Source organism: Brachyhypopomus gauderio, unplaced genomic scaffold, assembly GCF_052324685.1.
Source record: "Brachyhypopomus gauderio isolate BG-103 unplaced genomic scaffold, BGAUD_0.2 sc68, whole genome shotgun sequence".
NCBI classification, from domain to species: domain Eukaryota; kingdom Metazoa; phylum Chordata; class Actinopteri; order Gymnotiformes; family Hypopomidae; genus Brachyhypopomus; species Brachyhypopomus gauderio.
In genome coordinates this window covers 733423-794370 of record NW_027506889.1, presented here as the reverse complement: position 1 = coordinate 794370, position 60948 = coordinate 733423, and the positions used below count along the sequence as shown (strand labels likewise).

The following is a 60948-nucleotide window of genomic DNA, read 5'->3' as shown; positions in this document are numbered from 1 at the left end:
TCCAGTACAGTATAGACGCTGGTGATACTCCACCAATGCTCCATCTAGGGAAGAGGCTGTGTGGAATTCCATCACACCAAGAATGAGATTACAGGGCTCTCCTTAGATCCAGGTCTGATAAAAGCCAGATGTGATGTTTCACAGACCCACCACTGTGGCACTTTGTGCTGGCTGGGTCACCCTCAGGATGAATAATGGACTGTGGTAACGTGTGGGTGCTTGGTGCCTGGGTAAGCTTGTATGGCATATCCTGGTGCCAGGATATGCTGGGTGTATTTCATGGGCTAGTAGGAGTGAAGCATTGAGGTTGCGGACAAGATACTGAAGCAACTACGCTAGCAGTTCTACTGGCCACGCTGTCGCACACATGTGTAATACCTGCTGTCACCACTATGTCCATGGATTACTTCTGCAAGCCTGAGGCAACAGAGGCCGTCTACCGCTGGTTTGGCATATGAGTTCCACAGCAACCAGGTATATAACTTTGCGTGGACGGTCTTGGCTGAGGACTGCAACCAGCTGGGCGTCCATAGCATTTATTGTTAACCTTGTAAATCCTGTAAAGCGCTTTGAGACACATGTGTTGTGAAAATCGCTATACAAATATATTTGATTTGATTTGATTTGATTTAGACTATGCCGCCCTGCAGCTCCTCCACGTAACACTAGTGTAGACGTTAGTTTAAAACGTAAGGTTTTAGTGCTGTTTGTTTAAATCCCTGCCGTGTTGGTGTGTATGTACTCTTGCGACTCTTTTTCTTGACTTGAAAATTTGATGCTTAATGGTTTGGGGAAGCATTAATGTGTTTCTAGGGAATATGGACACATGGTAGAGCAACATTAAATTCGGTGGGTTTGACATTCACGTGATATGCACATTCACGTTATATTGATATAGCCTACGTTTAAGCCCAGTTGTATAATCGCATCTGTGCAATCCATAAAACACAAGGCTGTAAATGTTGTACAACCAAATGTAGGAGACATTCTATGTATGCAGTCAAGTCTGGTGAATTATTATATAATAATTATAATGATTTTAACAAAATATCGATATGTGCTACACAAGGATGGATTAAGGATAGTCTGGGCCCCCGGGCAAAGAGTTGCACAGGACCCCCCCCAACCCCACCCCCATGCACCGCCCCTCCCCAAAAACATAAATAAATTAATACATTAAACAACCTGTCACGAACTAATCCTAACTCAAGAGTCTATTTTATATATGTTTCTTTCTACTCTGCTTTCTTGCAAAGTCATCCACTAATTCATCAAAATTAAGCTGTCTGACCAAATCTGATTCAATGGCCAGAAGTGACAGTGAGTTCAGGCGGTTTTGGCGCATCCTAATCCTGAGTTCATTCTTAATATGAGCCAGTTTGGAGAATGAACGCTCCCCTTCACAATTTGTGATAGGCACAGTCAAAAAAAGTCTAAGTGCTATGTAGACATTTGGAAAGGTTGACTGTAAATGGACTCCATTGTACTTTCCCGACATGTTACTTGCATTATCATATGACTGGCCCCTACAGTTGGATAAGTCTAGGCCCAGATTCTCCACCATAGCAACGACACACTCTGCCAAACTGTCCCTACTATGGTTTTCAATAGGCTCAAAAGCTAGAAAACGCTCAACTACATGTCCGTCATTATTAACAAACCTGAAAATAAAAGTAAGTTGGTCCACATGAGCAAGGTCTGGAGTGGAGTCAACTATAACAGAGAAGTATTTTGATTCTTTGATCTCATTAAAAATTGCCTGCTTTGTTCTCTGTCCCATCAAATGGATAAATTCTTCACACACTATTGATGATAAGTAGGACACAGAACCTTTTCCCTTACCTCCAAACCTTTGGAGGTGCTCAGCTAGGAATGGGTCAAATTTGGCTAAGAGTTCTATGATGCCCAAAAAATTACCATTGTGGGCTGATCCTAATAGCTCATCATCTCCCCTGAAAGCAAGTCCCCTCTCCCCCAAAAACTGGATGACTGCAACAACTCTTTTCAAAACTTCCCGCCAGTATTGTCTTTCTGTGTCAATTTGTTTGACAATATCAGAATCAATTGTTGCTGTGCCTCTGGAGGGATTACATAATGCTACAATCACAAAATTGTTGAACCAGATACAATATGTAATAAAAAAAAGGCTGACCTATAACTATTTAGCTATAAATTGTTTTTATTGTAAATGTATTGTATGTATGTACTATTATAAAGCTTACACTTCTACTATTATCAATACTGTAATATGCAAATAACAATAAGCTTTTAAAAAAGCTGTGAGTTGCTAGTTAGCAACGTTACACTAGCCTTGAAAAAGGCTGCGAACCTTTCAAAGTTTAATATAGTAAATATAGTAATGTAATATTATATCATGTAATATATTATAATATATAAGCCTTTTTGAAAAGACTATGAAAAGAATGTAACAGAATATATGCAATATAGTATAGTATAATATAATATAAAAATATTTATATATATTATAAAATAATATAAGGCAGTATAAAGGTCAATGAGCCTTTAAAAAGGCTGTTGGTTGCTGATGTGGTAATAGCAAGGTAAAAGTTGTAGTAAAAGCCCAGAGCAAGTTCACAAGCTTGAACTGTCTGAATGTGAGGAGTTTTGATACTGGCAGGGGGTTTTATATAGATCTTGCATATTCACTTGGAAGTTCTTGCAACACCTGATTGGCTCAGCCCCCGTGGGAATTTAGGGCAATGTAACAATTTTTCACCACTGAGTGAGAGGGTGGGGGAGGGGTAGCCACTATCTACTACAAAAATGCTGTTTTGTGTGTGTGTGAGAGAGAGAGAGAGAGAGAGAGAGAGAGTGAGAGAGAGAGAGAGAGAGAGAGAGAGAGAGAGAGAGAGAGAGAGAGAGAGAGAGAGAGAGAGAGAGAGAGAGAGAGAGAGAGAGAGAGAGAGAGAGAGAGAGAGAGAGAGAGAGAGAGAGGGCATGGAGAAGGAGACAGGGGAAAGGTTTTGAGGGGAAAGGTATATATATTTTGGCACAAACCAAAATTGTGCTACTCAGTAAAATTAGCTTGCAGTTCTGTTGAATGAAAAGGCACTTTTCCTTTCATGCATTCCTTCAGAACTAGAGTGACCACTGGTCTCTTTACTGTTGTTTATTAAAGGGGAAACATGAAACTAGTCAAATGGCTTGTTGTTTTCACATAAGTGAAATCACACCCTTGGCCAAATTCACTAAATTTAATCGGTGTCAAAGATAGCATTCATCAGACAAATTGCTTGTCTTAAATTTAAATAATTGCAAAATTGCTAAATTAATTTGTGTCTCTGTGCTTAAGAGAAATCGAACATAATAATTTTGAAACAATACAAATTCATAAACATTAAGTAAGGGCCTGAATTTGTAGGTCCCTAGAAAGTCAAGGAGCCATGGTAAACAACTTCTATGGAAGTCAAGGGCCCCATAGCAGGGGCCCTCATGATCAAGGGCCCTCTAATGGTATGCCCTGCTCTTTTCTAGGGCCTCCTGGTAGGGGCTCTCATAACCAGGGCCCTCTAAAAATATGCCTGCCTCTTTCCTAGGACCCCTAATAGCCAGAAGTCGAAGTCAGAGCAGTGCCACAACGCCTCATCCATTTTCCTAAGGGGCCCAAAAGCATGGCTAGGGCACCCAAAAGCATGGCTAGGGGCCCCAAAAGCATGGCCCTGGGGTCAAAGTCCCTAATAGTCAGAGGATCCTTAAAATGGACGGCCCTCGGAAATAAAAATATATTGTACCATAAATGTTGATAGGCATCGCAAAAAGTTTTTGACCAGGCCCCCCCCGGGGCCCCCTGACTTCAAGGGCCCCTGGGCGCTGGCCCCACTGGCCCGGTCATTAATCCAGCCATGGTGCTACAGTGTGTCCATTTATTTGTATGTGTAGGCCTACATTGTCCCCATAAGCCAAAAGCAGATACAAATTATTCAGGAAGATCTGCATAGATAAACTCCACTAACAGCTGTTGTCAGTCATGCCAAATAAGCATACAAATTATCCCACTACTTAAAACTATTCACGTTGATCCATAAAAATGGCCTGTTGCGTTGGTTGATTTTGCAACGGCGTACTATCCCCCCCCCCCCTTTATTCCACTTCCGCAGTTTACCATAAAACCCATTCATTAAATCTTAAAGCATTCATCAATAACACATACAATTCTTAACATACTCAATGTCCAGAATAAAAACACATATACATCATAATAACATTCTCATGCTAAGATCACATTTTATCACAGTCTTTTCGGTGGACACAACAAGGCCACTTGGCCAAAATCGGCGTAATAACAAATAATAGAAGTAGTCGCATGGCTGCGGTACCTGGGTTATATATAAATCGCTTGGCCATTACCCCCACGGACTCCAGATTCAGCGTACGTAAAAGCTTTAACTTACCGTACTTTATATGTGATTGGTTCATGCCTGCATTGTCCCGCCCCATCGCAAACCAATCCGCAACGTCGTTCAACCCACGTGACGTTTTGTGACGCGTTGGAAAGTTAAAAACAGTCTACATCGCGGCACACTCTTGCAGCGTGTATGTTGCATTGCAATAGTTTTGTGGGCTTTTTAAAAAAAGGCTACTTAATTGCAATCTAATTCACATAAATTTTTCCAAGAATTTGTTTCAATCTAATTCACATTAATCTTTCCAAGAACTAATTTCAATTCTGGCAAAAAAGAAGTTACAGCTAGCACGTTTCAAGGTTCTCAAGTGGTGAGCTAAGATAGCATACCTAGCTATCAGTTTAAGAGATGAATGCACGTTTGCGACTTATAGGAAAGATTTTTCTTATACGGATGAATAAATTATGCGTTAAGACAGCCAACAGCATTACCATTTGGCGATACCGCGTGTTTGACAGGTCGCTTGTGGTTTGTTTTCATGACAGACGTCGGTGTGGCAGTGTAAACAACGGGAAGACGACACAGCGAGTCCTGCTGAGTTCGCTGCCTCGCTGCTGCCTAACGAGAGCAATGGCGACTGAAGTTGAGTCGTGGACCTCCGCTCCTCAGACCGATGGTAAATTACATTTGCATTGAAAACAAAAACAAAACACGGGTGTAAAATAGACAAATTACATTCGAGTCCTGCAGAAACGGGTAGATTCGTCTATCCAGCTATTGTTTTTTTTATGGGGGGGAGTAAAGAGATGAATCGCTTGTAGTTGCAGCTTCACTCCACCATGTGCTCGCGCGCAGCCATGGAGACGAACACGGCGGCTAGCTAGCTTAGCCGACTAGCTGCTTCACCGCGGCGAGTGCGGACTTAATAATAATAATAATAAAATAATCACGTAACTTGACATAAATGTAATAACCGCCGTTCGCTAGATACATTTTCTGTCGGTTCCGTTTTGTGTTGTTGGCCGTGTCGCCCGTGTAAGGACGCGTTAGAGGCGTTAGCTGGCGACGCTAACCCAGCTAGTGCCCGTGGAGTCGCGCGGCTGCCCCGCTGCGCCCATTGTCCTCTGGCTGCGTGGACGGTGGGGACATGTGTTGACATTTTACATGGCGAGGTCGTGATGGACAGTAATACATTATAACGACATGGATATGCTAAAGATGGCGATAGGTAACTTAAATAGCCATCCGCCAACCTGGTACCTTTTGTTCGCGGTCGACACTTAATTACCCAGATAACAGTCCAGCGATCTAGTGGTGTGGGGTCGGTATGTTTTCATCTGAACAAGTAAATAAACTGTGTGTTAACAGCGCACTTATAAAAATATATCTAGTCCTATATGTCCGATATTGCCGTGGTGAAAACCTTTGTCTACATAGTAGTGTCAATAATGCAGATTTGTGTGTGCACCACGCCCCCTCCTGCAGATCCTGACATCTAGAAAGGACATGGCGCTGGATCATCACGGCCTTTGTCCAGTTTCTCCAGTTTGTTCTGTAACGACTGAAACACTAATAGATTGTTGGTTAGGTAGTTGCACAGACTAATTTGTCACATGCACGTTTGAAGGTCGAGGCTGTCATTTTTTAAAAACAAAAATACGCATCGGTTGTGGACATTGGATAAACTAGCTGAATCTCCGTCCTAAACTGAGTCATGGCGTTTGCACATATGCATCTCGCCCGACTGACCACTCGTCAGGCCTTACATAACATGTCCTGTTCTAGCTATGGAGTTACATAAAGGAAAAAATCGGTATATTCGCAGGTTTGTCTCTTTGTAGAGAGTTTCATTCAAGCCAGCTTCATGTTAGATACCTTCATAAATGCACGTCTTTAGTTAGTCATTGTAATCAGTGTGGTTTGTTTTTAGATTTCGCCGCAAACCAAAGGAGTGATATATTTAGTATTTTTTCATGGACCTGCAGAGCACAACGTCGTTCAGCTACTCTTTTCATTAAATCTCTTTAAAGCACTCCAGCGTGCAGAGGAATGGGCCTGGTGCCCTGCTGGTAAACAGTGCTGAGATGAGCGTCTGCTCTCCGGTTTCTGACAGTTGAGCCCATGGTGAGCCACACCCAAGCCTCATAACCTCACAGTCTCCTTGCCTTAGTACAGTAGTGTACTGTGTGTTTCATGAGGATTACCAAAGCACAAATGTTAGTTTTCTCATGTAGCCGGAGGAGGTCTGTTCCTAGGGTCTTGTCCTCTATAGACAATCAGTATGTGCACTCTTCTCACACATACACATTGTGATGCTGGGGTTCTCTGCAGCAATGCCAAATTAATTGTTTGAAACTTTTAATGTACTGTTTTTAAATCATGGTTAACTTTGTCTTTTATAGACCGTTTGAATAGAGTAATAAGATAGTAATGCAGCCCTTGGAAGAAGGATCAAAGGAAAAATGTTTCTATGAAAAAAAATGCTTCACCCAATATGTGCCATACACCTGCCACACTGAGGCTTTTTTGAGAATTGGATAATTACTGTTGAGTTGTTTGCTGTGGCTCCATGGGTCAAGGATCACTTCATTGGTTGCACTGGTGTTGCATAACCTAACCCTGACATTTGTAGTGTTACGTAACGAAACACGTGTGCTCGCTCCTTGACTAAGAATTGTAGGCAGACCTGTGTGCAGTGCTGTTTTTTTTAAGCAGCAGGATAAGACCTGTAGAGCTCCAAAATGTTGGGGGAATCCCATTCTTGGAGTTAATTTGGAGTTTGGTGCAGGGCAAGCAATGCTGGCATCATCGGGGTTGTTTGTGTGTTGGTGTGTAATCACGCACTGCAGAATGCAGATTGGAACCCTTGTGGGTGATGTCTAAAGTCTGACAGTAACCAGGAAAGGGTAGGGGGTGCTGTTTTCTTTGGCCACATTGTGATGACTTTTACAGGTTTACAGTGGTGGTAGTGTTTGTTTTACTGCTCTCATCAATAAACTGATGCTGTGTTTTTTTTTCTTCTATGGCTCCTTTCTTAGACCCAAGGCTGTTAGTCAGTTGGAGAGACCTAGTAAGGAGTACTTGGACCTGTAGGTTAAATAACTTCCTGGGTCACATGTGACCTGGAGTTGTTTTTACAGTTCCCTTTACGCGCATGTGTGCAAGAGTTTCCCTAAGCACATGCGTGGTTACACTCTGCCGCACGTTTAAATTATTTAGTAATGTTGAAGCTCTTGGGAGTTCTTTTACCAAGATTTTCATTTCCATATTACTAACTCACTGGAATGTCTTGCAGGTCCAAGTCCCATTTGAGTAAGGAATAATGGTACACTCGTTTTGCCATGTTGTATGGCCAGGGCTGTATTTTATGTTGCTACCGTAGTCATTAAATGGCCAAGCACTGCACTGGGCTGAGTCACACACTGCAGCACACCACGCGTCTTCCCCCATGTGATGCCCGCACTGTTTTGGAATGTTGGAAAGCAGGCAAACATGGAACATTCGGAATTTACACTTGGGGCATTTGGCAGGTCCTTTTATCCGGAGTGACTTACAGTTTTCAATCGTATTTGAGAGTGAGGAAAATTTAGTCTTATAAGTCTTGCCTAAGGGCTCTTATTGGTGTAACACAGAGCACATGCCTGGGGAGGGATCTTTTATAAAGCAGTTCTACACGTCTGAGTCCAACCTCTTAGATGTACACCTTTACCTATCAAAGGAAGGGTTTAATAAGGCTGAAAACCTATGTGTTTTTCTGGCATTTGTCTTAATTATTGAGACTATGTATGAATCTTGAACATTGATAGGGAGGTTATTGCATAGTGTGGGGTTTTGCGCAGGAATAGGCTCGATGCTATGTCTTATTTGAGGTACTAATTGAATTCTAATAGAATTCTAGTAAGAACTCTGGCCAACAGGATGTTTGAGTCTACTTAGTAAAATGTTGCGATCTGTGGTGTCTGCTTATATTGTTTGATCTTGGTGCAAAGAGACATAAGCCTGTTTGGAAGCCACCAACAGATGATTAACTACTATAATCAGCGCAGTCTGTACTGTGATGAGCCCTGACTAAAAGACTTCATGAATCTGATTCAGGTATGAGCTTAGCTACTGAGCAGCAGCTTTTTCAGATATCTTGGAAATAAAGGGAAGGTTTAAGATTGGCCTGAAAATATTCATTCATTAATAATTTTCTTTTATTGGAAATAAGTTTAAGATTGGCCTGGTGTAGTGTGATATGGTCTGCTGTAGTTTGACAGCTGTAAGATGGTTAAGGTTAGCTTTTTTTGATAAGTGGTCCGACTACTATTAATTTGAATAATTTAAGTACATAATGTGATCTGAGCTTTGCTGTCAGTTTTTCTTCATTCCTAGCTGTGCAATTATACTAAATGAAAAATTCTGAAATCTGCAAACTTGTTCATAAATTCTGAAGTCTTTAGGTTCCTGGTGCCTTCTAGGTGCCAACTAGTGAAAGAGGCAGAGTGGGCGTCTTTTTTGCCTGTTACATTGTTAATAAAAAAGGATTTGAAATCGTAACCTGCTTTCTGGTTTAGTCGAATGTGTCATAAGGCCACCTCCACAGCCGTTTAGATATCTGCTGTTTGCGTGCAGAGAGGCAGCAGCTCTTTTTGCTGTAGGTGTTTATGGCTCAGAGTGGCAGCTCTGGTCTGAGGGTGAGACCTGTGGGGCCGTTACTCTTCCGGTCACGTCAGGCCAGCATGACTATATGTAGACAGGCGAGGGGAGGAGCATCAGATGGACAGGGATCAAGTGGAGGAGCAGCTGGCCTGCTTGGTATGCCTTCCTTGTCTCCTGCCTGGGCAGCTGTCCAGACCTCCCCAGGCTCGTGGGTCAAAGGTTGTGGTGAAAGCTGATGAGAAGCACAGAACGGCAGATCTGAGCTGGGTGGCGTGATCGGCCCAGGCCCGTATCTCCAGAAGCAAGGTGACTGGCACAAAGAGCTCCTTATCACAGCTTATCAGGACGCGTGTGATCAGGACAGGTGTTCTGTGAAGGTGGAGAGGGTAGACTGAGCTCAAAGCCAGTTCAACATGATTGCACGAAAGCATCTAATCCTCACACCAGTGAAGAGTTGCATCACCATAAGCGTCAAATCTAAAAGTGCAGTGCTAAGCAACATCGTTCATTTTCAGTCTGATTGAGCCACCCTCTAGCACACAAGACCTCTGTCCAAAACACCCTGTTTCTCTGGAAACTTTGTGTACTCTACTACAATCTCTATATTTTGAGTATAGGGCTGCAACTATCGAATATTTTTTTAATCGAGTATTCTGTCGATTTTTTTCATCGATTAATCGAGTAATCGGATAAAATCACACTTTTGTGTTTTTAACACAATAATATTGATAGTGTGTAATGCAACATGAAAGTTCTCTTAAAATGAGCAAGCAATTGGCTGTTATTCCGCTTGGAGAAGCGCAGTTCACGTGCGGATGCTTTCAGTTTAGGTGCTGAAGCATTGAGGAAGTACTGTTATGGTAGGCCCAGTTCTTAATTTGTAAATCAAACGATGCCGGAACGCAAACAGCGGCATGAGACAAGGGGTCACTGAGGCCTACAATGTCACCGGATCGCACACAAAACGCAACGCTTAGGCGCACAAATGTCAAAATAACAAGCCAATCCGTTTATATAAATTACTTTTAAATGATTTACGTGTGTTTTATAAGTGTTTTAAGTGCAGAAGTGCATTTTAAGCCTAAATTCCACTTTTCAAACCTGAAACACAATGCAACATTAAAATTCATCAGGTAAATGTTCATTCCTTTTTTTGAGGGGTGTTTCTTTATACTACCACTTATCGTTACGGACAACACTGCACAGAATTGTGACACGTCAAGTATGAACGCTTCCGCCGTTCGCGGAGTTGCACGCTACGGTCACTCGCGAAAGTATAACTAGCTTTTAGCTTTATGGAGACGCAGAAAGGCATCGCTAAAAGGGAGAGCTCTTATGTGATTTAGGAAGCCTGAATGTGGATCTTGTGTTTAAAAAATGTCTTTTATAGAATTATTTGTTCAATAACTATTTGTTCCGCCAGGATCCGGCTCAAATTATGCCCTGGGTAGGCCAGATCCGTTTTACAGTAGCTAAATACACTGCACTACGTTGTCCACCTTGCGCAGCGAAAAATGGTCCCACACTTTTGACATTTTTGCCCTTTTACGGACACCGCTATCTTCGTTTTCCGCCATTTCCATCAAAACAAATCACGCTGCCTTAAACCTGTGCGTCAGTTATAACAGTCAGTGTAAAACAATGATACCGGAGCTGCGTAGTAGTACAAAGCGGGATTTTAAACATTTAAAATAGATGGTGACATAAATTAAACGAAGCCTCGAGGCAAATAATTTGCCTCGAGTATTTTTTGTAATCGAATTACTCGAGTTACTCGAAAAGTCGTTTCACCTCTATTTGAGTACAATGCAGTTTCTTACCTCAAATCTTCTTCAGATTTCTTATATGAAACATAAATACATACGTATGTGTGCGTGCATGTATACATGCATTACATACATGCCTCATTATATTGAGGTGTAGCTTATTTGGGTGCATTGCATGTGTGTATTCCCAAACGTTTATACAGTTATAAGCTCAAGGGGCTGTGTGTAAGATTAGTGGTATGTAGTAGTGAGGTTGCAGATTGGCACCAACTGAACAGCCCCTCCCTTTCCAAGCTTGCAGTAGAACATAAGGCGGCTGTAAGTTGTCAAGCTGAGTCAAAAATGATGTCTTGGTCTACCCTTATGTCAAGTGCTATTTTAAATGCATACTTGCAAACTGTGCTTGGTTGTTTAGCCTATAAACTATTGTTTATAGCTTCTGTGCAAGAGGCAGTATTGAACCTTCTTTTACTTTGGGACCTAGCCATTATTAGCAATAAAAGATAACACAAGAATTATTCTAGACGTTTAGTTTAATTGTGAAATAATGTTTGAGGGTTTTTTTCCTCCTCCATGTGCAGAGCAAAAAGCTTGGATAGACCCAGTAACATTTTGCAGGTTGGACACTTTTTTTTTCTTAGTGTTACATTTTTATTGGCAGTAAATGTCAGCTGTAGGCTGTGATTGTAGGCTTTGAACATAAATGTAAAAAATAAATAAAATGTTAAATACCAAGTGTGCATATGTCAGGTTGTGTCTTCAAACACAGCACAAAATGGTCACCCAGCAGCAGCGATTTTTCTTCTTTATACGTCTTGCAGCCAAATACAAATGGCTGCTTCAACGTGAGAATCCAAAAGGCTCCATAGAAGCCATGTTTGGTCAGTCTCTACCGGGCTGCTTTAGCAACACGGTAGCTCTACACGACTGTGACCCATGTTGGAATTGGTCTCACTCCCCATGTAGATGTGATGGGCTCTTTGTAAGCTAACACAAGCATATCAATATGCAGGTTATTATACATTAATGAAGTGATCCATTTAGTGATCCATTTCTGATTATGAATCCTCCAATATTTTAAACCCTTCTACTCAAAATGCATTGATTGGCTGGAAGTTTGTTCCCTTTGTGGGTGCACTGAGGGTGATTTGCCCATGATGCATAGGTTGGACATTACCAGTCTCTCATAAATGTACCCATAGCATAACCACATGCCTACTCTTTGTGGTAATTTTATTTGCATTTTATTAATTTTATTATTTAATTTTAACTGCAGCAATTGCAGTTAGCTTTAAAAATGCTTTACTTAAGCTGAAATATTTACACATAACCCGGTCTCTGTATGTATGTGATGGGTGTGGGTGCGTATATGTTTTGTGAAGCATTTTAATAGGGCCTTGAAGATCTTGTCATTCAGGTTCTTTGGGAATTAACAACACACCATACAGGCTGATCCTAGCTTCTTCTGTTTAACAGACCAGCTTTGACCTAACCAAGGACTTGCTGTCTTTTCTGCGTTTTTGTGTCCGCTCAAGAAAATGGTCCCCTATCTTTCCTAAACTGTCCTAACACAGCCCTGCTGATGGTTTTTTTTTTGTGGTTTTCCAAATTTTTATGTGGGATAAAATGGGATAAATATTGAGTTACAAATTACAAAAGATCCAACAGCCAAAATTAATCTTCTTTTGAAAAGCAGTAAAGTCTAGTCACATGTCCTCATGTATGTTTATTTGAATATATGAGTAACAGAAATACTGTGTGTCTGTTCATGTGTGTGACACCCTCCCTTCCCTCTTGGAGCAGGAGCAGTGTTCTCCTTGGAGCCGGAGAAGGGGGCAGAGACAGGCCTGTATGACGAGCTGAACGAGTCTGAGGTGAATGGGAACTGGACTCCACAGGAGAAGGCTCTCCATGAGGCCCGGCTAAAGGCCAAGGCTAAACGCCGTCTGCGGAAGTCTTCATCTCGCGACTCCACACGGGACTCCCTGTCTGAGTCGCTGACTGGGGAACCGGGTGCAGACCCCAACAGCCCCAAGGGCAAGACCCACAGCAATGACCGCAAATCCCGCACCGGCAAGGGCCGTGGCCTCCCAAAAAAGGGTGAGTGTAGGTGGGGGCCTGTGAGGCCAGGGAATGGGACTTTGAGAGGGGCTCCACATTTGCATGGCTGTACATCACCAGGGAACTGTGCACACTGCTGTTGTAGCAGGTCAGACTAATGTGGCATGGACCATTGTGATGTTTGCAGTAATGGATGTATTATGTGTTAGTGTGGCACAGATAGGTGCTTGGATATTTTTTGATGCTGGTGTTCTACAAACTTTTCAGTTCTGATAATTACCAAAGAAATATAGACTAGTTTGTGTGTGTGTGTAGGGAGGCCATGGTGTGTGTGTGTGTGTGTGTGTGGTCAGGCTGATGCGTTGTCTGTGCGCTGCTGTGTGCAGGTGGTGCTGGAGGTAAGGGTGTTTGGGGCGCTGCAGGGATGGTGTACGAGATGGAGGAGCCAGATGCCAAAGACCCAAACTACGATGAGTCTGCTCAGGTGAATGGCATGTGGTGCATGAGGGATCACCTGACACCTGCTGCTCATAACTCTGAATAAATAGCTCTTCTTTAAACAGTCTTCTCAGTCTCGTTTCATCAAACAAATGCAATTTGTCTTGTCACCACCTTTGAAAACACAGCATTGTGTATTTTATGACATGAGATGTGGCTCCAGGCTAAAGCCACACGCATTTGCTGACACGTGGCCAATACACAGAAAAGGAAGAAAAACAGGAAACTTAGTCATTGTGGACATTGTTGAAAGTGTAAAGTTCCAGCAACTTTTGTTCCATCTTCAGTTAGTTAGTTCTGAAACCATGCCCGATCCACTGGAGTTTTCCAGTCTCAGGCGTAATGCCTCCCCATCAAAATGCTAGATCTTTCCACTAATCCCTAGCACTGCCCTTTCCACCACTTTTACTCGTAATGGCTTAGCCAGGTGTAGACCAACAGTGAGGGCTGGGTGAACAGTTCTGGAAAACATTTAGTCACATTGTGCTCTGGTGAGTTTGTATGCTACACGTTCTTGTGTTTGTGCACAGAGACCTTGTTTGTTGACATTTGTGTCCGTGCATGCGTGCAGGGAGACACTATTTATGCCACGGTAGTCCCTGTGCTGGAGGAGGGGGAGTTTGAGAAGGCAGTGAACCCCATTGTGCAGGAGTATTTTGAACATGGCGACACCAGAGAGGTGGAGGTGAGCTTCAGTTCCCTCAGCAGGGACAGTGCGAGTTAGTGAAATGCTAGCTGAGAACCACTCCAGCTGTAAATGTGTTTGTGCATTGGTACATTGGAGTTGTAAACACTGGTTTCCTTCCCTGCGTTGGCCATCCGCAGATGCTGCTGAAGGAGCTCAACCTGGGCCCCCGTAAGTACGAGTTCTCATCCCTGGCGCTGTCCTTGTCCCTTGAGGGCAAAGCCAGTCACCGGGAGCTGACGTCCCGCCTGCTGTCGGACCTGGTGGGCAAGGTGATATCTGAGAGTGACATGGCCCGCGCATTCCACAAGACACTTCAGGAGCTGCCAGACCTCATCCTGGACACTCCTGAGGCTCCACAGGTGAGACAAGCATCCAAAACAAGCATATACAAAACACTGATGGAGGCAATGAAAAGGCATTAGGTTCAAACATTTACAGGGTGCAGTACGAACTTAATGGAATATGCTGTAAAGGCTGAAAAAATTCCAGAAAATGAATTGCTGATGCATGCACACATTTTTAGGATTTTTATTTACTGTATTTTATAATTATGCTTGTAGATCTCTCACACTGTCGTACAACCCTGATAAATGAATACAGTCAGCTAGGTTAATTAGCAGAAGTGGATCCATCACTGTACTGTGTGTGTAAACTGAGGCCTTGCCTCTCTAGCCCTGGTCTGCTCACTGCCCCTCTCTACTCTCCAGATGCTCGGTCAATTTATTGCACGAGCCATCGCAGACCACGCACTACCCATGAATTTCCTCAACCGCTACAAAGGCAAAGTGGACTGCGACCATGCCAGGTGCATTCTGGGTTTACTCACACTGTGCCCTAATGTATGGTAGTCAGATGCTGTGCTTCTGCGTTCAAATCGGGAGGCATTAACCAGGAGGCATTTAAAGTGCTCATCAACTATAGGGAAGTTGTTGCTGTCTTTGAAGGTAACATTGATTGCAGTAGTGGTCGTTTGGAAAGGTAGTTTCTAATTTTATTAGTTCAGATGTTCAAGCAACCAAATGATCGCACTTGAGACTTCAAGTGGCAGGTGCGGCTTTGTTTGACCTAGTTTCCTCATCTGCAAATCTATGGCTTCAACTTCATCTGAGATCTTGAATATATCACTCGCTCGCTCACTCACTCGCTCACTCACTCATTCACTCACTCACGGGTGTGTGTGTTTCCCTGTGACATCTGACACGTTTTTTCTCTTCTGTCTGTGTGCATGTACAGAGCTGCTTTAGATCGAGCATCTGTGCTGATGACTATGAAGAAAGAGATGGTGCGGCTAGATAATGTGTGGGGAGTGGGTGGCGGCCAGAGGCCTGTTAAGCACCTTATTAAAGAGGTATGGAAACATGTCTCATGTATCAGTACCAATATGTGACAGATCATTATATGGCTGGGTGCAGCTGATCAAACAATAATTTTGACTAATCATTGCTTATCTACATACATTCATCAGCCAGTTTAATAGAAACATATACACTATATTGCCAAAAGTATTCGCTCACCCATCCAAATGATCAGAATCAGTTGGACACAGGTGTATAAAATTAAGCACCTAGGCATGCAGACTGTTTTTACAAACATTTATGAAAGAATGGGTCTCTCTCAGGAGCTCAGTGAATTACAGTGTTTTCCTCGCTCCTAAATATTCCACAGTCAACTGTCGGCTGTATAAGAAAATGGTTGGGAAGTGTTTGGGAACAACAGCAACATGAAGTCATGAAGTGGTAAACCACATAAACTGATGGAGTGGGGTCAGTGGATGCTGAAGTGCATAGTGCGAAGAGGTTGCCAACTTTGTGCAGATTGAATCACTACAGACATCCAAACTTCATGTGGCCTTCAGATTAGCTCAAGAACAGTGCGCAGAGAGCTTCAGTGAATGGGCTTCCATGGTCGAACAGCTGCATCCAAGCCACACATCACCAAATGCAATGCAAAGCAAAGCACCATGCAGTGGTGTAAAGCATGCCACCACTGGACTCTAGAGCAGTGGAGGCACGTTCTCTGGAGTGACGAATCATGCTTCTCCATCTAGCAATCTGATGGAGTCTGGGTACTTGGAGAATGGTACTTGTCTGACTGCATTGTGCCAAGTCTAAAGTTTGTTGGAGGGGGGGATTACAGTGTGGGGTTGTTTTTCAGGAGCTGGGCTTGGCCCCTTAGTTCCAGTGAAAGGAACTCTGAATGCTTCAGCTTACCAAGACATTTTGGACAATTCCGTTCTCCCAACATTGCGGGAACAGTTTGGAGCTAGCCCCTTCCTCTTTGAACATGACTATGCACCAGTGCACAGAGCAAGGTCCATAAAGATATGGATGGCAGAGTTTGGTGTGGATGAACTTGACTGGCCTGCATAGAGTCCTGACCTCAAGCCTATAGAACACATTTGGGATGAATTAATGCGGAGACTAAGCCAGGCCTTCTCGTACAACATCAATATGTGACCTCACAAATGAGCTTTCTGGAAGAATGGTTAAAATCCCCATAAACACACTCCTAAACCTTGTGGACAGCCTTCCCAGAAGAGTTGAAGTTGTTCTAGCTGCAAATGGTGGACCAGCATCATATTGAACCCTATGGATTAGGAATGGGATGTCACTTGCGAGTCAAGGAAAGTGAACGAATACTTTTGGCAATATACTGTACCTTTTGTATCTACATTTACATTTATGGCATTTAGCAGACACCCTTATCCAGAGCGACTTACATTTTTATCTCATTTTTATACAAGTGAGCAGTTGAGGGTTAAGGGCCTTGCTCAGGGGCACCTCAGTCATGGCCTCAGGTCTGGGAATCAAACCCATGACCCTCCGGTCACAAGACCAGTTCCCTAACCACCAGGCCATGACTGCCCTACATGGCAATCTATTCACTGGTTACTTTAATAAGTACACATATAAATGTTTTTCTTCATATGCACACTACACACTATACATATGACAATGCATAATTTGTCCTCTCTGCCTCATTCATTACTGATTTGTTTCTGACTACAGAATCGCTGCTGATTATCATTGGTGGGACAAACCACTCTGAGCAGGGTAACACTGAAGGGATGGTCATGTGATTGAGGGTGTTGAACCCGCACACATTTAGAGCCATCTTCAACCCTGATAATATGAGGTGTGGTTCTATGGTCAGAAACCCACCGTTGATTATCTTTTAGGGGGTGACTGAGGTTTAGAGTACCTATCCCACAAGTTTTTTGAGGAAACATCTGAGCATTTCCAGGTGAGGTTAGTAGTAACCACTGATGTAAGAGACGTCACACTGAAATGAAACCCTTGTACGTAAGTGTGTGTGAGGGCCTTGAGCAGCCATTATAGTACAGACAGGACAAACTACACATCCACCCTTATCTGCTGGTAGAACACATTTACTGTTTGTTTTTTCCTGCATATTCTGTATGCTGTTTTGTATCTCCACCCTTTTCCACACACAACTGGTGGTGATTCATACTTGGAGTGATCACATAATCACATACCACACCAGACCTTAAAACCACCATTTCCCCCCCCCAAGTTTCTTAATTATCTGTAGGGCCAGAGACATGGCAGTTAAAGCCCCAGTGGATACAGCCCAGTGCAGATAAGGAAGGGGTAACATTTTTGAACGGCCAAAAGCGTTTTAGATGTTCTTTGTAGCGCTAGTTGAGCAGCAGTGATTGTTGTTTGGTAGTGTATGAAGATGGAGCTCCTGAGTCAGAGTGTTTTTTTTTTTTATTTACCTGAGGTACAGATGAGCAGGATTTTTATATCTCTGTGTGTTACAGATGAACCTGTTGCTGAAGGAGTACCTGGTCTCAGGTGAGCTGTCTGAGGCGGAGCGCTGTCTGCGGGACCTTGAAGTGCCACATTTCCACCATGAGCTCGTCTATGAGGTATCTGCATACACCGATGCCACACACACAATACATTATTTTGGTACATTTATATAAAAAAATGTTGTATGCAAAAATAATACCTGGAGAATATCTTTACAAAGTAATGCCTTATAGTCAATATGCAACGTTGATTCAAATTTATTTGTATATCGCTTTTCACAACACATGTTGTCACAAAGCAGCTTTACAATAAGGATAATTTATGTCTACCTGTAGGCTGTTGTTATGGTGCTGGAGTCTAATGGTGAGGGAGCCATTCAGATGATGGTGAAACTTCTGCAAGCCTTTTGGAAATCAGGCCTCATCACTCTGGACCAGATGAACAGGGTAAATGATCTTCAGTCACCTTCTTTCGCCTGTTGGGGAACTGGCTTTGTTATGATTGAAACTGCTCGACAGGGCACAACACTGACAGACATGAGTGCACTACCACCAGTGTTTGTTGTTGAATTATTAGTTTATTACCGGTTACAGGAAGAAAAATATTTTAAAGAAATTGTATTGATTCAAACTGAAAAGAAAGCCTATTTAACCACAAACCACAGTATAAAGGGTACCATATGTGGGTGAGTGCGGGCAGATGGTGCGGTTCTAAGAGCATGTGACTGACGAGGGCCCAAAGACATTAGGTTACTGGGTGCTGGGCCCAGATGTGCTATCAGAAGGCAGATGAATATTATGAGTTAGACTCCTAACACTACACTTGCTCAGTGCTTGGTGAAGACTTGTAGATGATCTCTTGTGCAGTGCTATAGTAATCTGGCTAAAACACTTCATCTGTATCTTATAAACATTAAACATTATTACAGTAAATTGTTGTTGCCCCCCCACTGCTGGTTCTTCATTTGTATAAATATGAATGATGCCATGTTAATGAAGATGGGTGGTATAACCATTTTGTCATGCAGTATATCAATAAAATCAAGATAATAGGATGAATACCCTTTTATATATGTGCAGATGTATTGAAGAGATTTCAGAATGCAGATCTATACATATGATTTTACACTTGCACTTGATTTTACAACAAATTGTTCAACTGAATAGTGTTTTCTGAGTTGACTAGCAAATAAAGTTTAAAGGTTTAAACTCTGTATTTTTGTGGTTGAAATGTTCAAATGCAAGTCAATGCCACTTGATCACAAGCACTTTAAAAACAGACTGACCAAAATAAAATGCTGAGAGAGTTTTTTTTCAGCGTCGCTCAGCATGACCTTAGTTTGTGCTTGCTGTAATGTTCTGTGGCACTAGGGGGCATAATGCAGCTACGCACTGAAAACCCAGCTCTGGATGTGCAGCGTTTTTAACGTCTGCATGTTGTTACAGTATCTAACTTGCCCACTTGTTGCAGGGCTTCCAGCGTGTGTATGATGAACTGCCTGAGATCAGCCTGGATGTGCCTCTCGCCCACTCCATCATGGAGGCGTTTGTAGACGTTTGCTTCCAGGAGTCTGTCATCACTGCCCAGCTGAGAGACGCCTGTCCCTCCAGGTTTGACAAAGATGCCTCTGAAGGCATCCCATATTCATTCACAGTTTGAATTAAAAAATACTTTTTTACCTCCATGTCAGACTTTTTTTCCTTGAGAAATGTGACGTTTTATTTCATATAGGTTACATGTGTTGCCAGACTGAATCATTGATTAGAAGAAAACTAACTTTACTTTCTTAAAAAAAAAAAACCTCAAAAAAAAAACAAAATCCAACAATGCTATGTTGAGCAGGTTTAGCTTTTGCCTGGTGTTCCATGATGGAACTGTAGGAAGGATTAGGGAGGATTACATCTTGACTGTACAATTATGGATAGTAGGTACTTGATTATCTCAGATCTTCTGTCGGTGTCATCAGACCTGTCGGTGCAAGTATGAAGCCATCCAGTGGAAGCTGACACACATTCCTTGTAGTAACATTAAAACATTACATTTCTCAAACTTTTCGGTGGGAAGCCAATCCAGTGAAAGTTTTCAGAAACTCATGTGTATGATATGTAGTACATGATTACATTTATTTTAAAACCGGCTATTTTGTGAACGTGAGCTTTTGAGACATATATTTATGGAAATTTTTGTCCACTAGAGGGCGAAAGCGGTTCGTGAGCGAGGGTGATGGAGGAATTGTTAAAAACTAGAGAGAAGACCCAAGATCTGCATGCCTTGCCTCACTGTCTTCAACTCCCTGGATCCTAGTCGTCGGCCCATCCTCTACACAGCCAGAACCACTCAGCCAACCGGGGGGGTGGGGGGGGGGGCGGGGGGCTGCTGCTTTACTTCTTTTCCTCACAGGACTGTTTTGGTTCTTGTTGTGTTTAAATTCAATTTTTGAGGTTTCTGGCTGTGGGTGGGGCTTAATCTGCTTTGCAACAACGGCCACGCTTAGGTTTTTTTTTTTTTCTTTTTTCCAATGTATAATGCATATATGAATCAAAATGGGGGAAAAAATGCTTATACAGGCTGGGGTGGCACAGATGCCCCTTTGTGAGGATTGTGGTATTGTGTCTGTATTCCCTATGTTCACACAGCTTCAGTTTCTCAGCATTTTTACGTCTTGTTGGTGCCAAGAAGTCAGAACACTTGTACCTGTGTATTTGCTCATGTCCTTCAGTTTTGAACCCTTCCTCACGGAGCAGCTGGTCAGATGGGTTTTCCTAGTCCCCAGTCCTGATCTGGTTTACTTTAAGCCTATTTACCAATCTGGTGATATCTTTCTCATAATGATAATCAGACAATTTATTTGCTGTTGGGATAGAGGAGTGTCAGGGTTTTGCTTTGTCCCCTGTGGTCTTATTGGAGCAAGTGAGATCTTGAGGTGGTGGTTTCCCCCGTCCTGCCCCCTTCACTGCCAATAAACATGTACACACCTTTTCTGCCTTTCACAGGCTTGAGAAAACAAATGTTTATTTTTTTCAGTGCTGGTCGTTACGCTAGCAAATTAATTCATTGGTTTAGCTACAGAGTGTAAATACACAGGTTGAGACAGACATCCTGGTGTAAAAACCAGCCATAGTTGTGATGTCAAGTCTAGCTCTGTCTGGTCAGTTTATGACAGGTCTTACAGAAACCAAAATGTGGTGTTTTCTTTTCTGTACATAAACCCCATGTTTATATCTGTGTTCATACAGGTTTCAGAACAAAAGCATTATTTTTTACCAGCCAACTGTTTGAGTCTCAGCATTAAATATACAGGACATTTTGACACTGTAATTATTTCTGAAATAAAAAAAATATATATATATATATTCTAGTCTATTTTTATTTTTTGTCAAAAACTAATAGTAAAGCAAAATGGTCCCCTCCATTTGGATCCTAATGGACCATTTTCTATTTATTGTAGTGTTTTTACATTTTCTATTACATTAGTGCACATGGTTTGTGTTGACTGTAATTGTGATAACTAATAACTTAATTATTCCTTTTTGCAAGCAGCTATAATGTTCAAAAGTATGAGTTGCAAGTTTGTATTTTGTCTACAGTCTAAACACCATTGGGTTGTGCACCTGATACATTACACACAGAACACAACTTAAAAACTAGTTTGTCATGGCTGCATTTATTTCAATAAGGTTGCGCCTTTTGATTTTGAAATGGGCTGAGAGGAATTCTGGACACTGAAAGGACTATTCTTAATGCCTAGTGGATGTCACGGGACTGAAGGTGAGGCAGTCACCATGGTGATGTCCTGGCGACACAGAACTGACGTTGCTCAGGAAGCCTTTTGAAACCCTGTAGAATAAAGAGCCAGAACAATGAGCATTTATCCACTGCAGCTATAAGGAGAACCTGGGAATAGACACTATTGCCAAAAGTTTTTGTTCACTTTCCTTGACTCACATATGAGCTTATGTGACACCCCATTCCTAATCCACATGTTTTAATATGACATTTGTTAATATGACCCTTTGCAGCTAGAACAACTTCAACGCTTGTGGGAAGGCTGTCCACAAGGTTTATGAGTGTTCGTGGGGATTTTTGATTGTTCTTCCAGAAGCGCATTTGTAAGGCCACATACTGATGTTGGACAAGAAGGCCTGGCTTTCAGTCTCAGCTCTAATTCATCCCAAAGGTGTTCTGTCAGATTGAGGTCAGGACTCTGTGCAGGCCAGTCAAGTTCACACTAGACTGCCATCCATGCCTTTATGGACCTTGCTTTTCAGATTTGCTTTCACTGGAACTAAGGGGCCAAGCCCAGCTCCTTTAAAACAACCCCACACCATAATCCCCCCTCCACCAAACTTTACACTTGGTACAATGCAGTCAGACAAGTCCGTTCTCCTGGCAACTGCCAAACCCAGACTCGTCTATCAGATTGCCAGATGGAGAACGCGCCTCCACTGCTCTAGAGTCCAGTGACGGCATGATTTACACCACTGCATCCGATGCTTTGCATTGTACTTGGTGATCTATGGCTTGTAGCTGCTCAACCATGGGAACCCACTCCATGAATCTCTCTGTGCACCAGTGATAATTTCGTTGACGATTAATTTTCGTCATAGTTTTCATCAACGAACCTTTTTTCACGACGAAAACGAGACGATAACTAAATAAAAACTATACGAAGGGATAAAAACGATGACGAAATTAATGGACATTATCGTCAACGAATAAAAACGAGACGAAAATATTGGCCAGCGACGACATGCAATTAATAGTTTAGTGAAAGGTGGGAATGAGTTAAGAAGAGATCCAACCGTAACTACTTTAGCGCACACGGAGAGGCGGGACAAACTGGTAACCGTCCAATCAGCACTAACGTCTTCACATCGCACACAACCCGGGAAGACCAAACCAGCCTGTGAACTGTGGCCACTCATGAAATTCAACTGAGTCAGCAGTGGAGAAAGATGAGCGGCGATGGACACATCTCTCCTTTGACTTTGAGAAAAAGCAGACGGAGTGTAAACCATGTGGGACGATGATGTCGGGAAAAATACGACAAATGAAACGACATCTGCGGTCTATGACATTGCTGTTTTTACGGCACCCAGTTTTATATACAATGTAATATGCATTGTTCATAAACTAGATATGCTTTTCAGGTAGAGCGGGTCTACTGGTCATCAATGGTTTATTATTGTTATGCTCAATAACTATAAGTTTAGGTCAACAAAGTTGTTTGTAAATTTATTTTTGTATATATTGCACATACAAACAATAATATTCTGTGTAACTGGTTAATAAATGTTTCATTTTGTGCAATAGTATATAATGACTATTACATATATATTTAGTCAACTAAATTCTTTGAATAATTAGTCGACTAAATTCTAATGATAATTAGTCGACTAAAACTAGACTAAGACTAAAACAAATCCAAAGACTAAATTATACTAAATACATTTTAGTCAAAAGTCTAAGACTAAAACTAAATTAAAAATTGCTGTCAAAATTAACACTGCTGTGCACTGCTCTTGAGCTAATCTAAAGGCCACATGAAGTTTATATGTCTGTAGTGATCGACTGCAGAAAGTTGGTGACCTCTTCGCACTATGCGCTTCAGCTGACCCCACCCTTTTATGTGTCCTACCACTTCATGGCTGAGTAGCAGTTGTTCCCAAACACTTCCATTTCCTTATACAGCTGAGTTGACTGGAATATTTAGGAGCGAGGAAATTTCACAACTGGATTTGTTGCACAGTCACTCCCCTGGCGTCCTTTGTTGGTTTTTCCCCAGTTAATATCCTCTGCATTGAATATTCCGCGAGTGTTTTGTTTTCCCCATTCCTCCGCATTGAATTTTGTCCGCGAGTTTCTGTTCTTGTTTTCTTTGTGGACCGGCACTTGGGTCGCTTTCAGTTAAAACTCTACTGAGGATTTAGCGTCCGAAATCCCCCGTCCTTACACAAAGTGTGCCAGGAAAATATCCACCACACCATTGCACCACCACCACCAGCCTGAATCGTTGATACAAGGCAGGATGGATCCATGCTTTCATGGTGTTGACACCAAATTCTGGCCATTCTCCTCTGACCTCTGGGATCAACAAGGCATTTGCACCCACAAAACTGCCGCTCACTAGATATTTTCTTTTTTGGACCATTCTCTGTAAGCCCTAGAGATGATTGTGCATGAAAATCCCAGTATATCAGGAGTTTCTGAAATACTCAGACCAGTCCATCTGGCACCAACAACCATGCCACATTCAAAGTCACTTAAATCACCTTTCTTCCCCATTTTGATGCTCGGTTTGAACTGCAGCAGATCGTCTTGGTCATGTCTACATGCCTAAATGCATTGAGTTGCTGCCATGTGATTGGCTGATTTGACATTTGCGTTAATGAGCAGTTGGACTGGTGTACCTAATAAAGTTGCCGGTGAGTGTGTATATATAGATATACTCAGACAGCGCAGATAGGAATGTTACCATGAAATCCTAACGTTTAGCAGCCACAGAAGCTGGAATCAATGGACCTTGCGCCACCTAAAATGGAAACATATAATATATAATCATGTGAAATACATTGGTTGATATGATAGAAGCTGGATGTTGCATAGTTCCTCCAACTTAATGAGGACAAAACAGAAGTTCTCCTTCTGGGCCCTAAGGCCTCAAAACAGAAAATTCCAGATCTAATGCTTAATCTCGCAGGCTACCCCATTACACCTGGCACAGTAGCCAAAAACCTAGGCGTCATACTCGACTCTGACCTATCATTTGATAAATACATAGATAATACTACTAGGATAGCTTTTCTACATCTCCGTAACATTGCTAAATTAAGAAATGCATTATCACAGGATGATGCGGAAAAATTGGTGCACGCCTTTGTTAGCTCTAGATTAGACTACTGCAATGCACTACTGTCAGGATGTTCAAATAGGAATCTAAATAAACTTCAAATAGTTCAAAATGCCGCAGCCAGGGTTCTGACCAGAACTAGAAAATTTCAGCATATCAGTCCAGTCCTATCAGCCCTGCATTGGCTCCCAGTTAAATTCCGTATTGACTTTAAAATTCTTTTATTAACTTATAAAGCATTGCACGGGCTTGCTCCTGAGTACCTTCAGGAACTTATTTCCTATTACGAACCCCCACGCCCACTAAGATCACAGGGTGCTGGTCTTTTATTAGTTCCAAAAATTATTAAGGTAACAGCAGGGGGAAGAGCCTTTTCTTGTAAGGCCCCCCAGCTTTGGAATAATCTTCCTAAATGCGTCCGGGACTCCGACACAGTCACAATCTTTAAGTCTAGGTTGAAAACCCACTTATTTAGTTTAGCGTTTGATAATTAATATCCCCCTTAGATAAAAGTACAGATCCAGGGGTTCATAGACGAAGGGTTTTATGGTAGACTGGGGCGCTGGTGCTGTCGTCCTGTCACTGCTCGTGGTCACTCAAGTTTGTTGACAGTGCAGTGGACGGATGCCATTGTCTCAGAATGCACCCAAGCCTATGTTACCTTCTGGTTCTGCCTTTTTAGCTAGGCTGTAATAATTTAACTAAATGCCGGAGTTGCTGCCACACTCCGGAAATGTTTATAATTTTACCTGTCCTGTATATGTCCTCATACAGAGCTAATTTTCCCTGTTTCATTTCTCCACATGGCTGCCCGCCTGCTTGAGGAATAATGAGATGAGGAGACCAGCGATCCATCCTGAGCCAGCCACCTCCTGCCTAACCGGATGCATACATCGTGATGGACATTATTACATATTTTTCCTTTTCTTTCTCTTCTTTCTGTCTAAATTGTTGTTGTTGTTGTCATGGTGACCGGTGTCGGCCAGAGGAGGATGGGTTCCCCCCCTGAGTCTTGGTTCCTCTCAAGGTTTCTTCCTCATGCAAAAAAACTAGGGGGTTTTTCCTTGCCACTGTCGCCTTTGGCTTGCTCACTGGGGGCTAGGACTCGGCACTTGTAAAGCTGCTTTGTGACAACAACTGTTGTAAAAAGCGCTATATAAATAAAATTTGATTGATTGATTGATAGTTACCGTTAAAAGGTTACTATCTGAATGAATTAGCCAATCAGCAGCCGAGTGCTGTAGAGGAGGATGAATATGACACATTAAAATTCCCCAAACAAAAATGAGTTTGTGAGTCACATGGCGATCATGTGGAGGTGGAGCAGCATTGTGACCGCACCTTGATTCGAGCCTTGCCTGCTGCATTACCTCCCTGCTGAGGGTTCAGCCCAGCCACAGGTACAAGCTACAAGAAAATTACACAGTCAAGCTAGCAGTAAACCATAGTGAGTGCGGTGATGTTAGAAATTATGGAACTATGGACTTTTGATCTTAACTCATCTTTCTGGTTTGTTAATTATACCTGAATCGGCTGGCCATTGTATAATATGGGTGTCTGGGCGTTACCCATTCCATTTGCCTGTGGCAGCAAAGCAAAAAGTGGAACAATCTGGAAAACAGATTTAAACTTAATGTAAAGTGGATAAGCTTAACACAAATTCAGGGAAAGTTGCTCTTCTACAGTATGAGTCTCTGTCTGATGTTATTTTGCTCTGGTCATATGAAAAAAGAGTGAAATGCACACCGCGGCAGGTTGGGGGGCTGGTCCCTGGGGAGGGGCCATGCCAGCCTGCTGCTGAAGAACAGAAAGTGCTGCAGGAAGACCAGGCCCTTGTGCTAGAGCCAGTGCAGCCTGACCATTGGGGGCAGGACCTGCCTGAATCAGCACCAACTATAGTAAGAGAAGAAGACAAAAATAACATGAAACAAATATCTCTATTCATACCTGCGTGAACCAAGTACAGATGAGGGCTGGATATCCTAACAGGGAAGCAGCTGAAATCTCAACAAAATCATAAAATAAATGCATGAAGTAGAAGTGGTAGCTCTTCTGCTTGCAATACCTGTGGAAGAATGAGCCCAGGAAGTGGTCCAAGATTCCGTGCTACGTTTGTGGCTACACCTCCATTCAGACCACCAGCACCCTGCCTCCCAGTACAAATAACAATCACAACATGCTAGCGGGCTTGGAACCATTTAGCAAGAAGTCATGATTTGCTAAAATGGCATCTAATAGCAGTTTTTTGTTACAATTTTGTTACAGATTTTAGCATGTTTGAAATGTATCAGAGAATTCACAAGTAATAGAGCATTAAATTCAGCTGAAAAGTAATTCTGAAAGAGGCATCCATTAATGCTGTTTCACAATACCTCTGCACTCGCTGATGACGCTGCTGCTTGTACCTAATCATGATTGGGGAAAAAAACCCAAGACATTGCCTCCCAGAGATCAGCAGAAGAACCTTCTATTTAAACAAACCATCATCTAAAATCTTGACATTAGACTGCACAATTGTTTAAATTGCATTGTTGTGGAATTTACTTAGCCTATTAAAGTGCCAATTCTAAGCAACAGTGCAAACAGAAGTAGACAGTCAAATTCACAATAGCAGTAATTACAGGCTGTGACAAAACAACGTTATAATATATATAATAAAATTATAGCAGCAACCTCTGGAATGCAACTCTAAATCTTACCAGAAAGGTTTTAAAAATAATCCATAGTAAACAAATCATGATGCTCTGTTAAAAAAAAGGAAATTTGTAAATAGGTACAATCTTAATCATGTTGTCCTGGTCAGATTATAAGTAGTAATACTTATAAATAATTTTAAAATATTTAAAAATAAAAATATACGGTATATATACAGCACCTTAGGTGTATTCCTTCAGATGAAGTCTTTGGTGATGTGCTGTCTGGACTGAGTGTCCAGCTTTTATTACCTTCGCAAAGACAGTGGAAACCATCATTTAAACACTGTTTTGGGGTTGTGCTAAACCACTCATCATATGAGGTCTCGTCTTCAATTGAGTCTGACTATATTACTATGACAGCATAATAACAGACCTTACTGACATTAAATGTATTTATGTACCAAACAGCCAATGGCTTGTGGGCTGGTGTGGTCAGGATGCTCAAATTGCTACATAACACTTTACACAATAGATATTAAACACAACATACAGCTACACACACACACATACTCATAGATACAGTGATTGCTTGTGATGTCATATTTCCCACAATGTTTCCCACAATGTGTGTGTCAGCATGACTTCAGTTAGAGTTAATTACATACTTAGAATATTAGTAGTTAAAGGATTTGAGGTCTTGGCTTTGGCATCAGCCAATAAATAAATGGGTCTAGTTTAACTTTTTAAAAATTACCTCATAGCTGGGTCAACGATAATGGTAGGAGAAAATGATTCAGTCACTATTGAAATACAATGGTGGATACTCTAAGCATGTAAAAGAGAAAGGGGTGGGGGGCAAGACAAATTAGATAAAGAAATGTGATTGGATGATTCTCACTTCACTAAGAGAGACATAATGAAATTAGAATAAGAATTATCCAAAACACAAGGTTTTCATTTTTCAATCTTTATTGTATGTGTTAGTGTTCATGTTTTTTTTTATGTTATTTTAATTAGAGCTCACTCCCCCAGTTATTCAGATTAGAACTCTGACAAAACAAATGTAAGTGTGTGTGATGGTCTTGTATACTATAAAGCCAAAAGTATGTGGACACACTCCTAATTATTGGGGAGGCTTTATGAAATAAAGCACATATCCAGTCAATCTCCATGGTAAAATGTTGGTAGCAGAATTGGTCAAGACACTGGTTTAAGATGTAGTAGGCGAATAGTGAACAACAATAAAAAGCTCAGGATAAAGGTACATTTATTTAGCCTTAAATGCAATAATTGCACTGTAATTTGATCTTTTCTCACCTCTCTTCATCGTTTTCATCATGAGTGTGTTTTACACACACATACACAACCTAATTATTTTGGTCTATACACAACATAACTGGTCTATTATTGTTACAATTATTCAAAAAACCTTGAATCAAAACAGGTTAATCAATTAATCGATAAATCCCAATTTATTGAATAAATTTAATATGCAAGATGGATGTACTACTACTACTACTAATAATAATAAATTACGGTGAATTTAATTACATTGATCATATAGTGATTATTATTACCAGGAGGTTAAGTGGGAACTTTTCAACGGATAACGTAAATCATTTTTAACATTGCTTTTATTCTGTCATTAACTCTCTCTTCTCTTTGTAAAGCCTCATTGTTCTCGTTTGTAGGTATTGCCATATCCTCCTCTTCTGCCTGCTTTCACAGCCACGCAAGCAAGTTTCCGACTTTCCCGTATATTCAGAATATTTGACTCGATAAATAAATCCATTCACGATGCTTCAGACTTTCAGGTTTACAGTAGGGTGAGACTGCAGTCACACAACAGTGCAATTTGCTTTAGATATGACGTATAAACGAACGACAGGTATAAAAAAAGGGCGTGTCTGAAGTCTCTCCTAGTACATTCCTCTGCATCAAAGCAAAACAACTTCCGTGAAATCACAAACCTACCTGTAATTATATATAATCCCGAACTCCGATTTCCAGTCTTTTGTAATGCGAAATAATATTCTAGAAAATTCGAGTGTAATTCGACACTAAAACTGCCTGCTCCCCAAGTCAACACAATGTCTCAAACCTAAAACAGAAATTTAATATATTGTAGTAGCGTATATATAGCCTACATGGTATTTTTAGAATACTTTATACTAGCAATGTGTGTACGATTCTTCCATCAGGTCTAATATATTTCAGACTAAACTTAGCATCTTACATGCGAATAACCTTGCACGGATTTCTGAAATAATAATAAACTTTACATTCGACGGTACAACAAATCACAGGATCATGCACAGAAACATGTGCGGATTATCTTGTTTCACTTTTCATTTATTTGTCACGTTTCTAATTGGTCAACGTTTATCCTTCCCTGCCTATTACGTCACAAATCATAAATGCACGCCGCGGTCCTCAATAAGTTTGTCATAATCGCACGGTGAACCTTGACGCCAGTGACTACTGAAAATAGACCACTACTACACCATCGGGCTCTGTCTATTGATGTGAATTGTCTATGGAATTAGGATCGCCAAACGAACCTTTCAAGGTTCGGAAGTATCGCGGCATGTCACGCACCCAAGACAGAGGGTAAATTTATTAAATGTTTTGTTATGAAAGTGTTATGAAGGTAAAGTGATGCTAGTCATGAACAGGAGTTCATTGTGTTCGAAAAAAACAGATCTCGTATGGGAGAAACGTCCAAAATAGAACCAAGCTCATTATTTAAATCATTATTTAAATGTGTATTATTTGTCTGAAATTAAAATTCACATTTAGAAAACACATTATTATGTTAGGATTGCATGACTTATAAAAAAATAATTTAATCCTTTATAATCTTCCAATTTTTGACCTACATTTAAAATAGCAAATAATGAAAATGCATGTTAACATGATATACATTTGCACAAATAACACAAACAACAATTTCTATATAACACGTATAACAGGCATAATCAGTAGTGTTTATAGTCTTGTGTGACAGAAATATAAATAAAATATAAGATGTAAAATAAGATAGTGATATAAAAATTATTATGTGTGTAGTAACGAACACACAAAATTTCAAGAGAAACAGGATATTTTGGACAGAGGTCATGTATCAGCTGTGCAAGCAAAGTGCAAGTGCTTATGTGCATATATATATATATATTTTTTTTTCTTATTTTCTTATTTACTTTGGAATTACAGAAAAAGCTCTCGGCAAAAAAGAAGTGTTTCAAAATCAACCTTTTATACAGTGGGTAAGAAATCTTTTTTTGAAATGTGTTTCAAGGACAAACAGAAATTATGCTATGTGTAACATTTGAAACTTGTGTTTTATTATAACTTATACTATTCAACAATCATGACTGAAATGTTATCTGTTATCTCATTCCCTATAAAACAGTACTGGTTATGTGCAACATTAATGTTGCAAAAAATGATGCAACACCTCCAGACAATCTCTCTTTTTCAACAAATGTGATAACAAAATATGTGGATGAAGACAATACAGCTGATTTCATATCCAATGAAGAAGTGACATCAGAAATTTTATCCAAATTTGCACAAACCACCACTCCTATTGTGATGAGCACTACATCTCCAGCTCAGTCCACAGTTTTAGGTACCACTGCTAATGCCACAGATATAGTACTGGCAAGTCCAGCACGAGAAACTACTACTAAAGTGCAATCAACAGCCCTCTCTAACTTAGTGGATTCAGCAACAGAATCCATTGGAACAAGTGGTGCTAATGAGATAACAAATAAACAGACTCCACCAGTTGTAACTACAATGTCTTCACCTGGGACAAGTGATGATGCAGATAATCCTGAAGTTTCATTCTCAACAACACATAAAGGAACCACAACAATAACTGAATCAATAAAGTCAACACTGCCTCCAGTGACTTCATCGGAGTTTGCACCCACAAATTCTCTGAGTGTGACAAGTTCTACATCTCCACCTCAGTCAAGCTTGTCAGGGACAGTGCCTGCTCTTGTGACTAATCCAGCATTAGCAAAAAATACTGATTTCCAAACAACACAACTGCCTGTATTAGCAGATTCTACCTCAGTATCTGTTGGAACAAGCACTGCCAACTTGACTATTAATAATCAGGATCTATCGGAATTGCTACTAAGAACAACTTATACTGGGACAAATTCTTTTACCAGTGAGGGTGGTGGTACTTCACCAGTTTTATTCACAACAACACGTAAAGGTACCACTGTAACAAGAGACCCATTAATGACAGCAAGAAATATAGTTACTTCATCAGATTTTCCACCTACCAACATTTCAACTACGACCGGTACTATTTCGTCCGATCAGTCAACTGTGCCTAGCACATTGTCTGCAGTTGTGGCAAATCCAGCATTTGCAAATATTACTGAATTGGAACCAACAATATTCTCTTATTTAGCAAATTCCACTTCAGGGTCCACTGGCTTGTTTGCAACACAGCCAGGAAACATGCCATCAACCGACACAGTAAGCGCAACCTCACCTTCGCTGGTTTTATCCAAATTTGCACAAACCACCACTCCTATTGTGATGAGCACTACATCTCCAGCTCAGTCCACAGTTTTAGGTACCACTGCTAACGCCACAGATATAGTACTGGCAAGTCCAGCACGAGAAACTACTAGTAAAGTGCAATCAACAGCCCTCTCTAACTTAGTGGATTCAGCATCAGAATCCTTTGGAACAAGTGGTGCTAATGAGATAACAAATAAACAGACTCCACCAGTTGTAACTACAATGTCTTCAGCTGGGACAAGTGATGATGCAGATAATCCTGAAGTTTCATTCTCAACAACACATAAAGGAACCACAACAATAACTGAATCAATAAAGTCAACACCGCCTCCAGTGACTTCATCGGAGTTTGCACCCACAAATTCTCTGAGTGTGATAAGTTCTACATCTCCAGCTCAGTCAAGCATGTCAGGGACAGTGCCCGGTTTTGTGACTACTCCAGCATTAGCAAGTAATACTGATTTCCAAAGAACAAATTTGCCTTCATTACAAGATTCTACTTCAGTATCTATTGGAACAAGCGCTGACAACTTGACCACTAATAAACAGGATCTATCAGAATTGCTACTAAGAACAACTTATACTGGGACAAATTCTTTTACCAGTGATGGTGCCGGTACTTCACCAGTTTTATTCACAAGAACACGTAAAGGTACCACTGTAACAAGAGACCCATTAATGACAGCAAGAAATATAGTTACTTCATCATATTTTCGACCTACCAACATTTCAACTATGACCAGTACTATATCTCCCGATCAGTCAACTGTGCCAAGTACATTGTCTGCAGTTCTGTTGAGTCCAGCATTTGCAAATATTACTGAATTGGAAACAACAACATTCTCTAATTTAGCAGATTCCACTTCAGGGTCCACTGTCTGGTTCGCAACACAGCCAGGAAACACGCCGTCAACTGACACAGTAAGAACAACCCCACCTACGCTGGTTGTATCCAAATTTGTACAAACCACCACTCCTATTGTGATGAGCACTATATCTCCAGCTCAGTACACAGTATCAGGTATGACTGCGAACGCCACAGATATAGTACTGGCAAGTCCAGCACAAGAAAATACTACTAATGTGCAATCAACAGCCCTGTCTAACTTAGTGGATTCAGCAACAGAATCCATTGGAACAAGTGGTGCTAATGAGATAACAAATAAACAGACTCCACCAGTTGTAACTACAATGTCTTCAGCTAGGACAAGTGATGATGCAGATAATCCTGAAGTTTCATTCTCAACAACACATAAAGGAACCACAACAATAACTGAATCAATAAAGTCAACACCGCCTCCAGTGACTTCATCGGAGTTTGCACCCACAAATTCTCTGAGTGTGACAAGTTCTACATCTCCACCTCAGTCAAGCTTGTCAGGGACAGTGCCTGCTCTTGTGACTAATCCAGCATTAGCAAAAATGACTGATTTCCAAACAACACAACTGCCTGTATTAGCAGATTCTACCTCAGTATCTGTTGGAACAAGCACTGCCAACTTGACTACTAATTATCAGGATCTATCGGAATTGCTACTAAGAACAACTTATACTGGGACAAATTATTTTACCAGTGATGGTGGTGGTACTTCACCAGTTTTATTCACAACAACACGTAAAGATACCACTGTAACAAGAGACCCATTAATGACAGCAAGAAATATAGTTACTTCATCAGATTTTCCACCTACCAACATTTCAACTACGACCAGTACTATTTCTTCCGATCAGTCAACTGTGCCTAGCACATTGTCTGCAGTTGTGTCAAATCCAGCATTTGCAAATATTACTGAATTGGAACCAACAATATTCTCTCGGTTAGCAGATTCCACTTCAGGGTCCACTGGCTTGTTCGCAACACAGCCAGGAAACACGCCATCAACCGACACAGTAAGCGCAACCTCACCTTCGCTGGTTTTATCCAAATTTGCACAAACCACCACTCCTATTGTGATGAGCACTACATCTCCAGCTCAGTCCACAGTTTTAGGTACCACTGCTAACGCCACAGATATAGTACTGGCAAGTCCAGCACGAGAAACTACTACTAAAGTGCAATCAATAGCCCTCTCTAACTTAGTGGATTCAGCATCAGAATCCATTGGAACAAGTGGTGCTAATGAGATAACAAATAAACAGACTCCACCAGTTGTAACTACAATGTCTTCAGCTGGGACAAGTGATGATGCAGATAATCCTGAAGTTTCATTCTCAACAACACATAAAGGAACCACAACAATAACTGAATCAATAAAGTCAACACCGCCTCCAGTGACTTCATCGGAGTTTGCACCCACAAATTCTCTAAGTGTGATAAGTTCTACATCTCCAGCTCAGTCAAGCATGTCAGGGACAGTGTCCGCTTTTGTGAATACTCCAGCATTAGCAAGTAATACTGATTTCCAAAGAACAAAATTGCCTTCATTACAAGATTCTACCTCAGTATCAATTGGAACAAGCGCAGACAACTTGACCACTAATAAACAGGATCTATCAGAATTGCTACTAAGAACAACTTATACTGGGACAAATTCTTTTACCAGTGATGGTGCCGGTACTTCACCAGTTTTATTCACAAGAACACGTAAAGGTACCACTGTAACAAGAGACCCATTAATGACAGCAAGAAATATAGTTACTTCATCAGATTTTCCACCTACCAACATTTCAACTATGACCAGTACTATATCTCCCGATCAGTCAACTGTGCCAAGTACATTGTCTGCAGTTCTGTCGAGTCCAGCATTTGCAAATATTACTGAATTGGAAACAACAACATTCTCTAATTTAGCAGATTCCACTTCAGGGTCCACTGTCTGGTTCGCAACACAGCCCGGAAACACGCCGTCAACTGACACAGTAAGAACAACCCCACCTACGCTGGTTGTATCCAAATTTGCACAAACCACCACTCCTATTGTGATGAGCACTATATCTCCAGCTCAGTACACAGTATCAGGTATGACTGCGAACGCCACAGATATAGTACTGGCAAGTCCAGCACAAGAAACTACTACTAATGTGCAATCAACAGCCCTGTCTAACGTAGTGGATTCAGCAACAGAATCCATTGGAACAAGTGGTGCTAATGAGATAACAAATAAACAGACTCCACCAGTTGTAACTACAATGTCTTCAGCTAGGACAAGTGATGATGCAGATAATCCTGAAGTTTCATTCTCAACAACACATAAAGGAACCACAACAATAACTGAATCAATAAAGTCAACACCGCCTCCAGTGACTTCATCGGAGTTTGCACCCACAAATTCTCTGAGTGTGACAAGTTCTACATCTCCACCTCAGTCAAGCTTGTCAGGGACAGTGCCTGCTCTTGTGACTAATCCAGCATTAGCAAAAATGACTGATTTCCAAACAACACAACTGCCTGTATTAGCAGATTCTACCTCAGTATCTGTTGGAACAAGCACTGCCAACTTGACTACTAATTATCAGGATCTATCGGAATTGCTACTAAGAACAACTTATACTGGGACAAATTATTTTACCAGTGATGGTGGTGGTACTTCACCAGTTTTATTCACAACAACACGTAAAGATACCACTGTAACAAGAGACCCATTAATGACAGCAAGAAATATAGTTACTTCATCAGATTTTCCACCTACCAACATTTCAACTACGACCAGTACTATTTCTTCCGATCAGTCAACTGTGCCTAGCACATTGTCTGCAGTTGTGTCAAATCCAGCATTTGCAAATATTACTGAATTGGAAACAACAATATTCTCTCATTTAGCAGATTCCACTTCAGGGTCCACTGGCTTGTTCGCAACACAGCCAGGAAACACGCCATCAACCGACACAGTAAGCGCAACCTCACCTTCGCTGGTTTTATCCAAATTTGCACAAACCACCACTCCTATTGTGATGAGCACTACATCTCCAGCTCAGTCCACAGTTTTAGGTACCACTGCTAACGCCACAGATATAGTACTGGCAAGTCCAGCACGAGAAACTACTACTAAAGTGCAATCAATAGCCCTCTCTAACTTAGTGGATTCAGCATCAGAATCCATTGGAACAAGTGGTGCTAATGAGATAACAAATAAACAGACTCCACCAGTTGTAACTACAATGTCTTCAGCTGGGACAAGTGATGATGCAGATAATCCTGAAGTTTCATTCTCAACAACACATAAAGGAACCACAACAATAACTGAATCAATAAAGTCAACACCGCCTCCAGTGACTTCATCGGAGTTTGCACCCACAAATTCTCTAAGTGTGATAAGTTCTACATCTCCAGCTCAGTCAAGCATGTCAGGGACAGTGTCCGCTTTTGTGAATACTCCAGCATTAGCAAGTAATACTGATTTCCAAAGAACAAAATTGCCTTCATTACAAGATTCTACCTCAGTATCAATTGGAACAAGCGCAGACAACTTGACCACTAATAAACAGGATCTATCAGAATTGCTACTAAGAACAACTTATACTGGGACAAATTCTTTTACCAGTGATGGTGCCGGTACTTCACCAGTTTTATTCACAAGAACACGTAAAGGTACCACTGTAACAAGAGACCCATTAATGACAGCAAGAAATATAGTTACTTCATCAGATTTTCCACCTACCAACATTTCAACTATGACCAGTACTATATCTCCCGATCAGTCAACTGTGCCAAGTACATTGTCTGCAGTTCTGTCGAGTCCAGCATTTGCAAATATTACTGAATTGGAAACAACAACATTCTCTAATTTAGCAGATTCCACTTCAGGGTCCACTGTCTGGTTCGCAACACAGCCCGGAAACACGCCGTCAACTGACACAGTAAGAACAACCCCACCTACGCTGGTTGTATCCAAATTTGCACAAACCACCACTCCTATTGTGATGAGCACTATATCTCCAGCTCAGTACACAGTATCAGGTATGACTGCGAACGCCACAGATATAGTACTGGCAAGTCCAGCACAAGAAACTACTACTAATGTGCAATCAACAGCCCTGTCTAACGTAGTGGATTCAGCAACAGAATCCATTGGAACAAGTGGTGCTAATGAGATAACAAATAAACAGACTCCACCAGTTGTAACTACAATGTCTTCAGCTAGGACAAGTGATGATGCAGATAATCCTGAAGTTTCATTCTCAACAACACATAAAGGAACCACAACAATAACTGAATCAATAAAGTCAACACCGCCTCCAGTGACTTCATCGGAGTTTGCACCCACAAATTCTCTGAGTGTGACAAGTTCTACATCTCCACCTCAGTCAAGCTTGTCAGGGACAGTGCCTGCTCTTGTGACTAATCCAGCATTAGCAAAAATTACTGATTTCCAAACAACACAACTGCCTGTATTAGCAGATTCTACCTCAGTATCTGTTGGAACAAGCACTGCCAACTTGACTACTAATTATCAGGATCTATCGGAATTGCTACTAAGAACAACTTATACTGGGACAAATTATTTTACCAGTGATGGTGGTGGTACTTCACCAGTTTTATTCACAACAACACGTAAAGATACCACTGTAACAAGAGACCCATTAATGACAGCAAGAAATATAGTTACTTCATCAGATTTTCCACCTACCAACATTTCAACTACGACCAGTACTATTTCTTCCGATCAGTCAACTGTGCCTAGCACATTGTCTGCAGTTGTGTCAAATCCAGCATTTGCAAATATTACTGAATTGGAACCAACAATATTCTCTCATTTAGCAGATTCCACTTCAGGGTCCACTGGCTTGTTCGCAACACAGCCAGGAAACACGCCATCAACCGACACAGTAAGCGCAACCTCACCTTCGCTGGTTTTATCCAAATTTGCACAAACCACCACTCCTATTGTGATGAGCACTACATCTCCAGCTCAGTCCACAGTTTTAGGTACCACTGCTAACGCCACAGATATAGTACTGGCAAGTCCAGCACGAGAAACTACTACTAAAGTGCAATCAATAGCCCTCTCTAACTTAGTGGATTCAGCATCAGAATCCATTGGAACAAGTGGTGCTAATGAGATAACAAATAAACAGACTCCACCAGTTGTAACTACAATGTCTTCAGCTGGGACAAGTGATGATGCAGATAATCCTGAAGTTTCATTCTCAACAACACATAAAGGAACCACAACAATAACTGAATCAATAAAGTCAACACCGCCTCCAGTGACTTCATCGGAGTTTGCACCCACAAATTCTCTAAGTGTGATAAGTTCTACATCTCCAGCTCAGTCAAGCATGTCAGGGACAGTGTCCGCTTTTGTGACTACTCCAGCATTAGCAAGTAATACTGATTTCCAAAGAACAAAATTGTCTTCATTACAAGATTCTACCTCAGTATCAATTGGAACAAGCGCAAACAACTTGACCACTAATAAACAGGATCTATCAGAATTGCTACTAAGAACAACTTATACTGGGACAAATTCTTTTACCAGTGATGGTGCCGGTACTTCACCAGTTTTATTCACAAGAACACGTAAAGGTACCACTGTAACAAGAGACCCATTAATGACAGCAAGAAATATAGTTACTTCATCATATTTTCGACCTACCAACATTTCAACTATGACCAGTACTATATCTCCCGATCAGTCAACTGTGCCAAGTACATTGTCTGCAGTTCTGTTGAGTCCAGCATTTGCAAATATTACTGAATTGGAAACAACAACATTCTCTGATTTAGCAGATTCCACTTCAGGGTCCACTGGCTTGTTCGTAACACAGCCAGGAAACACGCCCTCAACTGACACAGTAAGAGCAACCCCACCTACGCTGGTTGTATCCAAATTTGCACAAACCACCACTCCTATTGTGATGAGCACTATATCTCCAGCTCAGTACACAGTTTTAGGTACCACTGCTAATGCCACAGATATAGTACTGGCAAGTCCAGCACGAGAAACTACTACTAAAGTGCAATCAACAGCCCTCTCTAACTTAGTGGATTCAGCATCAGAATCCATTGGAACAAGTGGTGCTAATGAGATAACAAATAAACAGACTCCACCAGTTGTAACTACAATATCTTCAGCTAGGACAAGTGATGATGCAGATAATCCTGAAGTTTCATTCTCAACAACACATAAAAGAACCACAACAATAACTGAATCAATAAAGTCAACACCGCCTCCAGTGACTTCATCGGAGTTTGCACCCACAAATTCTCTAAGTGTGATAAGTTCTACATCTCCAGCTCAGTCAAGCATGTCAGGGACAGTGTCCGCTTTTGTGACTAATCCAGCATTAGCAAGTAATACTGATTTCCAAACAACACAACTGCCTGTATTAGCAGATTCTACCTCAGTATCAATTGGAACAAGCGCAGACAACTTGACCACTAATAAACAGGATCTATCAGAATTGCTACTAAGAAAAACTTATACTGGGACAAATTCTTTTACCAGTGATGGTGCCGGTACTTCACCAGTTTTATTCACAAGAACACGTAAAGGTACCACTGTAACAAGAGACCCATTAATGACAACAAGAAATATAGTTACTTCATCATATTTTCGACCTACCAACATTTCAACTATGACCAGTACTATATCTCCCGATCAGTCAACTGTGCCAAGTACATTGTCTGCAGTTCTGTCGAGTCCAGCATTTGCAAATATTACTGAATTGGAAACAACAACATTCTCTGATTTAGCAGATTCCACTTCAGGGTCCACTGGCTTGTTCGTAACACAGCCAGGAAACAAGCCCTCAACTGACACAATAAGAGCAACCCCACCTTCGCTGGTTTTATCCAAATTTGCACAAACCACCACTCCTATTGTGATGAGCACTATATCTCCAGCTCAGTACACAGTATCAGGTATGACTGCGAATGCCACAGATATAGTACTGGCAAGTCCAGCACAAGAAACTACTACTAATGTGCAATCAACAGCCCTCTCTAACTTGGTGGATTCAGCATCAGAATCCATTGGAACAAGTGATGCTAATGAGATAACAAATAAACAGACTCCACCAGTTGTAACTACAATGTCTTCAGCTAGGACAAGTGATGATGCAGATAATCCTGAAGTTTCATTCTCAACAACACATAAAGGAACCACAACAATAACTGAATCAATAAAGTCAACACCGCCTCCAGTGACTTCATCTGAGTTTGCACCCACAAATTCTCTGAGTGTGACAAGATCTACATCTCCACTTCGGTCAAGCTTGTCAGGGACAGTGCCTGCTCTTGTGACTAATCCAGCATTAGCAAAAATTACTGATTTCCAAACAACACAACTGCCTGTATTAGCAGATTCTACCTCAGTATCTGTTGGAACAAGCACTGCCAACTTGACTACTAATCATCAGGATCTATCGGAATTGCTACTAAGAACAACTTATACTGGGACAAATTCTTTTACCAGTGATGGTGGCGGTACTTCACCAGTTTTATTCACAACAACACATAAAGGTACCACTGTAACAAGAGACCCATTAATGACAGCAAGAAATATAGTTACTTCATCAGATTTTCCACCTACCAACATTTCAACTACGACCAGTACTATTTCTTCCGATCAGTCAACTGTGCCTAGCACATTGTCTGCAGTTGTGTCAAATCCAGCATTTGCAAATATTACTGAATTGGAACCAACAATATTCTCTCATTTAGCAAATTCCACTTCAGGGTCCACTGGCTTGTTCGCAACACAGCCAGGAAACACGCCATCAACCGACACAGTAAGCGCAACCTCACCTTCGCTGGTTTTATCCAAATTTGCACAAACCACCACTCCTATTGTGATGAGCACTACATCTCCAGCTCAGTCCACAGTTTTAGGTACCACTGCTAATGCCACAGATATAGTACTGGCAAGTCCAGCACGAGAAACTACTACTAAAGTGCAATCAACAGCCCTCTCTAACTTAGTGGATTCAGCATCAGAATCCATTGGAACAAGTGGTGCTAATGAGATAACAAATAAACAGACTCCACCAGTTGTAACTACAATGTCTTCAGCTGGGACAAGTGATGATGCAGATAATCCTGAAGTTTCATTCTCAACAACACATAAAGGAACCACAACAATAACTGAATCTATAAAGTCAACACCGCCTCCAGTGACTTCATCGGAGTTTGCACCCACAAATTCTCTAAGTGTGATAAGTTCTACATCTCCAGCTCAGTCAAGCATGTCAGGGACAGTGTCCGCTTTTGTGACTACTCCAGCATTAGCAAGTAATACTGATTTCCAAAGAACAAAATTGCCTTCATTACAAGATTCTACCTCAGTATCTATTGGAACAAGCGCTGACAACTTGACAACTAATAAACAGGATCTATCAGAATTGCTACTAAGAACAACTTATACTGGGAGAAATTCTTTTACCAGTGATGGTGCCGGTACTTCACCAGTTTTATTCACAAGAACACGTAAAGGTACCACTGTAACAAGAGACCCATTAATAACAGCAAGAAATATAATTACTTCATCATATTTTCGACCTACCAACATTTCAACTATGACCAGTACTATATCTCCCGATCAGTCAACTGTGCCAAGTACATTGTCTGCAGTTCTGTCGAGTCCAGCATTTGCAAATATTACTGAATTGGAAACAACAACATTCTCTGATTTAGCAGATTCCACTTCAGGGTCCACTGGCTTGTTCGTAACACAGCCAGGAAACACGCCCTCAACTGACACAGTAAGAGCAACCCCACCTACGCTGGTTGTATCCAAATTTGCACAAACCACCACTCCTATTGTGATGAGCACTATATCTCCAGCTCAGTACACAGTATCAGGTATGACTGCGAACGCCACAGATATAGTACTGGCAAGTCCAGCACAAGAAACTACTACTAATGTGCAATCAACAGCCCTCTCTAACTTAGTGGATTCAGCATCAGAATCCATTGGAACAAGTGATGCTAATGAGATAACAAATAAACAGACTCCACCAGTTGTAACTACAATATCTTCAGCTAGGACAAGTGATGATGCAGATAATCCTGAAGTTTCATTCTCAACAACACATAAAAGAACCACAACAAAAACTGAATCAATAAAGTCAACACCGCCTCCAGTGACTTCATCGGAGTTTGCACCCACAAATTCTCTGAGTGTGACAAGTTCTACATCTCCACCTCAGTCAAGCTTGTCAGGGACAGTGCCTGCTCTTGTGACTAATCCAGCATTAGCAAAAATTACTGATTTCCAAACAACACAACTGCCTGTATTAGCAGATTCTACCTCAGTATCTGTTGGAACAAGCACTGCCAACTTGACTACTAATTATCAGGATCTATCGGAATTGCTACTAAGAACAACTTATACTGGGACAAATTCTTTTACCAGTGATGGTGGTGGTACTTCACCAGTTTTATTCACAACAACACGTAAAGATACCACTGTAACAAGAGACCCATTAATGACAGCAAGAAATATAGTTACTTCATCAGATTTTCCACCTACCAACATTTCAACTACGACCAGTACTATTTCTTCCGATCAGTCAACTGTGCCTAGCACATTGTCTGCAGTTGTGTCAAATCCAGCATTTGCAAATATTACTGAATTGGAACCAACAATATTCTCTCATTTAGCAGATTCCACTTCAGGGTCCACTGGCTTGTTCGTAACACAGCCAGGAAACACGCCCTCAACTGACACAGTAAGAGCAACCCTACCTACGCTGGTTGTATCCAAATTTGCACAAACCACCACTCCTATTGTGATGAGCACTATATCTCCAGCTCAGTACACAGTTTTAGGTACCACTGCTAATGCCACAGATATAGTACTGGCAAGTCCAGCACGAGAAACTACTACTAAAGTGCAATCAACAGCCCTCTCTAACTTAGTGGATTCAGCATCAGAATCCATTGGAACAAGTGGTGCTAATGAGATAACAAATAAACAGACTCCACCAGTTGTAACTACAATGTCTTCAGCTGGGACAAGTGATGATGCAGATAATCCTGAAGTTTCATTCTCAACAACACATAAAGGAACCACAACAATAACTGAATCAATAAAGTCAACACCGCCTCCAGTGACTTCATCGGAGTTTGCACCCACAAATTCTCTAAGTGTGATAAGTTCTACATCTCCAGCTCAGTCAAGCATGTCAGGGACAGTGTCCGCTTTTGTGACTAATCCAGCATTAGCAAGTAATACTGATTTCCAAACAACACAACTGCCTGTATTAGCAGATTCTACCTCAGTATCAATTGGAACAAGCGCAGACAACTTGACCACTAATAAACAGGATCTATCAGAATTGCTACTAAGAAAAACTTATACTGGGACAAATTCTTTTACCAGTGATGGTGCCGGTACTTCACCAGTTTTATTCACAAGAACACGTAAAGGTACCACTGTAACAAGAGACCCATTAATGACAGCAAGAAATATAGTTACTTCATCATATTTTCGACCTACCAACATTTCAACTATGACCAGTACTATATCTCCCGATCAGTCAACTGTGCCAAGTACATTGTCTGCAGTTCTGTTGAGTCCAGCATTTGCAAATATTACTGAATTGGAAACAACAACATTCTCTGATTTAGCAGATTCCACTTCAGGGTCCACTGGCTTGTTCGTAACACAGCCAGGAAACACGCCCTCAACTGACACAGTAAGAGCAACCCCACCTACGCTGGTTGTATCCAAATTTGCACAAACCACCACTCCTATTGTGATGAGCACTATATCTCCAGCTCAGTACACAGTTTTAGGTACCACTGCTAATGCCACAGATATAGTACTGGCAAGTCCAGCACGAGAAACTACTACTAAAGTGCAATCAACAGCCCTCTCTAACTTAGTGGATTCAGCATCAGAATCCATTGGAACAAGTGGTGCTAATGAGATAACAAATAAACAGACTCCACCAGTTGTAACTACAATATCTTCAGCTAGGACAAGTGATGATGCAGATAATCCTGAAGTTTCATTCTCAACAACACATAAAAGAACCACAACAATAACTGAATCAATAAAGTCAACACCGCCTCCAGTGACTTCATCGGAGTTTGCACCCACAAATTCTCTAAGTGTGATAAGTTCTACATCTCCAGCTCAGTCAAGCATGTCAGGGACAGTGTCCGCTTTTGTGACTAATCCAGCATTAGCAAGTAATACTGATTTCCAAACAACACAACTGCCTGTATTAGCAGATTCTACCTCAGTATCAATTGGAACAAGCGCAGACAACTTGACCACTAATAAACAGGATCTATCAGAATTGCTACTAAGAAAAACTTATACTGGGACAAATTCTTTTACCAGTGATGGTGCCGGTACTTCACCAGTTTTATTCACAAGAACACGTAAAGGTACCACTGTAACAAGAGACCCATTAATGACAACAAGAAATATAGTTACTTCATCATATTTTCGACCTACCAACATTTCAACTATGACCAGTACTATATCTCCCGATCAGTCAACTGTGCCAAGTACATTGTCTGCAGTTCTGTTGAGTCCAGCATTTGCAAATATTACTGAATTGGAAACAACAACATTCTCTGATTTAGCAGATTCCACTTCAGGGTCCACTGGCTTGTTCGTAACACAGCCAGGAAACACGCCCTCAACTGACACAGTAAGAGCAACCCCACCTACGCTGGTTGTATCCAAATTTGCACAAACCACCACTCCTATTGTGATGAGCACTATATCTCCAGCTCAGTACACAGTTTTAGGTACCACTGCTAATGCCACAGATATAGTACTGGCAAGTCCAGCACGAGAAACTACTACTAAAGTGCAATCAACAGCCCTCTCTAACTTAGTGGATTCAGCATCAGAATCCATTGGAACAAGTGGTGCTAATGAGATAACAAATAAACAGACTCCACCAGTTGTAACTACAATATCTTCAGCTAGGACAAGTGATGATGCAGATAATCCTGAAGTTTCATTCTCAACAACACATAAAAGAACCACAACAATAACTGAATCAATAAAGTCAACACCGCCTCCAGTGACTTCATCGGAGTTTGCACCCACAAATTCTCTAAGTGTGATAAGTTCTACATCTCCAGCTCAGTCAAGCATGTCAGGGACAGTGTCCGCTTTTGTGACTAATCCAGCATTAGCAAGTAATACTGATTTCCAAACAACACAACTGCCTGTATTAGCAGATTCTACCTCAGTATCAATTGGAACAAGCGCAGACAACTTGACCACTAATAAACAGGATCTATCAGAATTGCTACTAAGAAAAACTTATACTGGGACAAATTCTTTTACCAGTGATGGTGCCGGTACTTCACCAGTTTTATTCACAAGAACACGTAAAGGTACCACTGTAACAAGAGACCCATTAATGACAACAAGAAATATAGTTACTTCATCATATTTTCGACCTACCAACATTTCAACTATGACCAGTACTATATCTCCCGATCAGTCAACTGTGCCAAGTACATTGTCTGCAGTTCTGTCGAGTCCAGCATTTGCAAATATTACTGAATTGGAAACAACAACATTCTCTGATTTAGCAGATTCCACTTCAGGGTCCACTGGCTTGTTCGTAACACAGCCAGGAAACAAGCCCTCAACTGACACAATAAGAGCAACCCCACCTTCGCTGGTTTTATCCAAATTTGCACAAACCACCACTCCTATTGTGATGAGCACTATATCTCCAGCTCAGTACACAGTATCAGGTATGACTGCGAATGCCACAGATATAGTACTGGCAAGTCCAGCACAAGAAACTACTACTAATGTGCAATCAACAGCCCTCTCTAACTTGGTGGATTCAGCATCAGAATCCATTGGAACAAGTGATGCTAATGAGATAACAAATAAACAGACTCCACCAGTTGTAACTACAATGTCTTCAGCTAGGACAAGTGATGATGCAGATAATCCTGAAGTTTCATTCTCAACAACACATAAAGGAACCACAACAATAACTGAATCAATAAAGTCAACACCGCCTCCAGTGACTTCATCTGAGTTTGCACCCACAAATTCTCTGAGTGTGACAAGATCTACATCTCCACTTCGGTCAAGCTTGTCAGGGACAGTGCCTGCTCTTGTGACTAATCCAGCATTAGCAAAAATTACTGATTTCCAAACAACACAACTGCCTGTATTAGCAGATTCTACCTCAGTATCTGTTGGAACAAGCACTGCCAACTTGACTACTAATCATCAGGATCTATCGGAATTGCTACTAAGAACAACTTATACTGGGACAAATTCTTTTACCAGTGATGGTGGCGGTACTTCACCAGTTTTATTCACAACAACACATAAAGGTACCACTGTAACAAGAGACCCATTAATGACAGCAAGAAATATAGTTACTTCATCAGATTTTCCACCTACCAACATTTCAACTACGACCAGTACTATTTCTTCCGATCAGTCAACTGTGCCTAGCACATTGTCTGCAGTTGTGTCAAATCCAGCATTTGCAAATATTACTGAATTGGAACCAACAATATTCTCTCATTTAGCAAATTCCACTTCAGGGTCCACTGGCTTGTTCGCAACACAGCCAGGAAACACGCCATCAACCGACACAGTAAGCGCAACCTCACCTTCGCTGGTTTTATCCAAATTTGCACAAACCACCACTCCTATTGTGATGAGCACTACATCTCCAGCTCAGTCCACAGTTTTAGGTACCACTGCTAATGCCACAGATATAGTACTGGCAAGTCCAGCACGAGAAACTACTACTAAAGTGCAATCAACAGCCCTCTCTAACTTAGTGGATTCAGCATCAGAATCCATTGGAACAAGTGGTGCTAATGAGATAACAAATAAACAGACTCCACCAGTTGTAACTACAATGTCTTCAGCTGGGACAAGTGATGATGCAGATAATCCTGAAGTTTCATTCTCAACAACACATAAAGGAACCACAACAATAACTGAATCAATAAAGTCAACACCGCCTCCAGTGACTTCATCGGAGTTTGCACCCACAAATTCTCTAAGTGTGATAAGTTCTACATCTCCAGCTCAGTCAAGCATGTCAGGGACAGTGTCCGCTTTTGTGACTACTCCAGCATTAGCAAGTAATACTGATTTCCAAAGAACAAAATTGCCTTCATTACAAGATTCTACCTCAGTATCTATTGGAACAAGCGCTGACAACTTGACAACTAATAAACAGGATCTATCAGAATTGCTACTAAGAACAACTTATACTGGGAGAAATTCTTTTACCAGTGATGGTGCCGGTACTTCACCAGTTTTATTCACAAGAACACGTAAAGGTACCACTGTAACAAGAGACCCATTAATAACAGCAAGAAATATAATTACTTCATCATATTTTCGACCTACCAACATTTCAACTATGACCAGTACTATATCTCCCGATCAGTCAACTGTGCCAAGTACATTGTCTGCAGTTCTGTCGAGTCCAGCATTTGCAAATATTACTGAATTGGAAACAACAACATTCTCTGATTTAGCAGATTCCACTTCAGGGTCCACTGGCTTGTTCGTAACACAGCCAGGAAACACGCCCTCAACTGACACAGTAAGAGCAACCCCACCTACGCTGGTTGTATCCAAATTTGCACAAACCACCACTCCTATTGTGATGAGCACTATATCTCCAGCTCAGTACACAGTATCAGGTATGACTGCGAACGCCACAGATATAGTACTGGCAAGTCCAGCACAAGAAACTACTACTAATGTGCAATCAACAGCCCTCTCTAACTTAGTGGATTCAGCATCAGAATCCATTGGAACAAGTGATGCTAATGAGATAACAAATAAACAGACTCCACCAGTTGTAACTACAATATCTTCAGCTAGGACAAGTGATGATGCAGATAATCCTGAAGTTTCATTCTCAACAACACATAAAAGAACCACAACAAAAACTGAATCAATAAAGTCAACACCGCCTCCAGTGACTTCATCTGAGTTTGCACCCACAAATTCTCTGAGTGTGACAAGTTCTACATCTCCACTTCAGTCAAGCTTGTCAGGGACAGTGCCTGCTCTTGTGACTAATCCAGCATTAGCAAAAATTACTGATTTCCAAACAACACAACTGCCTGTATTAGCAGATTCTACCTCAGTATCTGTTGGAACAAGCACTGCCAACTTGACTACTAATTATCAGGATCTATCGGAATTGCTACTAAGAACAACTTATACTGGGACAAATCCTTTTACCAGTGATGGTGGCGGTACTTCACCAGTTTTATTCACAACAACACATAAAGGTACCACTGTAACAAGAGACCCATTAATGACAGCAAGAAATATAGTTACTTCATCAGATTTTCCACCTACCAACATTTCAACTACGACCAGTACTATTTCTTCCGATCAGTCAACTGTGCCTAGCACATTGTCTGCAGTTGTGTCAAATCCAGCATTTGCAAATATTACTGAATTGGAACCAACAATATTCTCTCATTTAGCAAATTCCACTTCAGGGTCCACTGGCTTGTTCGCAACACAGCCAGGAAACACGCCATCAACCGACACAGTAAGCGCAACCTCACCTTCGCTGGTTTTATCCAAATTTGCACAAACCACCACTCCTATTGTGATGAGCACTACATCTCCAGCTCAGTCCACAGTTTTAGGTACCACTGCTAACGCCACAGATATAGTACTGGCAAGTCCAGCACGAGAAACTACTACTAAAGTGCAATCAACAGCCCTCTCTAACTTAGTGGATTCAGCATCAGAATCCATTGGAACAAGTGGTGCTAATGAGATAACAAATAAACAGACTCCACCAGTTGTAACTACAATGTCTTCAGCTGGGACAAGTGATGATGCAGATAATCCTGAAGTTTCATTCTCAACAACACATAAAGGAACCACAACAATAACTGAATCAATAAAGTCAACACCGCCTCCAGTGACTTCATCTGAGTTTGCATCCACAAATTCTCTGAGTGTGACAAGTTCTACATCTCCACTTCCGTCAAGCTTGTCAGGGACAGTGCCTGCTCTTGTGACTAATCCAGCATTAGCAAAAATTACTGATTTCCAAACAACACAACTGCCTGTATTAGCAGATTCTACCTCAGTATCTGTTGGAACAAGCACTGCCAACTTGACTACTAATTATCAGGATCTATCGGAATTGCTACTAAGAACAACTTATACTGGGACAAATTCTTTTACCAGTGATGGTGGTGGTACTTCACCAGTTTTATTCACAACATCACGTAAAGATACCACTGTAACAAGAGACCCATTAATGACAGCAAGAAATATAGTTACTTCATCAGATTTTCCACCTACCAACATTTCAACTACGACCAGTACTATTTCTTCCGATCAGTCAACTGTGCCTAGCACATTGTCTGCAGTTGTGTCAAATCCAGCATTTGCAAATATTACTAAATTGGAACCAACAACATTCTCTAATTTAGCAAATTCCACTTCAGGGTCCACTGTCTGGTTCGCAACACAGCTGGGAAACACGCCGTCAACTGACACAGTAAGAGCAACCCCACCTACGCTGGTTGTATCCAAATTTGCACAAACCACCACTCCTATTGTGATGAGCACTATATCTCCAGCTCAGTCCACAGTATCAGGTATGACTTCGAACACCACAGATATAGTACTGGCAAGTCCAGCACGAGAAACTACTACTAAAGTACAATCAACAGCCCTCTCTAACTTAGTGTATTCAGCATCAGAATCCATTGGAACAAGTGGTGCTAATGAAATAACAAATAAACAGACTCCACCAGTTGTAACTACAATGTCTTCAGCTGGGACAAGTGATGATGCAGATAATCCTGAAGTTTCATTCTCAACAACACATAAAGGAACCACAACAATAACTGAATCATTAAAGTCAACACTGCCTCCAGTGACTTTATCGGAGTTTGCACCCACAAATTCTCTGAGTGTGACAAATTCTACGTCTCCAGCTCAGTCAAGCATGTCAGGGACAGTGCCTGCTCTTGTGACTACTCCAGCATTAGCAAGTAATACTGATTTCCAAACAACACAACACATACTTTCAATCCCACCTACACAGACAGAAACCATAATAACACCAGACACCTTAATATCAATTCCATCCTCACTGAATTCATCGAGTTTCGTATCCATCCCTACTGCTGATGTAATGGACCTTACATCTCCTGGTCAGTCAAATGCGTCAGACATAGTGTCTGCTTCTTTAGCAAATCCCTCTTTAGTAAAAAGTAAGGATTCATTGTCACCTACAATGACTTCCACAGCAGCATTTACTGAAAAAAGTGTCATTAATATGTTCACAAGTAAACATGTTCCATCAGTTGTAGCATCAGCCTCGACTTCTTTTGCATTAAATTATAGTCCAAGTGATAGTGTCAAGGTTTCAAACCCAACAAAGCATAAAGGAATTTCATTCACGTCATCACAGCCGGCAACCAATGTAACGAATGACTCACGATTTACTATATCACCTGGACCAAGACCTGCTACCATTATCACAAACAAGCAAGCTTCATCAGGTGTGACACACAGCACAACATCTGCTTGGACCAATGCTATTACCAGTCGTATTACCTATATATATTCAGGTTCATACACAACACAGCCAAAAAATCCAATAACATCTGAAACATTAATGACAACCCTACATACATTGACTTCATCAAGTTATGCTCCCAGCAGTACTGCTACAATGAAAGGTGCTACATATCGAGTTCAGTTAGGTGTGTCTGGCACAGTAATGTCTACTGTGACAAGTCATGCATTAGTGAAATACAGTGGTCTGCCATCAACAGGAGATCATGTAAGAGATCACTTGTCTGCCTCTGTAACACATCCTGTATTAGCAAATTATTCTGATCTGCAATCAACACCTACTGGATCAAGCAGCGTTGTTTTAATCCCCCAAACAAATTCATCTGATTTTCATGAAAGTTCTTATTCATTTTCAAAGACTGAGACCAACATTATTCCCACTGCTACTCAACCTGAAATTTCAAATCCAAATCTGATTACAGCACATACCACGGTAATCCCATTGTCTGGTGTACCTGAAAAGTACAGTACCTCAAGAGCAGATTCCACTGAATTCACAAAAGTAAAAAATGAAGCATTATCTACAACAACATATTCACAAATGTAAGCGAATGTTAATTAATTCCATTTTTCTTATATTTAAATGTAAGTTTATTTTTTTCTTAAATTTAGAATGCAATTGATCTTAATTGTAATTATCTTAAATCTTTAATATCATGAAGATCTTTAATAGCACAAAGAAGTTGAAATTAATATTGTCCATTCCTCTTTTAGAGCTTTTTCAGCTGTGGTCTACACTGTGCTGGCTTTCAACACTTCGTATGTCATCCCCAGTGAGATTTTGGTCCTAAATGCTGCCAGATCTCTGATGTCCTCTCGATTAATAAACTTCAATGATACTGTGAAAGTGCAAAATTTTACCTATGAGAGTAAGAATTTTTTCATTGCACAATACATCCATAAGATCCCAAATCACTGTTCTACCGTTTTATAGTCTGTAGTTTCATAAATCATAAAGTATGTTAAATTCATTCACAGAAAAGACAAACACATCATTTGCAATCATCTTCATCTTCAGCCTCAGTAATATCAGTATGCCAGACAGCTCTGACCTCAGGAACATCACCCTCGGCCAAGTGCAAGACTCTCTTAACAACATGGTGAGTGAACATTATATTATGGACTTTGATCTACTTTTAGTGTTTGATCAAATTTATAGTCAGATTAAATATCCAGAGAGCCACTGAATAAAAAGGACATTTTCATTGTTCAGAACTGCTTGTGTAAGCATAATAAAATTTGATGGGTGTGAGGTGCATGGTTCCATGAAATCTTGTCAATAATTCTAATATATCTGTTTTGTCTTATTATAGTCTTATAGCCACCTGGCCCATGCGATGATGTTGGCCTTTGTGTTAGTCACATTCTCTTCCAGTGAGATTTGATCTTTGCCCCTCCAAGGGGGGGGGAGGGGTGTGTAGGGTGTAAAATGGACACAAATGAAGTATTATATCACGATCGATCAATCACCAGTGGTTGGCAAACTAGTAACTCATTGAATCATAGATGTAGATCAGAGATAAATAAACTACATTTTTTTCAGCGTGAGAAATCAGATGTGAGCGTGTGAAGACAGTCAAATGCGTGTCTCACGCTCATTGCATGAGAGTTGGCAACCCTGCCCTTCTTAGGTGATATAATTAGATCAATGAACACTTATTAAATTAGAGAGAGTATATGATGTTGCTGACTGGAGTTTAGATATTAAATGTATTTTTTGCTTTAATTAATTTTATGTTCTACAGTGATTCAAAATGTTCAAAAGTTGCTTACAAAAAGTATAAGACTGACCAAGCCATCCTGCAGTTTTCCATGTTGGCATCACATTCCCTCCATGACTCATCCCTCGATGTGTGTAGTATGCGTGTACCAGTGGGGAACCGTCAGGGCCCTCTACGCCCTCTCAGAGGGCCTAAAATATTCTTAAAGCATAAAAATATATATATATATATCCAATTTTTAAATCTACTTACAGTTTGACAATCGACATCTAAACAATTACAGAAATATAAGCAAATAAATTATTCAACCATGTCTATTCAATCTGTGTTGGAAGGTGAGGGTTTAAGTGTAAGCCTGTGAGCCTGTGTCTCCCCCTATCAGGACTGTGATGCCCGCTGTTCGTTTACAGAGGGCCTGGCAGTTATAATTCAGCGCAATACCAGTTTCAAATGACAGTAAAATTGACCAATCGTATCTTCCCTCTTAGTGGGCAGGCTTAACTGTATGATAATTTCCGCCCGCTGTGGCGACGCTAGCTAGTTTCGATTCATTCCTTTGATGCCCTCGTGCACGTTGTTTACATATTCCGCTCCCGAAGAACACGGAGCTGTGAACCTTATTTTGCTTAGGAAGTTATCTAGTACAGATATTATTGTTTATTGTGTTTCTAAAGCTGTACTATCGTCTCAGTTTTTAAATTTATTTATTTATTGCAGTTAATTAGGAAGGGAAACAAATTATTTTCAGGTGGGGGGGGGGGATGGGAGCGGGCCCAGGTTTAATGGTCACGGTTCGCTACTGGCGTGTACTTATGTTTGTTTGTGTTTGTGAGTCCATGTGTGCACGTTACTCATCATGTTTGTCTCAGGTAGCATAAGTCGTTATCGCTAATTGTACATATAAATTTCTTGTCTAAAAACGCTCTTGCCTTGGCATCTTGCCTGTGCCTCACTCCATTAAAGTTAGTGTATATTATTGAACAATTTTTTTCTATTACCTGTTTCTGTTATCTGTTGCCTTTGCTGTTCCACTTGTGTAGTCATTTGCTGAGCTTCTTCTGCTCGTCCTGTCTCACTGTGTGTTCTGATTCTGAACTGCATTTTTTCTGTATGTGTTTAGTGTATTGAGTGATGTTCTGGTATTCTGTACTCATCACAGTCTGTCCATAACAAACTGTTATGTTTGTGGCGGGCAGGCATGACGCAATTGCAGAATTCAAGGGGGGGGGGGGGGGGGTTTAATAAAGAGCGTGACAAACACGACTACAACACAGAAGGTAGAGGGAGCTAAGCAAAACAATAGGGAAAGGACACCACTAAACAGGTAAGCTAAAAAATAGGGAACGTTAACGTCTGAACCAAAATAACCGAGAACTATGTAAGCATATGGAGGGGAGGAACATAACAAGGAGGTAAAGATGCTGGGATAACACAACAGTGCAACTTTAACTAAGTAACCAATGAGACATAAAACTACTAAAGATTACAAAAGACTAGGGATACATACAAAGAAGACATAGGCGCTGAACATGGAATTACAAGACAAGCAAGGCTAAAACAAAACAGAGAGGGAGTAAGAACAATAACATGAACAGACCATCAGGCAAAACAGAGGAACAGCGAGGGACTCACGTACAGGGAATGACCGACCAGGGAATGAAACATTCGGAGTTCTTTATACACAGAGACAAGACGGTGAAACAAGACTCAGGTGTGTGGGTACTAACAATGAGGGCGTGACAGACAGACGGAGGAACGAATGGGAGCGGGGAGCTAGGCGGGACCAGGGAGGAGGGAGGGGCTGGACGTGACACAAACACTATGCTCGAGCACAAAGGTGTGCATAAGTTCCACAGTTCAATGATTATATGCTCGTACTTGCGTCCGTGTGTCTTAAACACTTAGGTAAAGTGGCGAGTTGAAACAGATGGCAGGCGAGGATGCTGGACAGACCTGGCAGACCCAAATGTATAATTAGGGTTTACTGGGAATGTTTACAAATATCTTCAACTCTCACATCCAGCAGAGCTTTAATCACATCCCAAGGGAGGCCAAAGATATTAAGTCCAAGTGGGCCATGTCCCGTGCCTCCACTGTCGATGCGGAGGACCGGAACTGTGGCATTATAGTTGGCATTATGGTCCCCATATGGCAGTCCCCAAACCCAGTGATGGATACCCCAGGTAAGAGAGGCTGCCTTGACTGGGGATGTCATTAGGTGGTGGAAGGAATACTTTGAGAATCTTCTCAATCCCACCAGCATGCCTGGGGGACTCCCTTGGGCTGAGGTGACCAGGGTTGTCCTTGCTGGCAAGGTTCCAGTGGTGGATGAAGTCAGCCCTGAGTTCCTTAGGGCTCTGGATATTGTCTTGTCTCATTGCGTGGACATGAGGGGCAGTGCCTTTGAACTGGCAAACAGGGGTGGTGGTCCCCCTTTTTATTAAAGAGGACCAGCTACTGGGGGATCATCAGGTCAGGAACTACAGTTCTCGCTGGATCAGTTTGTAGATTGTTCACTGGATCAGAGTGCAAAATGAGAATCAGCACCTCTAAATCTGAGACCATGGTACATGGTCAAACAAGGGTGATTATGACTCTGGATCTGCCCCTATTAAATCTCACTCCTCTCAGCATTTTTTCCGCCTCCTATTCGCTCCACAAATACAGCATTACAGTCATCATCATCTAAACATTCAAGGCACAATAAGCCGGGTTATCATGTGACCAATGCGGATAACAGGGTCTTAAACACACTGTTTTACAGAAATCAGTAATGAGAATAATAAAAGGGCTATGCATGAAATACATGAACAAAGACCAGCAAACAAACCTAGGAAGCACGGCTTATATACAAAACTACTAACTAGGCCAAAACAAGGAACACCTTACAAGCGGGAGAGGTTAGGGAAGAATCCGTGTATCATTTGTTCATTTGATATTCAACTGAAAATCAAAATCGGAAAATCAAATAAACAATTCATTATTTTGTTTTTCATTTTGAATATAAAAACAAAAAAACAAACCAGGCTTGTAAATCCGTGTATCATTCGTTCATTTGTTATTCAACTGAAAATCAAAATCGGAAAATCAAAAAACTATTCATTATTATGTTTTTCGTTTTGAAAATGAAAACAAAAAAACAAATCAGGCTTGTATTTTTCAGACTTGATTTAGATTTTTTAACTTGACCCATTTGTGTGCCCCGGAAGTTACTGATATGTTTATTCTTCGTGGGCTTCGTTTATGCGGGAGTGCACTGTTACTTGTTCTACTCTGATTGTAGCCTAGACATTGGAACATGGTCTATATTGGTATAGACAACATGACCGGACTGGAACCACATAATAGTTTAATTAAATATTTATTTGAAGGTGGTCAGACGCATGCAGAGATTTCGTGCACGTTGCAGCAAATGGGTATCCAGTGATGATAGTGGTCCGGTGTTAATATTTGTCGTGTTTTGTAGTGCTCGTTTACTTTAGTCTCTGCCGTGTTTTCTGTGCCTTGTATTACTTCAGCATTCATACTTATATAAACGTGTTTTCCTTTCATAATCGCTGTGGTCCTTTATATTCCTTCGTGAGTGTTTCTGTGAAGTGTGTTCCGTATGCCTCGTAAGTCGCGCACTCTCCGTGTGGGCGCAGTTCACTTAGAGGTAGGGTGACCAGACATCCTCTTTTCCCCGGACATGTCCTACTTTTGAGACTTAAAAAATGTCCGGGGGGGATTTCAAAATCGTCCGGGATTTTGTTCGACTGCCTCAAACAGAATACATGTACAGTGCAAAAGTGTTTACAAGCGAAAGCACGTGTGTCCGCCGGTTCTACGGCGATGAAACGAAAGTGTACGTTTACGGAGGAGTTAAAGAGAAAAAACGTTCGACACACACACCATCCACCTAAATCATTCACCGATACACCGATGACCCCCACCCAGCACAAAAGGTGTCCTCCTTTTCAGAAACCCAACTCTGGTTACCCTACTTAGAGGAGACTAGCTCCGTTAAAGTATGTGCCAGCCCTTTATCGCGATTGTGTCCAACCCACCACGTTACACAGATATTGGTATATTATTTGTTTCAGTAATTCCATTCAAAAGGTGAAACTTGTATATTATACTCATTCGTTGCACGCAGACTGATATATTTAAGAAAATTTGAATATTGTGAAAAGGTTCAATATTGAAGACAATATTAAATAGCTAAAAATAGCCGCGAGCGGCAATTGGCGGGTTCACACACCAAAAGGCCTCTTGGGCTGTATAGGCAAAAAGATCCCCAAAGGTCATTTAGAACTAAAAGTGAAAAGAAGCTGTTTCAGTTGAAAAAATGCATAAATCAATGTTCAAAAAAGGTTCAATTGAGGCACTAAAGGCCCTAAAGGTTCAAAATAAATTGTATTGGGAAAATGATTTAGATCACAGAACTAAATCACATGCTGAGATCAGCTTTGTGTGTGTTTGTGTGGTATTTCATGGAAGCAATAGTTTTGAGTCAGTTCTGGAATTTGGCCACTAGATGGACCCAAGTACTAAGATACTGATATCTCATTAATTTCAGCAATGAAATAGGACTTTTGGTGAATTAAAAGGTTAATTTCTGGTCAGGTATTGCACTTTTTGTTATGAGATGTAAATGCAATTATATAGACCTCATTGATGTGAATCAGTGAATCATACAAGACCCATTACTTGTCTGTATCCTGCATAACAAGATTGCAGCATCAGTTTTTATGATTTCTTAGGTTTTTGGGTACTGTAGCACCCCTGACAGGCCAATTTGAACCAAATTTGGCAGACCTCACAGAAACCTCAGGCTATAAAAGCCTTTCAAATTGGGAGTTGATCGCTTACATGGTTTATGAGTTATAGCAATAAAGGTCATTGATGGCATGGCCAGAAGGATATAATGGAAAAATGGACCCGCCTGAGTATTTTAAAATCCAATATTTTTAAATCAGTTTTTACCTCCAGAGTCTACAGATTATGGTCATACCAATTGTTCCATAATTGGATCAAATTTCTAGGACTAATTCCAAAAGAGCTATTTTCAAACAATTGATGAATGTGACAAAAGTATGCATTTTTTAATAGGACTTGTAATGGCAAAGTTTTCAGGTCTACTGCAAGGAATCAAACAAATCAAGTTGCATGTTCCTAAGTGAAAATTTGGAGGAGTTATGCATGATTTTCACAAAAAGCGCCACCTAGTGGCCAAATGTTTCAAAACTGCACAGCATGACACATAGTCCTGAGATATGCACAGTGGTGAGGTTTCATGTTGATTGGCCAATGGTAAGTCTGTCAAATGGCCAATTAATTCAAAATAAAATTAATTGGCTCATGGGGGCCATGTTTTTTGAGTGATGATGTCATCATTGTGTGCCTTGATATCACTTGGGCCCCTGATGATGCCTGTAAAGTTTTGGCTTGATGTGACTAATGGTTTCTGAGAAACAGTTTTTCCCATGTTATAGCGCCCCCTATTGGACAATCGCGGCCAGCTTTGACCTGTGACCTCTGAGTCATGTGCCCTAACAACTGATAAAATTTCATGAAGATTGGTCAAAGCGTTGCTGAGATATAGCTGCTGAAGTAAATTTGGCCACGCCTCAGAGCTATTGATTGACATGTGACAACCAGACTGTATAGAAATCTCAGAATTTTTTTGATGATTTTTGATAAGGAGATTCTTCTGAATATTTTGACACCAAGACTTAAGAAATCCGACGAAAAACCAAGGAGTAGTAGGAAAAAGTAGGTTTTGCATATTATGCAAATTAGCAAAAAATCTAAGTAGGCGGAGCTTAATGGTTCTTGAGGCTTTTTTGTTTGTCTGGAGCCAAGGAATCCACCTGAAGTGGAATTTTGTTTCTAGGACCTACGGGGTGGGAGATATGGACCAAAACGCAAAATGCTGCGCTATAGCGCCACCATCAGGCCAATGTGGGTGTCTGTACTTTAGCACGGTCCCGCAAACAGACTACACCATTCTGCCAAGTTTGGTCTCCCTGGGCCTTACGGTCTAGGCTGCAGTATGCGTTTTATGCGGAGAAAAATAATAATAATAAGAAGAAAATATAGCCGCAAGCGGCAATTGGCGGGTTCACACACGAATAGGCCACTTGGCTTCAATAGGCAATAGACCCAATAGGTCCTTTAGACCCAAAAGAAGCTGTTTGAGTGGAAAAAATGCACAAATAAATCAATGTGCAAAAAAATGTTCAATTGGGGCACTAAAGGCCCAAAAGGATCAAAATAATGTGTATTGGCAAAATGATTCAAATCACAGAACTAAATCACATGCTGAGATTAGCTTTGCGTGTGTGTTTGTGTGGTATTTCATGTGAGAAATAGTTTTCAGTCCGTTCCGATGTTTGGCCACTAGATGGAGCTCAAGTACTACCACACTGATATCTCATTAATCTCAGTAATGCAATGACATTTTGGTGAATTAAAAGGTTCATTTCTGGTCAGGCAGTGCACTTTTTGTTATAAGATGCAATTGCAATGTTATAGAACTTATTGATCTGGACAATACAAGACCAATTACTTGTCTGTATTCTGCATAACAAGATTGCAGCATGAGTTTTTATGTTTTCTTAGGTTTTTGGGTACTGTAGCGCCCCCGACAGGCCAATTTGAACCAATCTTGGCATACCTCACAAGGACTTCAGGATATAAAAGCCTTTCAAATTGGGAATTGATTGCATACATGGTTTATGAGTTATAGCAATATAGGTCATATATGGCATGGCCACAATGATATAATGGGAAAATGGACCAATCAGAAAAATAAAAATCCAACATTTTTTTACTCAGTTTTTACCTACAGAGTCTACTGATTATGCTCATAGCAATTTTTCCATAATTGGATCAAATTCCTATGACTAGTTTGTAAATAGCTATTTTCAAACAATAGATGAATGTGACAAAAGTATGCATTTTTTAATAGGACTTGTAATTGCAAAGTTGTCAGGTCTACTGCAAGGAATAAAATGAAACAAGCTGCATGTTCGTAAGTGAAAATTTGGAGGAGTTATGCATGATTTTCACAAATAGCGCCACCTAGTGGCCATATGATTTAAAACTGCACAGCATGACACATAGTCCTGAGATATGCACAGTGGTGAGGTTTCATGTTGTTTGGCCAATGGTAAGTCTGTCAAATGGCCAATTATTTCAAATAAAAATTAATTGGCTCATGGCGGCCATGTTTTTTGAGTGATGATGTCATCATTGTGTGTCTTGATATCACTTGGGCCCCTGATGATGCCTGTAAAGTTTTGGCTTGATGTGACTAATGGTTTCTGAGATACAGTTTTTCCCATGTTATAGCGCCCCCTATTGGACAATCGAGGCCAGCTTTGACCTATGACCTCGGAGTCATGTGCCCTAACAACTGTTAAAATTTTATGAAGATCCGTCAAAGCGTTGCTGAGATATGGCTGTTTAAGTAAATTTGGCCACGCCTCGGAGCTATTGATTGACATGTGACAACCAGACTGTATGCAAATCTCAAAATGTTTTTAAGCAACTTTGATAATAAGATTCTCCTGAATCTTTTGACACCAAGGTTGTGGTGATCCGATGAAAAACCAGGGACTAGTATAAAAAAGTAGGTTTTGCATATTATGCAAATTAGCAAAAAATCTAAGTAGGCGGAGCTTAATGGTTCTTGAGGCTTTTTTGTTTGCCTGGAGCCAAGGAATGCACCTGAAGTGGAATTTTGTTTCTAAGACCTACGGGGTGGGAGATATGGACCAAAACGCAAAATGGTGCGCTATAGCGCCACCATCAGGCCAATGTGGGTCTCTGTACTTTAGCACGGTCTCGCAAAGAGACTACACCATTCTGCCAAGTTTGGTGTCTCTGGGCCTTACGGTCTAGGCTGCAGTATGCGTTTTATGCGGAGAAAAATAATAATAAATATAGCCGCAAGCGGCAATTGGCGGGTTCACACACGAATAGGCCACTTGGCTTCAATAGGCAATAGACCCAATAGGTCCTTTAGACCCAAAAGAAGCTGTTTGAGTGGAAAAAATGCACAAATAAATCAATGTGCAAAAAAAGGTTCAATTGGGGCACTAAAGGCCCAAAAGGATCAAAATAATGTGTATTGGGAAATTGAGTCAGATCACAGAACTAAATCACATGCTGAGATCAGCTTTGTGTGTGTGTTTGTGTGGTGTTTCATGTGAGCAATAGTTTTCAGTCCGTTCCGATGTTTGGCCACTAGATGGAGCCCAAGTACTACCATACTGATATCTCATTAATCTCAGTAATGCAATATGACATTTTGGTGAATTAAAAGGTTCATTTCTGGTCAGGCAATGCACTTTTTGTTATAAGATGCAATTGCAATGTTATAGAACTTATTGATCTGGATCATACAAGACCAATTACTTGTCTGTATTCTGCATAACAAGATTGCAGCATGAGTTTTTATGTTTTCTTAGGTTTTTGGGTACTGTAGCGCCCCCGACAGGCCAATTTGAACCAAACTTGGCATACCTCACAAGGACTTCAGGATATAAAAGCCTTTCAAATTGGGAGTTGATTGCATACATGGTTTATGAGTTATAGCAATATAGGTCATATATGGCATGGCCACAATGATATAATGGGGAAATGGACCAATCAGATAAATAAAAATCCAACATTTTTTTAATCAGTTTTTACCTACAGAGTCTACTGATTATGCTCATAGCAATTTTTCCATAATTGGATCAAATTCCTATGACTAGTTTGTAAATAGCTATTTTCAAACAATAGATGAATGTGACAAAAGTATGCATTTTTTAATAGGACTTGTAATTGCAAAGTTGTCAGGTCTACTGCAAGGAATAAAAAGAAACAAGTTGCATGTTCCTAAGTGAAAATTTGGAGGAGTTATGCATGATTTTCACAAATAGCGCCA

At 41.0% G+C, this 60948-nt stretch overlaps 2 protein-coding genes across 4 annotated transcripts; one reads left to right on the top strand and one right to left on the bottom strand.

The window, feature by feature from the left end:
• Nucleotides 1–4515: 4515 nt before the first annotated feature.
• pdcd4a (programmed cell death 4a) lies at nt 4516–21143 on the top strand. 3 transcript variants are annotated; one of them, XM_076989491.1, is made up of 12 exons: nt 4516–4734; nt 4910–5040; nt 12575–12871; nt 13219–13316; nt 13902–14015; nt 14156–14377; nt 14726–14823; nt 15252–15366; nt 17803–17910; nt 18130–18240; nt 19265–19404; nt 19989–21143. In XM_076989491.1, exons 2-12 carry the CDS (start codon nt 4995–4997, stop codon nt 20038–20040), a joined length of 1401 nt encoding a protein of 466 aa, XP_076845606.1. In that variant the 5' UTR covers nt 4516–4734; nt 4910–4994; the 3' UTR covers nt 20041–21143. The 3 variants fall into 3 exon arrangements, with proteins under 3 accessions (XP_076845606.1, XP_076845604.1, XP_076845605.1); XM_076989489.1 differs by having other exon boundaries at nt 12572–12871; XM_076989490.1 differs by having other exon boundaries at nt 4535–4554; nt 12572–12871.
• A 429-nt stretch (nt 21144–21572) lies between these two features.
• On the bottom strand, nt 21573–29602 carry LOC143490964 (uncharacterized). The gene is made up of 12 exons (XM_076989553.1): nt 29517–29602; nt 29255–29381; nt 28035–28105; nt 27520–27589; nt 27344–27388; nt 27017–27049; nt 26710–26790; nt 26391–26537; nt 26169–26255; nt 25986–26051; nt 24270–24326; nt 21573–21631 (listed from the first exon to the last, which is right to left on the bottom strand). The coding sequence occupies exons 5-11, from the start codon at nt 27380–27382 to the stop codon at nt 24279–24281; spliced, it is 501 nt and encodes a 166-aa protein (XP_076845668.1). The 5' UTR covers nt 27383–27388; nt 27520–27589; nt 28035–28105; nt 29255–29381; nt 29517–29602; the 3' UTR covers nt 21573–21631; nt 24270–24278.
• Nucleotides 29603–60948: the final 31346 nt, after the last annotated feature.

Coding starts and splice junctions, on each gene's coding strand:
- pdcd4a (XM_076989489.1), top strand. CDS start 4,995: ATGGCGACTGAAGTTGAGTCGTGGACCTCCGCTCCTCAGACCGATG. Junction 14,824..15,251: donor GTGGACTGCGACCATGCCAG/GTGCATTCTGGG, acceptor GTGCATGTACAG/AGCTGCTTTAGATCGAGCAT. Junction 19,405..19,988: donor AGAGACGCCTGTCCCTCCAG/GTTTGACAAAGA, acceptor TTTGTCCACTAG/AGGGCGAAAGCGGTTCGTGA.
- LOC143490964 (XM_076989553.1), bottom strand. CDS start 27,382: ATGATTTGTTTACTATGGATTATTTTTAAAACCTTTCTG. Junction 26,791..27,016: donor CGTCATCAGCGAGTGCAGAG/GTATTGTGAAAC, acceptor ACTGGGAGGCAG/GGTGCTGGTGGTCTGAATGG. Junction 26,256..26,390: donor CAGCCCCCCAACCTGCCGCG/GTGTGCATTTCA, acceptor TCTGTTTTCCAG/ATTGTTCCACTTTTTGCTTT.